Source organism: Zingiber officinale, chromosome 3A (genome assembly GCF_018446385.1).
Source record: "Zingiber officinale cultivar Zhangliang chromosome 3A, Zo_v1.1, whole genome shotgun sequence".
Lineage (NCBI taxonomy): Eukaryota > Viridiplantae > Streptophyta > Magnoliopsida > Zingiberales > Zingiberaceae > Zingiber > Zingiber officinale.
This window is the reverse complement of record NC_055990.1, coordinates 163,214,900-163,284,170: the sequence shown is the minus strand read 5'-3', so window position 1 is coordinate 163,284,170 and position 69,271 is coordinate 163,214,900. Positions and strand designations below refer to the sequence as shown.

General features: G+C 43.0%; 7 protein-coding genes across 16 annotated transcripts; 4 read left to right on the top strand and 3 right to left on the bottom strand.

Moving 5' to 3' along the window:
- Positions 1-12,439: 12,439 nt before the first annotated feature.
- On the top strand, positions 12,440-16,292 carry LOC122053265 (probable protein S-acyltransferase 19). 3 transcript variants are annotated; one of them, XM_042615232.1, is made up of 10 exons: positions 12,442-12,993; positions 13,135-13,248; positions 13,332-13,446; positions 13,514-13,692; positions 13,995-14,063; positions 14,143-14,214; positions 14,300-14,428; positions 14,769-14,849; positions 14,923-15,111; positions 15,177-16,292. In XM_042615232.1, the coding sequence occupies exons 1-10, from the start codon at positions 12,949-12,951 to the stop codon at positions 16,005-16,007; spliced, it is 1,824 nt and encodes a 607-aa protein (XP_042471166.1). In that variant the 5' UTR covers positions 12,442-12,948; the 3' UTR covers positions 16,008-16,292. The 3 variants fall into 3 exon arrangements, with proteins under 3 accessions (XP_042471169.1, XP_042471166.1, XP_042471168.1); XM_042615234.1 differs by having other exon boundaries at positions 12,446-12,993; positions 13,532-13,692; XM_042615235.1 differs by lacking the exon at positions 14,769-14,849 and having other exon boundaries at positions 12,440-12,993.
- Positions 16,293-18,734: 2,442 nt separating this feature from the next.
- LOC122053266 lies at positions 18,735-25,133 on the top strand. Of its 6 annotated transcripts, none has more exons than XM_042615239.1 (11): positions 18,735-18,992; positions 19,092-19,186; positions 19,374-19,495; positions 19,711-21,345; positions 21,447-21,562; positions 21,729-21,996; positions 22,618-22,750; positions 22,841-22,911; positions 23,113-23,240; positions 23,686-23,902; positions 24,029-25,133. In XM_042615239.1, the coding sequence occupies exons 1-4, from the start codon at positions 18,743-18,745 to the stop codon at positions 20,777-20,779; spliced, it is 1,536 nt and encodes a 511-aa protein (XP_042471173.1). In that variant the 5' UTR covers positions 18,735-18,742; the 3' UTR covers positions 20,780-21,345; positions 21,447-21,562; positions 21,729-21,996; positions 22,618-22,750; positions 22,841-22,911; positions 23,113-23,240; positions 23,686-23,902; positions 24,029-25,133. The 6 variants fall into 6 exon arrangements, with proteins under 6 accessions (XP_042471173.1, XP_042471172.1, XP_042471170.1 ...); XM_042615238.1 differs by having other exon boundaries at positions 21,674-21,996; XM_042615236.1 differs by having other exon boundaries at positions 21,447-21,996.
- A 470-nt stretch (positions 25,134-25,603) lies between these two features.
- On the top strand, positions 25,604-28,363 carry LOC122053264 (universal stress protein PHOS34-like). 2 transcript variants are annotated; one of them, XM_042615231.1, is made up of 4 exons: positions 25,604-25,866; positions 25,966-26,060; positions 26,250-26,371; positions 28,229-28,363. In XM_042615231.1, the coding sequence occupies exons 1-4, from the start codon at positions 25,653-25,655 to the stop codon at positions 28,251-28,253; spliced, it is 456 nt and encodes a 151-aa protein (XP_042471165.1). In that variant the 5' UTR covers positions 25,604-25,652; the 3' UTR covers positions 28,254-28,363. The 2 variants fall into 2 exon arrangements, with proteins under 2 accessions (XP_042471165.1, XP_042471164.1); XM_042615230.1 differs by lacking the exon at positions 28,229-28,363 and adding an exon at positions 26,513-26,718 and having other exon boundaries at positions 25,605-25,866.
- LOC122053262 (calcium uniporter protein 2, mitochondrial-like) lies at positions 28,279-29,512 on the bottom strand. The gene is made up of 2 exons (XM_042615229.1): positions 28,878-29,512; positions 28,279-28,799 (listed from the first exon to the last, which is right to left on the bottom strand). Exons 1-2 carry the CDS (start codon positions 29,442-29,444, stop codon positions 28,350-28,352), a joined length of 1,017 nt encoding a protein of 338 aa, XP_042471163.1. The 5' UTR covers positions 29,445-29,512; the 3' UTR covers positions 28,279-28,349.
- Positions 29,513-34,685: 5,173 nt separating this feature from the next.
- Positions 34,686-38,303, bottom strand: LOC122053260 (7-methyl-GTP pyrophosphatase-like). The gene is made up of 9 exons (XM_042615226.1): positions 38,053-38,303; positions 37,896-37,967; positions 37,743-37,817; positions 37,581-37,664; positions 35,809-35,878; positions 35,637-35,728; positions 35,303-35,344; positions 35,121-35,201; positions 34,686-34,987 (listed from the first exon to the last, which is right to left on the bottom strand). The coding sequence occupies exons 1-9, from the start codon at positions 38,077-38,079 to the stop codon at positions 34,904-34,906; spliced, it is 627 nt and encodes a 208-aa protein (XP_042471160.1). The 5' UTR covers positions 38,080-38,303; the 3' UTR covers positions 34,686-34,903.
- A 942-nt stretch (positions 38,304-39,245) lies between these two features.
- LOC122053261 lies at positions 39,246-41,714 on the top strand. 2 transcript variants are annotated; one of them, XM_042615228.1, is made up of 4 exons: positions 39,246-39,343; positions 39,471-39,575; positions 41,100-41,197; positions 41,315-41,714. In XM_042615228.1, the coding sequence occupies exons 2-4, from the start codon at positions 39,524-39,526 to the stop codon at positions 41,480-41,482; spliced, it is 318 nt and encodes a 105-aa protein (XP_042471162.1). In that variant the 5' UTR covers positions 39,246-39,343; positions 39,471-39,523; the 3' UTR covers positions 41,483-41,714. The 2 variants fall into 2 exon arrangements, with proteins under 2 accessions (XP_042471162.1, XP_042471161.1); XM_042615227.1 differs by having other exon boundaries at positions 39,282-39,343; positions 41,015-41,197.
- Positions 41,715-42,977: 1,263 nt separating this feature from the next.
- On the bottom strand, positions 42,978-46,123 carry LOC122053259 (UDP-arabinopyranose mutase 1-like). Its single transcript, XM_042615225.1, has 4 exons — positions 45,700-46,123; positions 43,855-44,105; positions 43,605-43,773; positions 42,978-43,447 (listed from the first exon to the last, which is right to left on the bottom strand). The coding sequence occupies exons 1-4, from the start codon at positions 46,030-46,032 to the stop codon at positions 43,139-43,141; spliced, it is 1,062 nt and encodes a 353-aa protein (XP_042471159.1). The 5' UTR covers positions 46,033-46,123; the 3' UTR covers positions 42,978-43,138.
- Positions 46,124-69,271: the final 23,148 nt, after the last annotated feature.

Sequence of the window (69,271 nt, the reverse complement as noted above, 5' to 3'; positions counted from 1 at the left end):
TAAACCATGGATTTGTATCCAAGCTGGAACAAGCCGACCATCTTCATGGAAGAGAAAACACCTTGGCATAATCTTCAGAAAAATGGGAACTCCAAAAGCAAAGTAAGGCCCTCCCTGTAAGACCCTATCGCGGTCCTCTTTTGTATTAAAACGATACACGACCCATCCACTTTTATGTATAAAGAATTTATAGTGAATCATCCACTGGTTGGCTACTACATAGACTCTGTTTCTTCCTGGATGTTGCCCCATGAAACAACCAATGAGATAAAAGCCCAGGGCATCCTCAATGTCATCAATATCATCAAAATTGATAGATAACATCTCGCCTTTAGCTTCATATTGCTCCAGAGATCGCCAGATGTTGGCTTTCGATTGTTTCTGAATAAACTTGCCCAAGTTTTCTTCTTTTGCGTCTCCTGTCTCGGTTGGGTAGGTGGAACAACCTCCGATAACCCATCCTTCTGATTATCACTATCTCTAGACACCGGTATTGGATTCGGCATCACTCCCTCCGCTGATGCAGCCTCCTTCACGTTGGTGGTCTCACTAACAACCTCCTTCACCTTGCTTCCTTGTTCATCCACCTCAGCACCACTTTTGGTATTAAAAGCATGATCAGCAAAAACATCCTTCACAGATTGGGCTACCTCACTAATTGGAAAGTCCACTTCATACTCCTTGTCCACTTCATGAAAATCATTGGCTGCCAAGTTGACCGCTTCAATGTGGCTGAAACATTGCTCTTCATATGAGGCAAATTGTACTTCACGTGCTTGACTCAAGGGAGAATATTTGAGCCCTTTTTCTTTTTTCCCATTGTAGAAAGTGGACACCTAAGCACACTTCAATGAAATTAGCTTCCAAACAAAATCCACCGAATAAGAATTTGCTGTCCAAGATCTGTCAACCAATGGGAAGAAATTTGGCAAGTAATTAATGCAGTGAAATGTCATCCAAGATTTGCCAATCAATGGGAAGATATTTGGCAAGTAATTAATGCAATGAATGCAAATTAAAGAAAACATGTGGCATTGAAGACTTTCCTTCCTTAGCAAACTTGGTCGGAGATGAAAACTTTCCTTCTTTGGCAAACCTTGGCCGGAGATAACCAAATATGAAAATATTTGGCAATGAAAACTTTCCTTCTCTGACAAAACTTGGCCGGAGATGACCGCCACCTGAGTTCACCGCCGGGAAAAGTTGCTCCTCCAGAAACCACCAACCACTTTGAACAATGGTTGTAGAACTCAGAGAGGCCAACAAAACTAGAAAAAGAAAAACCAAAAAGAGATAAACAAGGAGAGAGAAGAAATCTAACGGACGGAGAAGGGGGGAGGGGGGGAGAGGGGGGAATGAAAGCTCTCACACAGATCTCTGGAGAGTGATTCCGATGTTTCACCAACCTCCAATCAACTTCTCTCTAGAAATTCTAGAGAGAAGGGAGAGCTTCTTTCTCTTGGACTTCACTGACTGAGTGCTAACTGAGAGCTCTTTCACGGAAATAGGTACATATGTATAAAAACAGGTTTGAGAGGAAAAGACTCTCAAACCGAATGTCAAACACATACATCATAGCTAGGAGTTTATCCTCTACAATCGAGGTAAACCCCTTTAATCATCACTCAATTCACTTACATGGTAATACACTCAAAGCAACTCATACCATCACAAACAAAGTCAAACTAACAATCAATCATTCACTCACAGCATATCACATAACACCATGACCATAAAACAAAGTCAAACTAGCCACCAATCGCTTACTCACACAACACCATGATATGCAATTAAAATGACAATCAAACAACGAGAGCAAGCATAACCAAAGTGAGGGGCAGGTGATGTTCGACCATGAGAAAACACGGACAAGAGCATTTGCATAAACAGTGACTTCAAAACATGGTTAGCAGATAGAAAGCATCATTTCATATAACGTCGTCCCACTTTTAGCAAGTGGTCATCTATCAACAGATTTGTCATGTCTTTACCGTGGGCCCTTTGCTGCGAACTAGATAGATCCTTATGATGGATCTATGAACCCTCTTGGGCTTTTTGGCAAAGCCCCAGCCATCAACGGATTTGGTATTGTCCTTACCGTGAGTTGTTTGTTGCGGACTAGATAGATCATTATGGTGGATCTATTCACCCTCTTGGGTTTTTTGGCAAAACCCCAGCCATCAACGGATTTGCACTATCTTTACCGTGAGTCGTTTGTTGCGGACTAGATAGATCAATAAAGATGGATCAATTCACCATCCTCCCCCATGCCTCACATACAAAATTAAACAAGCACGCAACAAAAGTCTAACAAAATCAATCATAATGTGCCGCGTACCTACCAATATCATGTGCCCGCAACGTGTATAGATTCCAAGCATGCTTGAGCCGCAACATTAATAATTTCCAAGATGGGGCTTATTCACAAACACGACCACCATATGAAGCTTCAAGTGTGCCCGTTCATCAACTTCAAGCCTTACATGGATGAATGCCCAAGCCCCAAGCAACCACGGACAATAATCCAAAATCATGAATGCAAGCCAACTCCAGATGCAATCATCAAATAGTAAGCACAGTGAACTCCAAAATTCGGACAGTATATACAATGAGCTCCAAGAGCAACCTGCAAATGAAATGCGCTCAGGTGATTCCAAGTCCACAAATCGATGGATATGTATTTGGACCTTCCGGAATAGTCAATTCACATCCGACGTAATATCTTGGTACCGACACCTATTTCTAGCTTCCCATATATAATAGATTGAGCTAAAGATGGCTAGATGTCGGGCCTTCATCTTTCTCCCACCTCCCTTGTAATATCTCCCAAAAATTTGATGCAACTCCTCAAAGGATTTGAAGTTGTGCTTGATCTCCAACCATCGCTTCACCTTGTACCAAAGTTCACAAAAAACTGGGCATTCAAAGAAGACATGTTGGTTTGATTCTTCGTGTTATTGGCACATGACACAATCCTTGTTTGTCTCATATTCCATTCTATCCTTGGTCCTCAACCTTCCATGAGCTAGCATCCATAATGTGAAGCGATGTTTTGGCATGATTTCCGATTTCCACATCATAGATTTCCATGCTACTTCTGGGCCCCTTGGCATGAAGAAATTGTATGCGTTTTTAATGTCATTTTCTATCCCAACAAATCAATCCATCATCCTCATATTTGTACTTCCAACACCATTTGAGGTTCTCAAGATCTTGTTCTGAATCTCGATGAGCCTCTTGATCAAAGGGGAGTTCGAAGCTTTGCTTTCTCATGCCCAAAAATCTGCACCTTGTATATAATGATGATGAACCCAATTTATCCATAATGAATCTATTTTGGACTTGATATCCCATAAGATTTTGCTCAACAAAGCCTCGTTCCATGCAAGTAGGTCTCTAAGGCCATATCCCCCATCCTGCTTTGGTAGACAAATTTTTTCCCAAGATATAGGAGGACATTTGGAAGACCAAACAAACATACTACAAAGTGCTTTAATCTTGTCTACAACTCCACTAGGAATTGGAAGTATTGAAAGCCAAAAGCATTCCACTCCTTGTAGAACCGTATTTATCAATTCCAATCTTCCGGCATATGACAAAGTGTGTTTGGGCCACACACTTATCTTTTTTGTAATAGCCTCTAGGAGTGGTCCATAATTAGCTATTCTCAATTTTTCCGCCGCTAATGGAATGCCCAAATATCAGAATGGGAAAGAACCTTCTTGAAACCCCAAAAGATCAAGAATTTGAGCCTTCACTCTTGCTTTTACACCGGCCATGAAAATCTATGTTTTTTGTGAATTTGCCTTTAGTCTCGAAGTCTTTCCGAATAAATCCAAGCAATCTGCTAAGTGTTGTGTAGAAGATGTATCCGCTTGGCAAAATAACATAAGATTATCCGCATAAACAAGGTGGGTGATGCCCACCTCCTTACACATTGGATGGAAGTGAAATGATGACAATCTAGAGGCGACTTTGAGTTTTCTTGACAGCACCTCAATACATAATCCAAACAATAAGGGAGAGAGGGGATCCCCTTGCCGAAGACCTCTTTGCCCACTGAAAAAATCATAAACTCTACCATTAAGAGAGATTGAGTAAGAGATCGTTGTGATACATTCCTTGATCCAATTGCAATATCATTGGGGAAAATCAAAACCAACAAGTGCCGACATAAGGAAATCCCAATTCACCATGTCAAAAGATTTTTGCAAATCAACTTTGATCATGCATCTAGGAGAAACCCGTTTCCTTGCATATTTTCGGAGCAATTCTTGAGTCAAATATATGTTGTCACATATGGAACGTCCCTTTATAAACGCTACTTGAGTCGGATCCAATAAGAAATCTATAACTTCCAATAACCGGGCAACAAGTATCTTTGAAATCACTTAGTAGAATACATTATTGCAGCATGAAATCGGTCTATAGTCCGACACCCCCACTGTATGGTCTTTTTTCGACACAAGTGAGATCAAGGAGTGGTTCCATTGCTTTAGTAGTTTGCCATATTAGAAAAATTCCTGCACAACTGCAATAAAATTGTTACCAATAATATCTAAAGAAGATGTGAAGAATTTCGAACCGTAGCCATCTGGACCCGGGGCTTTTTCACTCTCAATATCATGTAAGGCGGTTTTTATTTCTTCCAGTGTTACTGGCTTGATTAGAAACTCAATTTGCCCCAAGGTGAGATTCCTTCCGGCGATCTCATTGCTGTCTAAAAATGTGCACACCTCTTTTTTACCAAGTAATCCATAAAAGTAGTCAACAAACTCTTCCGCAACTTCACTTATAGTTGTGGTTTAGTCCCCATTACATTTCTTGAGTGTGATGATTGTATTTCTTTTGTTGTTTCTCTTCACCACATCATGGAAAAATTTTGTGCATTTATCCGCACTCTTCAAGTATACATTCTTTGCCCTTTGTTGATAGAATTGTCTTTCCGCTTCGGCCAAAAGGTTAGCTTTCTTCCTTATGTGAGTGTATTCTATAGGAGTTGGGCCACCATCTAGAATGTTCCTTTGGACCTCCTCTAATTCTTCTTTTGCTCTTTTTGCCTTCTTCGAGATGTGACCAAAGTTATTCTTGTTTAGCTCTCTCAAGCACCGTTTCAAGCGGAACATCTTTACCTTAAGAACATATTGCGCATTTCCTTGTATATATAGGGGCTGCCCATAAGTCCTTCACAATCTTCTCAAAATCTTCATGCAATGGCCACATGTTTATAAATTTAAAAGGTCTATTCGGAGGCCGGTCTTTGGACAAGGTGTACACAATAGTACAAGAATGGTCCGAGAGACACCCCGGTGTCGTGAAATTCGCATATGCATCAAAATCTACCATCAACCAAAAAGAATTAACCAAAGCTCTATCTGTTTTGCATGAAACGTTACCATTAGACCAAGTAAAGTGACATCCAATGGAGCAGAGATCCACCAACCCACAAGCTTGTGTAAAAATTTGTATATCTCTCATCTCATGATTTGTGACCGGAGAACCACATTTCTTTTCATCAATAGACAAGAATGAGTTGAAATCACCCATAACCATCTAAGCATCAGTAATATTATCACCCAAATCTGCAAGTGCCTCCCATAAAGGTCTTCTTGTGACAATTGAATAAAGGTCATAGACAAAAGTGACAAAGAAGCTCTTGTTAGAGATACGACATCGAATATGACAATGTATATACTGATTTGTAGTCATAACAATATATATATCAACCTTATGCAAATCCCAAAGAAGTAGTATGCGACCATGATTAGATAAGTGAAAATTATGTGCATGCCTCATACCTGAGAACCTCCTTTGTAATATAGGACTTAGTGAGTCTTCATTGAGTTTTGTTTCCATCAATGTCATAACTTGAATGTCTTTTTGCTGAAGGAGATGTTGCACCCCTCCATGCTTTAGGGGCTTGTGAAATCCCCTAATATTCCAAGATGCAACCTTCATTTATGACCATTGCGGGATGCTCACACTCGTTGTCTTATAACAATCGTAGTGGCAGGTGTACTACTAGTCGTATCCCCACTCGTAGATGATGTAACAGTAGGCAATGAGGAAGATCTAGATGCCTCCGATACTGCATACATAGTTTCACTTGCTGCCTTATCTTCTTAAGATGCCGTGGAGGAAGAAGTAGAGAAGGAGGATGAGCTCCCGTCACTTGGAATTTCTGGCTGCTGAACAACTTTGGGTTGTTGCACTTGCTCGGTTTCTCTAGGCACCTCTTCATTTGTTTCCACCTCTTGAGGGGTTTGATGTTGTGACATTTGATCCTCTCCTTGGTTGTCTTCATTCTCACAATTGGGAAGAATTATATCCATCGGTATAGGGCTGCCCATAACGACAATTGCAAACTCTTGGTGATCAATCGACACCTCAACATTTGGCCCTTGTTGCTTTGGTCGCCATTGTTGGCTTGTATGATCTCTATATCTTGTTCTTGTCCTCCCACAACCTCTAGTTGATTGGGATCTTGGTCTCCCATATCCTTTCACATTTGGATCAGTTTGGGGGTTATTTCGTTGTTGTCCAGCCGGTGCAGCCTTTCCCCGACAATTCTCCGATCGATAACCCAATTTGTTGCATGTTTGACAAAAATTCGGGACCATTTCATATATGATTTTTAGATCCACTTGAGCACCAGTAGGTAGGGTGATGGGGACTTCATGAACACGTTCACCAATAGCTGGAATCTCCACCATAAGCCTTGCATACTCCAACCGTTCCCTTGTCCTAGTCAAACTATCGGTGTACAACAGTTTGCCAACTTCCGATCCAATCTTGCTTAGCATAAATTGGCTCCAATAATTTGGTGGGAGACTATGAATTTGTATCCACGCTGGCACAAAGCATTCATCTTCCTCAAATAGAAAACATTTAGGTATAATCTTCAAGAACATCGGAACACCGAAGGCAAAGTAAGGACCTCCTTGAAGAACCTTTTGACGGTCTTTTTCTTTATCAAACTTAAACACTACCCAAGCGCTCTTGTGTAGGAAGAATTTATGAGTTGTCTTCCATTGAGAACCAATGTATCAGACTCCATCTCTGCCCGGATGACGACCCATGAAGCATCCAACCAAACAAAACCCCATAACATCCTCCACATTGTCTATGTCTTCAAACCGGAAGGCTAGTCTTTCTTCCGTGGCTTCATACTGATCTAGATTCATAGAAAGCTTAGTTTTGCGGTTGTTTTTGAAGAGCCCAACCCAATCTTGCTTCTTTGGTTGCTAATCAAGTCTCTCCTTAGTCACAACATCGTTCCTTTGTCTCGGCAGAGTGGTAGGTACCGGAGCTTGTTGTTCTTGCATCTTCGGCAAAGACTCCACCTCCTCCACCGGTGGTGGTGGTGGTGGAGGGCTTCCTTGGGCTTGTGGTGCCTAAGGAGAAGCCTCTACATGTTGTGGTGTGACCACCTCATCAGATTCCTTAGCCACATCAACATGTTCGTCCAACTCAGCAATGTCCAGTTTGTCTATTTGTCCACATGTGCTTGCCACATTGGATGTATCATTTGCCACCTTGTCCTCAATTGCCAAATGTGAAGTATCCTTCATTGTAGCAAATCCCTCTTCTTCAAATGACATAGGATGTGGATGTGGGCCCTTGGATAGACTTAAAGGAGAGTATTTAAAACCTTTCTTCTTCTTTCTCATTTGAAGCCTACACGTGGAATTAAAAATGAAAGCCAAAGTCAAACACAAATGGAAGAAATGCAGCATCCAATTTGATGCACCGTCTAATTCTCCAAGCTATCCACACCAAGAGCAAGAAAAAAAATTCAAATTGTCAACCAAGTCTTCCAATTCAAAAGGAACTCCAATTACTCCATGCCAAGTGCCAACCAAGGCTTCCAAATTAAGAGGAACACCAATAACTCCGCGCTAAGAGAAAATCAAATGCCACCAAGAATTACCAAATAAGGAGAACTTCAATAATTGACCATTAATGTTGAGTAATTCTCCCAATTGATTCCTTCTATGGAGTAGCCGGAATTTGCACAGTGTTTGAAAACTCCAACGAACCTCCGGAGAACTTCGGCGGTGTGTAAAGCAATAAGAGTTTGACCTATCACAACCTTCATTCGGGCACTGGAACAGAGGAAGAAAACCAAAGAAAACAAAAGAAGACCAAAAGAAAACCAAAGTAGAGGAGGAGGGGGTAGGAGCAAGTATACCGGAAAGATGTACGGTAGCACTAATGAATGATAACCTCTATGTTGGAGAAGAAACTCTGATATAGCCAGTAGAATATCATCTCTGGACCCTCCAACTCCATTCAAGAAACTCCCAGAGAGATGACGTCAACCACAAGTGGATGGACACCACCAAGGGGAGTAGAAACCAAGGAAAGTTCTGCCAAGATCACTCGAGAATGAGCGTAGAAATCACTCACCTCACCGTGTGGAGTTTCTCTCTCTCTCTAGGAAATCACTCACCTCACCCATAGAATCGTCTCTGTCCTCCGACCGAACACCTTCATTGTCCGGGCTACCTCAAGGGAAGATTTACGCGCCGTCAACCGCCTTCATGCCCCCATTTCTGTCGGGGGCGCAGATGTCCCGCATCTGGTCAATCTCCTCACAGCCCATCGGGCGGATGACTTCGGCACCTTCCAGCCCAAGCGGCCAGAGATCAATAACGGCAATCATCCATTTGCTGACTGACGAGTATCGCCATCCAGACGACCCAATGTCCCTGACCCCGAGCATCAAATAAAAATACAAGGGATGCTCGTATAGATATGGGCTGACACCCGAGTCCGTGCGGCGGTGGTAGCTTCGGGGGAACTGGCGAATAGCCACACACCTAGATGTCTACTGGGGTATGTATATCTTTCCCCTTTCTTTTGTCCGCTCAATTTGTATAATGCTTAACGTTCTCTGCAGTATTGGGTGGAAAGCCTGACCATGTGCAATAGACTTGTTTACCTAGAGCGTGAAGTCTAGCAGCTCCGTACTTCGAGCGGCCAATCATCTGCTTCTCAAGCACAATTGAAGCAGATGAACGCCAAGATGACTCAGTTAAGGGTCGATCTGAATAAGAGCTCCGAGCAGCTCGAAGTGGAGAAAGGAAAGAGCGTCAAGCAGGCGGTACAACTGGCCTGACTTCATAAATAGTCTGCCTCCTTCGAGTCCAAAATCCACACGGCCAACACCAGGAAACTTCGAGCCATTGAAGATCTAGAGATAAAAAACAAAGAGCTTCGGGTGTTGACTCAGAACCTGAAGGAGGCTGAGGTCGCGCTGAAGGTCGAGCAGGAAAAATGGTTGGTCGAGCAGACTATTGCGAAGATCCAACTCGACGCCAAAAATGAAGAGCTCGCCAAGTTGAAGGAAGAGTTGGAGGCCTCTCGAGCTACCTTAGAGACTTATCAAGGAGCTGAGTTGAGCAAGTTTAATCTCATGAAACAGGCTTACATCCGCTCGGATACTTTTAATGACAAAGTCGCCGATCGGGCTCTCCGTCTATTCGACTTGGCTATCGACGGGACATTCGCTCAATTGAAGGAAGACGGCTATCTCTCCACCGCTTTGACAAGCAAAGTCATCAGTCAGGACAAGCTAACTAAGTCGCTGCTTGACGATATTTTAGATTTTTTGGAGTGAGCCTGTGAGTTTTGCTTCTGTAAAATTTTCTTGAAGTATTAATGAATGTTTGTCCGTCCGACGAACTGCTATTTTTCTTTGTCTCTTTCTAGCTGTTCGACATTTTCGACTTGTATTTAGATTAAGTATTGTCGCACAAATTGCAAGTGTGGCCTCATGTTTTTCCGATCAACAACCGGTTATCTGTTAGGCGATCAATCAGTTTTAAAGTCTCCACTCAACTATTTCATGACGTAGACATGGGTTTAAGGTCGCCGCTCGATCGCTGATGAAGACAAGAGTTTAAGGTCGCCGCTCGACCACTGATGAAAACAAGGGTTTAAGGTCACCGCTAAACTGATGATGAAGATAAGGGTTTAAGGTCGCCGCTCAACCGTCGATATAAGTTGGGGTTTATAGTCGCCGCTCGACTTAATATGCCTGACCGACTAATGAGTCTAGAATGTTTGCGATTTTATTCATATTTGTTTTGCATTTGGAAGACATGTACACATATATAGGTAAATATAATTATTTATACACCTCTTACCCTGCCTTATAGGGTTGGAGGTGGTTCGCACTCCACGATCGTTCCAACCATCTTTCGTCTTTGTCTTCCAAATAATATGCTCCCGAGTGGAGTTTGTGCACAACCTTATAGGGTTCCACCCATGGGGTTTCGAGTTTGGTGATGTCGCCGACCGACTTTATCCTCTTCCATACTAGATCGCCGACCAGGAAGGACCACGGGATAACCCTCCGGTTGTAGCTCTGCTTCATTCACTGCCGGTATGCTATCAGTAGAACGACAACCTTGTCCCGTGCTTCGTCGACCAAGTCTAACTCCTTCAATCTCCGCTTGTTGTTCTCCTCGTCGTAGTGCTACATCCGATCGAACTCCACTCCGACTTCCACCGGGGCTAGTGCTTCACCGCCGTACACCCTCAATAAATTTAAGAGGTTTCTCGGTCAAGATATGTGTTCGGTTCAACATGGTTAGGTAGAAGAACCTTTTCTGTGACCATTGCTTAAAGTTTAACCCAATGAATTTCTCTAGCTTTTCCCCACAATTGATTAGAATATTTTTCAACCAGGACGTAGGAGGTCGACACATGTTGAGCTTGTTGCTTCTCAACATCTTCTGTCTTCATCTCAATATAATATAAATCTATTTTAAAATTGTTGGATCTCTATAGCGCAATATGTTGGAGGGGCATGGATTACTTAGCTATTAAAATGACTTGAGCTGATATATCAAATTGTCGGCCTAGCTAAGTAGCCTATTTGCCAATTTCATCTTGAGCTGCCCAAGTCCAAGTGGGAGAGGATTTCGTCGAGCCATCAATTCACCAAGTTGCTGAGTCGGTGAGTGCTTTGATGCTGAAAGCTCAAGGCGGACATCAAACAAATCACTAGCCTGAGTCCAAGTGGATTGCGTGAGGAGTGTCATTCGAGGAATAATTAAAGTCGAGTCCTGCAATGACGCAATCTCCTTAAATAGATTCGTCCCCTTTAACGATTTAAAAGGCTATGCTTAAACCGTCTATTTCCTAAAATAAAATTACAAAATCATGAACATATACAACCAAGCACAGGTGAACCTTGATAACCTGAATTTATTCCTGAATACGTACGCAAATATCTGTCAAGTAAAAAATCGCACGACACAATGAAAGAGCAAGAAACGAAGAAATTAAAGGAGATTAGCTCTCCCTTTCCTTCTTTCCTTCGCTCTCTTGCTTTTCCTTTAATTAGGTACCAAGGAGTTTTCCTCATTCGGTTCATTCTTCACCATTCGCATGCATGCAAAGCAACAAATATGACAAAACAACAAATACGACAAAGCAACAATGCATGGCGTTGTGACATGCATTCAAAACAACGACATTTGCAAAGCTCAATACCACGTTTGTAAAATCGTGATCGGATCGTACGATCTTACTATTCAGAGGTAAGACATCGATCCAGATCGGTTAAGAATTGATTTTATAGCGGAGTCTGAATAAAATCGATGTAATCGTATAAAATCGGCGGGATCGGACGATTCTCCTTCCGACGGACAGCTTACTCGTCGGCGGGATCACGTACAGCCGTCCTCGTCGGTGGGTCTGTGGTCAGCGGCAGCGGAGGAGGCGCTATTCTGTCGGCCCATGAAGAAGCCCATTAATAACGTTATTAAAAAAAATTTATCGAATTCAAAAATTCAAGAGAAGACACGAGCAGTTGAAGACCGTGCATGCATGAACACCTCCACGTCGTCGTATAATACTAATATAGTTTAACAATTACCACTTTTCTTTTTAATTTTAAAATAATTACTAGTTGTTAGTGATCTCCACATGGCAGTCTGTTCCATAATAATGGAATTCGTTGGAAAGGATGAATACGTCTGTTCCACATGGTATTCTACTTTTATACGTAGACTGTGTATGATTCTGTACGTAGTAGAATGCTATTGCACGTTCTGCTTCATCGATTAGGTGTTCATGTGGGACTTCTTTAATTACGATGATAGCTGGCTTAAATTTGTTTATTCTGAACATTACGTCCTTAATTATCTACTGTCATATTTTCAACTCTAGTTTCGAAATCTTGTTTGTACTCTCAACAAAGCTTGAATTAAAATTTAAAACTGGAAGAACAGAGATGGCAACTTCCCCAAGCTTGAATTAAATGGGGGCATGTACTACGCACTTGTAGCATTTAATAAAGAAGGAAGCGATTCTTCAACAACTGGCTGCAAACTTTGTCTGGGCTGTGTGTTTAAGTCAATCTGTAAACAGTGAAATCGAGGGGAAGAATCAATTATTTATCGTTTCCTGTCAGATTATTAACAGATCGACGACGGCAGCAATGGCGGATGCCTTCAGTTTTGAAACCAAAACAGTTTGCAAGTAAAACTGTGGCAAAAATGGTAAATTAAGTGGTAGAGTTTTGGGAACCATCCATGCTGCAAGCCTACTTCCACCACGTGCACTGTGGAGAGAGAGAGAGAGAGGAGGAGGAGGGAGAGAGGAGCAGTACGAATTATTCTCCTTCCCCGTTGCCTCTCGCAGAGGAGGTGGTGCGCACCGGCACGGCAGCCAAGCGCCGTATTTGGAGGAGAGCGACAGGGAGGCTCTTCTCAGCGACCATTGCCCTCCAACGTCTGTCGCAGAGCTGGTGCTTTCAACCACTGAGCAAGTTGGGTACCAAATCCTCTTAGTTTTGCGCTGCTGGGACCTGAAAGGAGGTCCCTTTTTTGTTGGTTTCCTCTTGTCCATCCTTCTTCAGGGCTCGAGAATCTTCATTTTCGCCTTCTCTCTATGTGATTCCAAGGGCTGGTGAGAGTCCCCCTCCCCGCAATAATGGCGAGGCGCCATGGCTGGCAGCTTCCTGCACATAACTTCCAGGTATCGCTTCCTTCTCGGTTTTAAGATTACTCGCTGCGCAATCTCTGGGGTAAACCCTAAGCGTGGTAAATGGCGACTCTTGTTTTGCTCTTAATCCCTTGGATCTCGTTGATGACTGTGGATCTATTGCATCTTCTGTAGGTTATTGCTATAACAGTGTTCTTCCTTCTGGTCGTTGCATACTATGCCTTCTTCGCCCCTTTTCTGGGCAAAGATATCCTTGAATATGCCTTCGTTGCCGTTTACACTCCCCTGGTGTGTAGACTCTTCCAGTAATGCAACTATCAAATAGAAATGTTCCCGTTATCCTCGTGTGAAGATCTTACTTCTTTTTTCAGGCTTTAGCTGTTTTTATTTTGTATGTGCGATGTACACGAATTAACCCAGCTGATCCTGGAGTTATGTCAAAGTTTGACGATGGAGTAGAGGATATCCCAGATTTGCAAGATGTAGGTATGTATTCAAAACTTGCAAATATTGCAATTTGGAATCGATTTTATGGAGGTGTGTTCTGATTCAGAGGATTCTTCTTCGGCAGATCCCAAAGCAAATTCTACAATAGGGACACAAAGGACTTCTGGTTGCTGCGGTTCTTGTAGGGTTGTGTGTGCATTATTTGCTAAAGAAGATTGTGGCAGGCACGAAGAAATTGAACCTGGTGGAGAAGATGCTTTGTTCTGCACCTTGTGCAATGCTGAGGTGTGTGTTCTACATTGAAAAGTTTTGTTTGCCATTAATTAATTCTTCTATGATGATGGTTAGTCTGCTATTACTTATGTAAGTATATCTTTGAATGATCAGATTGCTAAAATTACATTAAGGTTATGGCACCTTGATGTTTCTGTCAGGAATGCTCTGCAAGTGCCTACATCTCATGCTTATTTAAACGATCATTAATGTTTAGATACTATGTTTGTAGGTGCCAATGTAATCTTGTTGGATAATGCTGCAGATTATCTTATTTGGTTTATCAAATCATATTTTGATCTTTGGATCTGCAGGTATGTAAATTTAGTAAACATTGCAGAAGCTGTGACAAATGTGTCGATGGGTTTGATCACCATTGCCGGGTAAAATTTTATAATAAGAATCTCCTTCACCGTTAGCTCGACAGTAAGAATATGTTTCCTGTTACATAACTCTTGACAGTGGCTTAACAATTGTGTGGGGAGGAAAAATTATAATAGCTTCATTGCTCTCATGGCTACTGGTCTCATTTGGGTACGTAGAATGCTTTTTTACTCGCGATTCGACTGACTTCATAGTGATCAGTGAAACCTAATTCTCTGTATTTTACCATTTTCAGCTTGCAATTGAATGTGGAGTAGGCATCACTGTACTTGTCTTGTGCTTTGTTGATAAGAAGGGCATGGAGACCATCATCAAGGAAAAGCTCGGAAATGGGTTCTCACGTGCTCCTTTTGCCGTTGTTGTGGTAAGTTTGGTCGATCATGAGTGTCCTATTTGCAATTTCGTGGGTAGTTGTCGATGTTCCTTATATCGATTTCTTTTTTAAATATTTGAATTAGTTAACATATTCAGTAGTTATAGATATCGAATAGGGATATCAGTTGCAATAGCAAGGTAGTCAATGCTTCTTATGCTAAAATAGGAGATTCCAATGAAGATCACAAACAGAGAAAAATAGCACAAGTATAACAAACACAAGAATTTACATTGTTCGACTTTATATATTTGAAACTATATAAATCATGTGAGTTCATACCATAGTCAACTGGATGGATCCTGACATTTGAGTTTCCCTGCTTTGGTAGGCCATTTGTACTGCAGTTTCATTACTGGCATGTGTACCTCTGGGAGAACTGTTCTTTTTCCATATGATTTTGATAAAGAAGGTTGTCTCAATACTCAATTCAATAGAATTTCTAGCTCGAAAGACCAATGGTTTGTTCCCCCTCCCAATTCCAGGGAATTACTACCTATGAATATGTCGTCGCAATGAGAGCAATGAGCGAGGCACCAGGAAATGAAGAGGAACCAAATCCTGTTTACTCCCCTACTAATTCAGCAACAACTGGATTAAGCATTGGAAGCTCTCTTAACCTTCCATACAAAGGCATATGGTGCACACCTCCTCGGGTATTTGTCGATCGACAGGTGAAGCTCGGGGACTCTGTTGTTCATTATTTGGGCTATATTTTGTTCATTTTTAATTTTAACAGGATGAGGTTATCTCTCATTTGGAACCTGGCATGGTGCCCTCCACTATTGATCCCGATGCAGCTGGGTTTGTAGAAAGAGCTAACAAGTCGAAGAAAAATGTTAAGATTAGTGCTTGGAAGCTCGCAAAATTGGACTCTAATGAAGCAATGAGAGCTGCAGCCAAAGCCAGGGCATCGTCCTCAGTCCTGCGTCCAATAGATCCTCATCGCGTGCTTGATGCTGAATATAGTTCGAGCGGAAAGGCAAGCGTGCGGAGCAGCTTGAGTGTCGACTGCAGTGTGACCAGAGAATCCAGGAGCGACGCAAAACAATCCCCTCTGAGAAACTCTAGCTTGCAAAGTGTGGCCAGCAGGGAAGATTTTGAGACCAGTACACAAAGTGGCAGCAGCCTAGGCAGTCCTATTCGAGTTTACGAGTCGGCTGCTCCTGACATACCAAATTTTCAACAGCCACTTCCCGGCCGACCAGCTCAGATTGCTCCAAGGATTCCTCCATCTACCCAACTCACGAATCCAATGTTCCAATCTGCTCCTTTGGCTGCTAGGGATCACAAGAGAACATGCGTAGTTTGGGATCAAGATGCCGGCAGGTTTGTCTCAGTGCCCGCATCAGCAGTAAGCCTGGGTGTCGACGTCCATGCTAGAACCTCTAGGATTCCCATGGCAAATCGTTTTGCAGAAACTAGTACTTTCGACAGTAGGCCTGCTCCTTCTTTGCAGCATGAGAGATTGAACTACTATGAACGATCTATCTTTTTCGGTGGACCTCTTATAAATGTTCCTGGTAGAGACACCGTGAGGAATGAAAACAGTTCAGGCACTAAGAGGTAACAAATGCAAGTAATTGAAGTAAGAGGGCACTAACAGAAGAACTCTAGATCTAACATCAAGTGTTCAACTTTCAGTCTACTTCGACATCAATTCATTTGTATTCTGAAACAGTTGGGTTATCGGAGATCTGAGATTCACAACCACTTCCATTCCAAAGAATGTTCAAGTTGGCATCTGAACAGTGATTCTCTTTACTCAATTGAGTCAATTCAACTCATGTCAATACGAACTATTCTATAGACTTCATGGAACTGCATTGCACAAGAACATCTCTTATTCATTCAATCTTTGTAATCAACGATCCAAACCACTACGACAACATGGACATGATCCTCGAAATATTCCCTTCTTCCAAAGATCGCATCTAAGCCGTTGAGTTCAGTAAACCGTCTAGATTTGACGATTCTAATTTGGGTCAACTCGATTATTTATTATAGTGGTAAAAGATGATTCGCCTATTCGTTTCCATCAGTCCATCTACAGAAGAGGCCTTACCTGTCTGAAGATTTGAAGAAAAATAGGCTCCGCACCCGGAAGTGGTCCAATAACAAAAAGGTATTGAAACGGGTAGAATCTTATGTTATCTGTCCCTTTCATTTTCTTTGGATCCTTAGCTCAGATCCTCGGTTCATTTTTTATGGATCAGAAAACGAATCATTTGTATGTATTGATAGGGAATCATGGCCTCCACATATAAAATAGATAGAGATCATAGCTCCCCATCAATACATGTAAATGGTCCTCTCCTAGTCCGTAAAAAACAGAATAGAGGATTTGACCTCATCCGCAGCTCAGATCCTCTGGTTCATTTTTTACGGGCCAAAAAAAAAATCACTTGTATGCATTGGTAGGGAATCATGACCCTCACCTGTAAAATAGGTGGGGATCATGACTCCCCACCAATGCATGTAAGTGGTCCTTCCCTGGTCCGCAAAAAGTGGACCAGAGGATCTGGCCTCTTGAATCTGGTATCGAATTGGTATGGGAAACTACCATCTCCCCCTCTGGGTTTTCTAAATCATGAATAAGACTTCTTCAAACTTGTCATTTTAATCAATAATAGGACTGCAAACAAGTCGAGCCGAGTTTTGGGGTATTTAAGCTTGGTTTATTTTTTATGAGTGATTCAGTGGTAAGGTGGGGCCCCGCCCCACAGGAGATCAGCGCCACGTGGAAGGTCAAAGTCAAAGCGATTAACATCCCCAGGCTAGCGTCCGACCGGATAACCCCATCAGTCAGTTGGACTAAGGAATGGGCATGTGATGACATTATCACAGCTCGGTCTCACACCGAGTTTCTGACACTCAGAGACCCAGTATCACCAAAGTAGGCGCCGACCGGCAGGTCATGTGCCGAGCGGCTGGGCATGTGCCAGGTAGACATCAGGATCGCCCAAAGATCATATCATAGCCAGCGAAGCGGAAACACGACCCAACAAGCCCAGACAGTGGAAGTAGCCGAGCGACCACCCCGCTCAGCCCTGCCAGCGGAAGTAGCCGAGCGGTCATCCGCTCGACCCACCAGCAAACAAAAGCAAGATCGACTGATATCTTCCTCGAGACTCGTGCATTCGACAGATAGCATGGTCGACGGCATGGTCAGGCAGAGATCAGACAGAGAATCGTACGACAGAAGCTTCCACTGTCTTGTCAAGATATGTTCGGGTCATTGAAGTATGACGTCAGAGGTACTTTTTCTGGCATGTCCTTTCAGGGAAGGCTTTGAGAAGTGTGCACGCATCGAGAAGCGTGCACGCGCACTCCCCGAGCCCTATATAAGGAGCTCCAATGTTCGTCGGAGGTATGCATAATCTCTACTGTAGCTACAGTTAAGCCGTCATTTTGCTTCCCCGTTTCTTCCATATCACCAGTGTCCGACTTGAGCGTCGGAGGGTCATCGCCAGGGAATCCCTCCATGACCCGACACTGATGCTTTGTGGTTGCAGGTCCCGTCAATTAGGAGTGCATCAGCGTTCAACAGGAGCGCCACACCCCCAGTTACCATCGCCTCGACTCTCGAACAGGATCAATGAGTTTTAGCTTGCTTGAATCTTGGCTTGAGCTTGACTTGTTTAGATGTAATTGAGCTCTAAATTCAAGCTTGGCTTGAGCTTGGTTTGTTTAGATATTATCGAGCTCTCAATTCAAGGTTGTTTGATTATTTGAAATTTTTAGTTGGTTGATTGGTTATTGAACTCAATAATTTTAATTAATTAATTAATTTTATTTTATTATTTATTTAACATATTGAAAAGAGTTTTATTAATGAATATGGTTCGTGAATATTGATCATGAATGTTGTTCATGAATATTGTTCACGAACGTTAATGAACTTGAACACATATATGCTCAAATTTATTTGTTTAATTTAACGAGTTGTTAAAATTTAGTTGGTTAATTAATTTTATTTATATTAAATTTATATAAATAAATTTTTACTAAATTAAACATCAAATTTATTGATGAATGCATAGTTCATTTACCTCCCGTGATTTACCTTCTCTGTATTAACCTTGAGACGAATTATCAAGAACATTAGGAGTAAACGTATTCACTTTTTATCACCATTTATAATGCTAATCGACAATCGTTAATCTCCTTGATTCACTGCAACGTCTTTCCGTAAATAAAATGAAAGTGCTAATTTGAAAACTCTTGGGATATGCTAAAAAAGTGAATAATTTCCGGGGTGCGAAACGGATATTGTCCAATCGTACGTCATTTTATCCCTCTACGATGCTTCCTCTACTGCGATTGCAGCGAGCGCGAAGAATGGCTTCTACGAAGATCGATGGAGGAGCGGCGGCAGTGGGTAAGCCGGTGATTGTGGTGGCGGTCGACGACAGCGAGTACAGCTTCCACGCGCTCCGGTGGACGCTCCTACGTTTCTTCTCCTCGGCTGCCGCTGGCTCCACCTTGCCCTTCAAGCTAGTGGTCGTCCACGCCAGGCCCGCGCCGACCTCCATCTTCAGCCTCTCTGCAACAGGTAACATTCCCTCCCTTGTTTCACTCTTCATCGGTGAATGCTAGGGCTTCTTTCAACTCAGCTTTGATTTGGAGCTTTAGCCTTGTTGATTGATCGCAGGAGCGCCGGACATGCTGTCAGTCGTGAAGGCCGATCTGACCAAGATCTCGTTGCAGGTGATCGCTAAAGCCAAGGAGATGTGCCTTGCCCATTCGGTAACACCGATCCCTAGTCCAAGCTCACGGTTTTAGCGAGTTCTTGTTGCATCGTCGCCCTGTTACTTTCCCAAATTTGCCCTACTATTTGATTGATGATACCAATGTGGTTTTGTGGCCAAGATTCCTCAAGCGTTTAATTTGAGTTCTTGGATTCATTAGGGTTTGTCATTTCTGACAATTTCAGGTCCGGGATGTTGAGTGTGAAGTGCTCGAGGGAGATGCCAGAATCGTTCTATGCCAAGCAGTGGAGAAGCATCATGCAGAAATATTGGTTATGGGAAGCCATGGATATGGAGCAATCAAAAGGTACGAAGCTTTTTCATCCGGTGTAGTTAATTACCTGTTTATAACTTATAAGTTCAGAGCTTTCAGAGAAACAACAAAAAAAAAAAAAAAGAAAGAAGAAGAAGAAGAAAACATTAAGTGTCTTTTAGAACAAGGACAAGATTTGATAGTTGATACTCCTTTAGCTCTGCAAATTTCGACCACAAATGGATGTAATGTAATCTCCGTTTCTGCAGGGCTGTTCTAGGTAGCGTCAGCGATTACTGTGCTCACCATGCGGATTGCAACGTGATGATAGTGAAAATGGCCAAGCAAGATTGTTCGCCCATGGGCAAACAATTTGGGATGTCAACTTTGCCGTACGTATTTTCTCCTCCTCAACCATTGGCCATGCCTTTGAATGAATCAAGAAGGGCTAGTGTCGATGCATCTATATGCGACAAAGAACCCGTAACGCCATCATCTATTCTAGCAACTCAGTGGCCATCACACTCATCACACATAGAGCATGAATACGAACCAGTGAGAGATGACTCAAAACGAACAGTTTGGTCTCCCGATGAAGATGTGATCCTTGCAAAGTCATGGGCCACTATCAGCACTGATGCAGTCATTGATAATGACCAGAAGGATCAAGCTTTTTGGAAACGTATCACTAATTACTACAACAAACATCGGCCTGCTGGAACTGTGCCGAGAATTTGGAAACGACTAAAATCACATTACTATAAGTTCATGCCGATGGTGAATGAATTTTCTGTAATCTACAATAATTTTTCTACTGATCGTCAAAGCAGTTGGAGTAGCGAGAATGTGTTAGAGAACGCATTGAATATGTGGAAAGCCAAAAATAATAACAAGGACTTCAAGTATATGCATGTGTGGCGAGTTCTTAGAGAGTATGAGAAATATGCTCCACAACCAGTTAGTCATCATTCTAGCAAGAAGGCAAGGACATCCGAATCAACGGGGCACACTTCCACATCAAATCTGGATATGTGTGTTGATGTGGACGACTGTGAAGTCTGCATTCGTCCAATAGAGCAAAAGGCGGCAAAGAAGAAGGGCAAATCCAAAGTAAGAGAGAGCGACAAAATGGAACAAAGCATCAACACAAATTGGCAAGATATTAAAGGATATCAAATGCAAAAATTAGTTTTGCAGGAAGCCGAGGTCCTTCATAAGGATTATGAAATTCTTATGAAGGATACTAGTGAGATGACACCAGGACAACTACGTTTACATGAGAAAATAGTTGAAAAAATTAATCAGAGATATGACTTGGCTCGATGTAGATGTGTTTAAATTGATCTTTATTATTGTTATAATTTCTGTCTTTTATTTGATGTACTCCAACATTTATGTAATATACTTTTTAATTATTAATGTCACACTAGCAATTATATGGATTTAATAAATTAACCGTTAAAAAGTATCCGTTACAATATAGTTATTACAAACTAGCTGGTTACAAGTAAGGAAACTAGAATCCTCTATTCTACAAACATTGTTTTCTTAACTACAAATATCTTAATTTATTCCAAATGTCTGAAAATCTGGATCTAAAAGAACTATTATTTATTAATTCTGGAGAAATGAATTGGTAAAAGATGCAGAGGATATAGATAAACAAATAATGCTCCACAACGACAAATGCTATGTCAAAGAGCACAAAGTTTTTCCGGCAGAAAATAGAGAAGGTATTTGAGCCGGGATCATGAAGTCAAACACATGTATTTTCAATGATTACTTATCTGATGAGCCGGTATATCCTGATGACATACTCTGACATTGATTCCGGATGCAAAGAGGGTTATTCCTTCGCATAGTTGATGCCTTGAACAAACAAATAATCCAGCTTCACTCCCCTGGTATGTAGACTCCCTTGGATCATTAACTGTTAATTGCCTATTTTTTGCTTTCATTACCTTGGATCTTGTTGATGATTGTGGATCTATTGTATCTTTTGTAGGTTATTTACTATAACAGTGTTCTTCCTTCTGGTTGTTGCATACTATGCCTTTGTCACCTCTTTTCTGGGCAAAGATATCCCTTGAATATGCCTTTGTTGCCATTTACACTCCCCTGGTATGTAGACTCTTCCAATAATGCAACTATGAAATAGAAATGTGTCCGTTATCCTTGTGTGAAAAATTTCACTTTTGGGATTTTTCTTCCATATCTTATTGCTTTTTTCAGGCTTTAGCTGTTTTTATTTTGTATGTGCGATGCACGCTAATTAAGCAAGATGTAGGTGTGCGTTCAAACGTGAAATACTGCAATTTGGAATCGATTTTATGGAACTTTTTCATAACATGGGTTATATCTTTGGGAGGCGAGTTCTGACCTCTTCTTCAGGAGATCCCAAAGCAAATTCTACAATAGGGACATGAAGGACTTCTGGTTACTGCAGTTCTGGTAGGCTTGTATGTGCATTATTTGCTAAAGAAAATTGTCACAGGCATGAAGGAATTGAACCTGGTGGAGAAGATGCTTTGTTCTGCACCTTGTGCGACACTGAGGTGTGTGTTCTAAATTGGCGAATTCTTTCTTTTAATTCTCCAATCCATTTATTCTCGTTCTTTATTTTAAACATTGAAAAGTTTTGTTTGCCATTTATTCTTCTATGATGATGGCAACTTTATGAAATTTAGTCTAGTCTGCTATTACTTATGTAAATATATCTTCAAATTATCAGATTGTCAAAATTACATAAAGGTTATATGGTACTTGATGTTTCTGTCAAGCATGCTTCTCAAGTGCCTACATCTCATGCTTATTTAAACGATCATTAATGTTTAGATTCTATGTTTGTAGATGTTTCTTGAACATTTTTTTGTTCCTAACACTCAAAAAAGCTTAAGTTTGCACTGTAGTCTCCCTTGCTTATACATCAGAGAGTAGTAGAGTACTAGTAAAAATCTGTCTAGTCTCTTCCTTTGAATTTGGGTCATGCATTAACGATTTTTAAGCTAACTCCTGACTCATTGGTTTGGCATCTTTGTACGTCTTTTGAACCTTTTTTTCTGGTTAGTGCATGATAGTTTGTATTTCTTTTTGTTTTTTTTTCATAAGCGCATGTAAGCAACCTCAAGTATTTGGGACTTTTGACTTTGGCTGTTTATGTTATGTTTTGTCAACAGCTAAAATATATGGAAAAACAATGAGGAGATTTTTGACACTTCAAGATTCTCTTGTTATCTATTCAAGCTTCAAACTTCAAGATCGGTTTTATTCCTTCTATGGATAATGCAAGCCTGTTCCTTAGATGTCAATGTAATCTTGTCGGATATTGCCTCAGATTATCTTATCTTATTGCTTATGTATTTGGTTTATCAAATCATATTTTGATCTTTGGACCTGCAGGTATATGTAAATTTAGTAAACATTGCACAAGCTGTGACAAATGTGTTGATGGGTTTGATCACCATTGCCAGGTAAAATTTTATAATAAGCATCCCCTTCATCATTAGCTGGACAGTAAGAATATGTTTCCTGTTACACAACTGTTGACAGTGGCATAACAATTGAGTGGGGAGGAAAAATTATAATAGCTTCATATTCTCATGGCTACTAGTCTCATTTGGGTACGTAGAATATTCAGTAAAACCTAATTCTCTGTATTTTACCATTTTCAGCTTGCAATTGAATGTGGACTAGGTATCACTGTACTTGTCTTTGCTTTGTCGATAAGAAGGGGATGGAAACCATTATCAAGGAAAAGATTGGAAATGGGTTCTCGCGTGCTCCTTTTGCGGTTGTTGTGGTAAGTTTGGTCAATCATGGGTGTCCTATTGTCAATGTTCTATATTTTGATTTCTTATTTAAATATTTGAATTATTTAACATATTCTGTAGTTACAGATATCCGATAAGGATATTAGGTGCAAGCAAGGTAGTAAAAGCTTCTTATGCTAAAATAGGAGATAGTTGCTATTTTGTATTGTGCTTTATGTCTTGTTAGGAAAACCAAAATCCAATAAAGATCACAACAGAGAAAAATAGCACAAGTACAACACACAGGAATTTATATTGTTCGATTTTATATATTTGAAACTATATAAATCATGCTTGCGTGGCTGCCTCTCCCTTTTTCTTTGATATTATAAGTTACATCTAGAACTTACATTTTCAGACTCAGTTTGCTAATTGCATGTTCATGCCATAGTTAACTGGATGGATCCTGACATTTGAGATTCCCTGCTTCCGTAGGCCATTTGTACTGCAGTTTCGTTACTGACATAACCTACGGAATATGTCGTTGCAACGAGAGCAATGAGCGAGGCACCAGGAGAGTAAGAGGAACAAAACCATGTTTACTCCCCTACTAATTCAGCAACAACTGGATTAAGCATCGGAAGTTCTCTTAACCTTCAACCTTCAATACAAAGGCATATGGTGCGCACGTCGGGTATTTGTTGATCCACAGGTGAGGCTTGGCGAGTCCGTTGTTGTATTTAGTCAATATTTGGGCTATAGTTGGAGGCCATGAAGGATAATTATGTAGTTAAAATCACCCATAACTATTTTGTTCAGTTTTTTTCTTTTTAAACAGGTTGAGGTTATCTTTCATTTGGAATCTGGCATGGTGCCCTCCACTATTGATCCTGATGCAGCTGAGTATGTAGAAAGAGCTAACAAGTCGAAGAAAAATGTTAAGATTAGTGCTTGGAAGCTCACAAAATTGGACTCTAATGAAGCAATGAGAGCTGCAGCGAAAGCCAGGGCATCGTCCTCAGTCCTGCAGACAACAGAAGCTCATCACATGCGCGATGCTGAATATAGTTTGAGCGGAAAGGCAAGTGTGTGGAGCAGCGTGAGTGTTGACTTCAGTGTGACCAGAGAATCCAGGAGCGAGGCGAAAATATCCCCTCTAAGAAACTCTAGCAATGCAACGTGTGGCCAGCAGGGAGGATTTCGAGACCAGTACACAAAGTGGCAGCAGCCTAAGCAGTCCTATTCGTGTTTACGAGTCCGCTGCTCCTGACTGACATACAGAATTTTCGACCACCACTTCCCGACTGACCATCTCAGATTGCTCGAAGGGTTCCTCCATCTACCCAACTTACGATTACAATGTTCCAATCTGCTCCTTTGGTTGCTAGGGATCACAAGAGAACATGTGTAGCTTGGGATCAAGAAGCCGGCAGGTTTGTCTCTGCCCGCATCAGCAGGAAGCTTGGGTGTCGACGTCCATGCTAGAACCTCTAGGATTCCCATGGCAAATTGTTCTGCAGAAACTAGTGCTTTCGACAGTAGGCCTGCTCAACAAATTTCTTCATCGACGTTGCCTCCATCGCAGCAAGAGAGATTGAATTGCTCCGAACGATCTATCTTTTTCGGCGGACCTCTTATAAATGTTTCTGGTAGAGATATTGTGAGGAATGAAAATAGTTCAGACACTACGAGGTAACAAAATGCAAGTAATTGAAGTAAGAGGGCACTAACAGAAGAACTCTAGATCTAACATCAAGCGTTCAGCTTTCAGTCTACTACATCAATTCATTTCTATTCTGAAACAGTTGGGTTATCGGAGATCTTCAATCTGATGTGCACCACCACTTCCATTCCAAAAGAATGTTTAACTTGGCATCTGAACAGTGTTCTCTTTACTCAATTCAACTCATATCAATATCAACTGATCTATAGACTTCATGGAACTGCATTACACAAGAACATCTCTTATTCATTCATCTTTGTAATCAACTATCCAAATCGCTACGACAACATGGACATGATCCTCGCATCTAAGCCGTCGAGTTCAGTAAACCGTTAAGATTCGACGATTTCAATTTGGGCAGAAATGGAAAAGTTTTCCTTCATATCCACTTGACTATACCTGATCGATGATTTGATGAAAAAGTGGCTCCACACAAAGAAATGGTCCAATAAAAAAACAGGTATTGGACGTGTAGAACGTTACGTTATAGGTCCATCGTTTTCTTCGGATCTATATCGAATTCGTATGGGGAAAATGCAATACTGCCTCCCAGAGTTTTTTAATCACGAAATTCACCTCTAATCTAATCGTAAATAAAATGGCACTGCTAATTTGAAAACTCTGGGGATTTTTTGAAAAATTTAATAATTTCGGGGTATGAAACGGAAAGTTTTCCAATCGTACGCCATTTTAACCTTCTGCGGTGCTTCCTCTTGTGCGATTGCAGAGGGAGCGACGCATGGCTACTACGAAGGTCGATGGAGGAGCGGTGGCAGTGGGTAAGCCGGTGATTGCGGTGGCGGTCGATGACAGCGAGCGCAGCTTCCACGCGCTCCGGTGGACGCTCCTCCGTTTCTTCTCCTCGCCTGCCGCCGGCTCCACCTTGCCCTTCAAGCTAGTGGTCGTCCACGCAAGGCCCACGCCGACCTCCATCATCAGCCCCTCCGCAACCGGTAACATTCCCTCCCTCGTCTCACTCTTCGTCGGCGAATGCTAGGGTTTCTTTCAACTCAGCTTTGATTTGGGGCCTTAGCCTCGTCGATTGATCGCAGGAGCGCCGGACATGCTGTCAGTCGTGAAGGCCGATCTGACCAAGATCTCGTCGAAGGTTATCGATAAAGCCAAGGAGACGTGCCTTGCCCATTCGGTAACACCGATCCCTATTCGAAGCTCACGGTTTTAGCGAGTTCTTGTTGCATCGACGCCCTGTTACTTTCCCAAATTTTCCCTACTACTTGATCGATGATACCAATGTGGTTTCGTGGCCAAGATTCCTCAAGCGTTTAATTTGAGTTCTTGGATTCATTAGGGTTTCAGTCATTTCTGACAATTTCAGGTCCGGGATGTTGAGTGTGAAGTGCACGAGGGAGATCCCAGAATCGTTCTATGCCAAGCAGTGGAGAAGCATCATGCGGAAATATTGGTGGTGGGAAGCCATGGATATGGAGCAATCAAAAGGTACGAGCTTCTTCATCTAGTGTAGTTAATTAATTGCCTGTTCAGAGAAACAACAAAACAAAAAAACAGAAGAAAAACATCGAAGTGTCTTTTAGAACAAGGAACAACAAGATTTGATAGTTGCAATCTCCGTTTCTGTAGGGCTGTTCTAGGTAGTGTCAGCGATTACTGTGCTCACCATGCGGATTGCAATGTGATGATAGTGAAAAAGCCCAAGCACAAGAACTAACAATACTCAAATTTTCTTTTCTAAGTGCATTCATTAATCGTTAATTTGTTGGCTATCAGATCAACATTATGCTTTGGACAAATGTAATAAATCAAGTATCAACACTGATTTCCTTTTCCCCTCGATCCTGAGGCATGTTTGGATTCTTTTAATTTATTTTTTCATCAAAATTTCGCATTGTTTTGGAACTATCTCAATGTTTTCCTAATGCATTGAAAACAAGATGAGGTCATATAAATTAACCAACCATCACGTCATCCTTGTGTTTTATTTAGATTCCAATCTTATTTTCGGGAGAAACAATCTCCTCTATAGGTTGAACCTATGATTATCTTTCTTCACATAACATAGTTATAAAATAACAACGCCTAGTTTAATTGGATTGCTCGTGGGAGCGGCGTAGCTCCGCGGTCTCCGCCTCCTTCCAGCGGTTTCCTGGCCGGTAGTATCCCGTCACTGGATCCGGCATCCAAGAAGAGGACGACACCGAGAGATAGGAGGCGTCGACGGCGGCTGTGGTGGAGTTCAACACCACCTGCCCCACCGCTGCCTTCTTCTCCTCAGAGATTTCTACCGTGGCCGCTGCCACCGTTGCCGTCGCAGCATATCCCATCCTGTACGAAGTAATCAACACATCAATACGTAGGCAATCCTATACGACTGACTCATCGCGCTCTTATGTATAAATTACGTAGTCACAATGAATTCATAACCTGCTAGCAAAGCGAGTAGTAATGTTGTTCTTGAGAGACGCAGCGACGCCGACGAAAGAGCGAGCCGCCATCTGCTCTTCTTCTTCTTCTTCTTCCCGCTCGTGAGCTCCTCCCTTTCTTCTTTTGGTTCTGTGGCGAATAACGGAGAGACTTGTGGTGTAATTTATAGCAGAAGATAACATTAAAAATTTTATTTTGCCGACACTGTTTACTTTTTCTTCTTTGGCAGATCTTCCAGACTTTATTTATGTGGCTGCAATACGAGGATCTCTCACACGTATTCATCTCCACCATAGATATTCCTTTCTCCCAACCTACTTGAGTTGAATGATGGAGAAAACTCTCTCCATAAAGAAGAGGATTACATAAAGACAGCGCGTTAAACTAAATAAAAACATATGTTAATACAAGAATCTAATAATAATAAAAATATTTTAATCAAATTGCCTCCTAATCTATACTCGATATGCATGAGATATCATGTACAAAAAGAGGATCTTAACTCCTTCACCCTAGTTGACTTAACTCTCTCGGATCTACACTACCCGCTCTAGCTTCTCAGATACCCACCCAAGTTCTATGATTCATCTCTGAACCGATCTTTAATATGGAGCCGGCACAATTGATGATCATAAATGGGGATTACAATTGCATATTATTATTGGTTCAGTGAGAGGACAACTAGAGAATCTAAGAACCTGTTGCAGTTGGCGGCATCCATGAACTGTATACACTCCAGCGGCTCTAGATACTCTGTATCTCAATGCTTTGCTCGGACAAAATTCCCCAGTGAAACTGGTAATTCCGTCAGTGTTTTATGTGTTCCTGGTTTCTGGAATAATACGTGGAAATTTCTCAGCAGCTTAGGGTTCTTTTGGTTAGTAAATTTCATTAATCTGATTTCTCTGTTTTCAGCTGTCCGGAAATTTGTCCAAGTTAATAATCACCAGCTGCGGGACGAAGGATGAGGAACAGTTCTACAGAATACTCTGCTTTCGATATGGTACAATATGCAGCTCCTGTCACGGCAGTTGCATTAAAGCGATGAGAAGGAGGATGACCGAGATTGAGAAGAAGCAGAGAAGGTGCCTCCGATTTGCCTCTTGAGCTCATTGAATCGGCCAACGTCGAAGTTGCGCTTCTTCATGAGTCGGTTCCGCTTGGCGTCGAGGCGGCTCTGGAAGAAGCCCTCGAAGGAAGGGTCTCTGGAGGTGCGGAGGAAGAAGGCGTAGCCGAGCATGAAGTAGAGGGAGGTCACGTAGAAGCAGACGGGCTCCATCACGTCCCACGAGAGCTCCCAGAACGTAAGCCGCATGAACCCCGCCGTCTGCGCCGCCAGCAACGCCAGCCCGGCCCATAGCTCCCGTCTCACCTCCGTCTCCGCCGACGCCTCGATCTCCGACCTCGTCGCCTCCATCTCCTTCAACTCCCGCTCCTGCCGCGACGACGCTGGAGGCCGGATCATGCTCTGGATCAATGCCGTCACCTACACATTCATTCGAACAACTTCAGGGCGCGCCTTCAAATTTAGAAGCAGAGGAAACAGGGGCGGAGTTGTACTCACCATTTCGGGGCGGATGAGGACGACGTCGCCCAAGACGATGACGGAGGCGGATTCGTCCAGCGCCGCTCCCAGACGCGCACCCTCCTCCGTCCCTCCGGCCGCCTCTCGGCACACCCGCGCGAATTCAGAGTAGGAGACGCAGCTCTGGCCGGTTTCCCGCAGCCGAGTGCGGGCCGCCTCCACCCGCGCCGCCCGCACCACCTTCCTCGCCTCTGCTGCGGATACCATCGCCTCCTCTGTATTCGTCGTCGTCGACGACAGGGGCGGCGGGGGAAGGAGCCCTTCGAGCCGAATCCTGGAAGTGTTCATCTCCCGGATCCTCTCCAAGAGGCCGTCCCCCACCGGAAGCGCGAGCCGGGAAAGAGGTGGCGGCGGGGAAGCGGATTGGAGGAATGGCGTGCGATGGAAGAACCGGCCGAGGAGGCCTGGCTCGTGGGAGCGCGGGACAGGGAGAAGCCTTCGGATGAGCGAGGGAGCGGGCCGAGGAGGACGGGGAAGGGCGTCCGGGGAGGCGAGCTTGGCGGCGACGTTGGAGAAGCGGCGACCGAGGGTCTTCCGCAGCGCCATTACGAATCTCTTCTTCTTCTTGCCTTTTACTCTGCTCTCAACTTCCAATGGAGAAACCTCTTATTTATAGCTTCCAACTCGCAACGAAGAAAGAAAAGGGAATCAATAATTGAACTGCTCAGATCTAGTTTAAGATTCGTGCAGACAGACGTACCAAAAAAAGTTTAGTATCTTAAGTAGATTCTTTCTAACTTTGGCGGCTGAGAATGAATCCCATTTCCTCGCGAGATCGTCTGTAAGAGCTGCGCCGTCCGCGGCGCTGCCGGGTCGTCGGTTTGACATTTCATTTTTGAAAAAAGGGTAAAATCGTCATCTTAACGCCCCTGAACGGTCCCACCTATATATTAATTTTTTAATCAAATCTCACCCTCGTATTCTGCATTTATCAAAAATACATTCTTATATTAATTTTTTAATCAAATCTCACCCTGTATTTTATAAAACTAATAATATCAACTTTTACAAGCCTTTTTTATGTTATTCTAAAGATGTCTGAAAATTTCATTTTAGCAAACCAATTGAATTCGTTTCCACATGCAAATTTCACAATAGGATACATTTTGGATTTTAAAAAATGATTATAGTGTGCACTTTAGAGTATCAAACTGTGTTTTGCGCAATATAAATAATTTACTCCTATTGAGTTTGTTTATTTGTTGCCTTAATGTTTGTATAAATCGATTTAATGGCGATTCATTCAATAAAAAGAATATATTAGATTCCCATTTTTCACGTTTGACAATGTCTTTTTCCAAATTTGACCATCATTTATTACTCTTTGAAAAATTTGTCCTTAGATTACGATGGCTAAAAAATCAACAAATTCAGACAAGATTTGCCACACGTTTTGGCAACTGCTGTGCACTTTCGTGAAAATTTTCTGGGAACGGATCAGTCATCTCTAGATTAATCGAACTAAAGATTTATCTGATATCAATTTAAAAAATAAAAAAAATAATTAAGTGCACAAAGTTCTCAGCATGTGAGGTCTTGAGAAAGGATCTATTATCAGAGTCGTATCTGTATTCGACAGAGCCTGAAGCGTATACTAAAAAATGATCTTTTTACTACGATAAATAATGATAAAGTTCAATTTACAAATAATATATATAGTAAATACATAATTAAATCAAAATAATATATTATTATAAACACTACTTAGCTAACTATTTTAGAGGTAAAAATATTTATAAAATCTGAATAATCTAATTATCAGACTATTTCTTTCTCAATCTATAATATTGATAACTCATTTAGTGTATCCTATAACACTGAGACCAATACAGTGGCTGCAGGTAGTAGTAAGGCGACAAGCAGTAACCACCATGTAATTAGGTTGTCTTTCGCACAAACGTCCGGGGTAGCGTGTGACAGCCACCATGCTGTGTAATTAGGTTACACGAGCAAAGGCCAACCACCAACCCGTGTTGCATGAGATAGCCTTGGCGTGATTAGGTTGCACAAACGACCGTTATTGCACGATTAGGATACAATTGGTGCCGCATGTTGCAAAACGAAGAAGATGGTCAAAGAAGAAGATTAGGATTACCTCTTGTTTAGTGAATCCATGCATTGGTAGAAAAGAACGCTGGAGAAGAAATCATGTGCGAAAAAGAACAACACCAGAGAAGAAATTGCATTCAAAGAAGAGTCGTGCATCGGTGCGTGCCTCGAAGCCGTGAGAATAGGTTTAACGGCCATTTAGGGTCTTTGTCTCTCATTTTATTTTACGTATAATTAAAAAAAAAATGGGCCCTTCATTGGGTTGGCCCCTGAGGCGGTTGCCTCTCTGGTCTCATGGAAGTTACAACTCTGGATATATTGTATGTAGTTTTATCCTGTTTTTTAGGAAAGACTATTTTCAAGATTCAAACTCGTGATATTTTAATCACATTATAATAATTTTACCGTCGCGCCAACACTCCCCTTCAACTTAAAATAAAAGAAAAAAAATCATTTTGCCTCTTAAATTCCTTTGTTTTTCCATTTTTTTTTTTAGAATTTTAAAATTTTCAAAGTACATTAAGATTACTGAAAGTGAAGTCGTAAGCCGTGTGGAGTCACTGAAAGTGATCAATCAACTGCCATTCCAATTAACGTTGGATTCCATGGCCGATTCCACCTTGAATCAAGAGATCTACAAGGACGCAACTGGATTACATAAATTCCCCAAGTGTTGAGGGATCTCGTTCTCCTCTCACCAAAAGCAGATTCCAGTCAGCTCCAACCTTTGTCGAGCACTTGCATAGCATTAATTGAGGGTGCCTGCTGACCATCTCCTGCTTAACTTAATGCTTCTGCTTTTGCACTGCTAAATTACTGACATTTGTGAAGTTCAATGTCACAGAGCAGATGGAATTGTGCAATGCTCACAAAATGGATTTACTTTAAATACTCTGTGTTTCTTGATATATTTCTGAAGGTTCACCAAGCTTAACCAACCTCTCTCAGCAAGCTAATTAAGCTTGTTCAATCTTTTTGCCTGTCGGAAGCAAATTAAGAGCATAAAGTTTTGGGCAGAGAAATGGTTTCTGAGTATGCAAGGTCACAAATTAAAGAAATCTAATGTCACCAGTCACTAGTTGATCCGAGTGGGTTCCATGATGAGGCCTCTTCCATAAACCCTAAACAAGGGAAAAGTAAAGATCCTAGACAACACTGACAAGCACCAATCCACTGGATTCGTGACATCATTTTTGTATACTTCCTTGTGGTACTGTAGACTATATCAGTTAGGCTTTATATATGCACTAAGATAAAGCAGAATACTGTTGTTGAGTAAAGGAAAGGAAAGCAGCATCACATTAATTATGCAAGATTTGTTTCTAGCATGTTGATGCAAATTCTTAAGGCTTCCATCTGTCGTCGGAATATTGATTGGTGGGCATGCATGCAAAGTGGGTGGCTAACTGATACAGAAATAAGTATATAATATACCTGCTGGCACTAAACTCTTGAGACTGGTTCATTTCTTCAATTTCTTCTATGCTTGAGGTTTAATATTTGTGCCGCAGGTTTTTGTGTCCTCTCCCTGCTATTTTTCTCCAAAATGAAAAAAGAAAAAAAACAGATGTGTTATATACGAATATGCAGGTGAGCTACCAGGTCTATGGATCACAATAATAAAATATCACAAGAATAAAGAGGAAAGATTTTTTCAGCAATTTGGATTCTGAATAGATTTCTGCAAGTGCATTCTTATTAGACATTCTAGTGACTACCACCTCAGTGTTGAGGGGCCCCTACAAATTCTAGTAACTCTAATGAACAGTTGAGGTGGAATATGAATAAATGGCCTGGTCCCAAAATTCTTCCATGAAGGCTACATAAATTCTTGGAATTGGATGGAGAGAGGAGGTATATTTCATAACACTTTCAAGGAATATAATTCTCTGTGGTTTCTTCTGTCACATCAAGTTTAATATTGGATACGTATATTGTTTACTCTCTAATCTAAATTTTGTGAGATATAGATTTCCATACAGTTTGGAGCTTGTTTCTATGTCAGCTACAACTCAAACTACTGGCACTAAAGAAGAGAACCATTTCTAGCATAATTAGAATCAGATACTATCACTTAATTATTCAAGCCTTTCAAGTTATATTATATGGCCTAGACTGAAGCCATGGAGCTGCATATATTCTCCCTTATCTACAACAACAAATGCACTAACAAATGCTGAAAGAACTACCATCTTGACTGTTGGAATTACAAATAACTTCTATTGTTGGATAAGGACAGATACAAACTAACATTGTTTCCTACATCGTTCTGCTTCTCATCATGCATTTGTAAATAAAAATCTAGTGTCTTTAGAGTGACAATGTAGAATAAGATAAATACAAAAAGAAAGACAAGAGTAACTGATATAACTCAGTGTAAATCTATGTCTATGGAAAAAAAATATCTAAATTTATAAAATATGAGATTAAAGAAATAATAAAAACCAGACAAAAATTTGTTGCCCATACCTTTTAGAAGTGGCCTCTCAATCCTTCCCCACTTCCCTACTCATCACACGGATGAAAAGAAGTAGAAATAGTCACCTCTGACACTCTTCAGATACCAAAATGGTTTCTCCAATAAGAAAATTCTGATCTCTACAAACTAACTTAATTTTTCATAGCCTCCAGATGCACTTCGAATATCTTCTAGGATGGGGAATGCTCCACAAATGAGAAGCTCACTGACATTATGAATTCTAACTGTGACAATATTATAAAAGAATAGCAGTAAAACCTTAAGTTAGAATTTTGGATGCTACTCTCTGGCAGGCTAGGCCCAACTCTAGCTAAGCCGAACCTACTATTGACTTCATGAATATGAACAATATGACCATGATGATCGTCCTTCAACTCTGGACTCTGGTTCATGTAATTATTCAATATCAAATGCCACCATTCCTAAAACTTCTACTCAGAGGCTGTGTTACCAGCACCCTGCAAGCAAAGGGAACAACAGAGAGATGCCACCATTAAGATCTCTTCATCCTAATGAAGTTTTATCCATTACCGATGTTATGTTTATTGTAGCATAACTCGGAATTATTGTAGGGTGATTGTTGTACACCAAGAAAGCCAAAAGCAAAAAATTAATAATATCTAATTTATAAAAAGAAGGGGAGCCTTAGTGCAAGTTGTTGTAATGTGACCAAAAGCCACGGGTTTGAATCCTAGAAACAACCTATTGCAAAAAGCAGGATAAGGCTGCGTACAATGGATCCTTCCCAGGACTCCGTATGACAGAAGCTTTGTGCACCGGGCTGTTTTTTTTTTTTTTTTATCTAATTCATAAAAAATTGAACTATTTTCTTCGTGTATTGATGAAGGTGAAGGCTCTGGTGATCACTTGGGTCCTTGCTTTAAGAAGAAGGATACATGTAGCTCCAACTGTGCAACAATGAATGTTGTCCAATATGTGTTCAGCAAAATTGCCTCTTTTCCTTGTCAATATGGGAGAAGGATCCTGTGACACGATATTTTCTCTGGTGCCTAACCACTTGAATACAAAGTTGATGATGACAAAATTGCACTCTGATGCTTAAGTCAGACAAATTCCATAGTGCGTGCAACAGAGGCAATTGCAAACCTATGATACTAATAGGGGGATCATGAACCGCACATTAATTTGCATGCTTACAAGAAGTCTGATTTTTCATTATCAATTTAAATTGAGGTCAAATATTAAACCATTTTGATATCAAGTGGCACAAGCGCATGGCAACTGTATCATACAACTGATGAAGGAGCAGCTAATATACTCATACTAGCAGTTATCAATAAAAACATGAATTGTTATGGTCATAACAAGTTGGATCAGGCTTCAATTCAGAAATCACATTCCTTGTTATACCGTACAAAGCTGTCTCAGTGTTGCTCTAGTCTACATATTCAACTAGTACTGACCACTACATATTGGAAGTTGAGAATTATCATTTAGACTAGCTAAGAGACACCTCTCAGTATTCTTGCTCAATGGCCTCATCAATGAGTTTCTTTGTGAGAGCTTTTGGAAGCCCCATGACGCTATCAATCGTTCCAACCTGCAAAACCATACTGCTGTAGGTGACACTGAAATGGCGACACCGAAACTAAGGAACAATAAAGACTAGCAATCTATTTCCATGCTGGCTAGCTTTTAGTACATTGTCCAACAGAATCCTAAGAAATACTCACTATAGCCTCCACAAATGGTGAAGTTAATGGATGTTCGACCATCAGGCCACCAGCAACATATAGTACATCTCCCTCCTCTATCTGAATAAAATATTATCAGTAAAGGTCGTTATCATAAAAGTTACATATTAAGTAAAATAAATGAAACTTGTGTATAACAAAGAAGAAAACTATGCAATTACCAAGTTAGCTATCACATTGTCTGGTATCTTGTGAAAGTAAATCTGCATATTAGGAAGAGAAATGCACAAGCTATCAGCAATCAGAAACTTGTCCAACTGAAATCGCATTACATGACACTATTTGCTAGCATTGTCTAGTCTTCATTTTTTCATGCAACTTGATTAGTTTTTGGCATTTATTTGTAAGGGAATTCATATGAAATGTTGAGTGGTCATAATATGGAAACAGAATGATAAAAGATAAACATCTTTTAATTGTTTTATAATATTACTTAAACTCTTGTGTTGGATGAATTACAGAATTTGGAATATTACTACTATAACAAAGCAATACCTCACTTTTATCACATCCTCCTTTTCTGACCCCAGTTTTTAAATTGGTAACAAGAACTGACCCCACTGTTGATGCATGACCCTCGGAATAGCCTGAAAGAATTTTCACAAATAATGTCATGGAGTCTAAGGATCAATCTTCAAAAGAAACATGAAGGCCAGTCCAAGAAAACCTTTAATAAACTCGTGTGCTTCCTCTGGGCTGCTTGGCTTTTCTCTTATCATTCCACCATGAACCACAACCTTAATAAAAGAAATAATAATGGCGGATAGCATTAGTTTGAGAGTAACTAGCATTGCTTCAGAAATCAAATATATAAAATACTTTTAGCAAAACATTATGTGGCAAACAAGGAAGATAAAAAATTTCATTTATACATGCTAAACTGAAATCACTTTTGCATTGATACAAACATGAGAACTATCTTCATGATTAACATGATAGAAGGTACAATTATTATTGGTGAATTTCCTACTAGTGAGTGTTATGCATTTGTTGTCAAGAGATAGTCAACCATAAAACAAAGGAAAGTACAGCATGAGTAAGTCACAAAATACCCTATGATAACAGACTTAGGTTTTAGATGCATCTATCCACCTGAGAGACAAATAACAAAAACAATACAAAAGTTTGACTACAAGATGAAATAAAGTCAAAACTTCAGATATGTGACAAAAAAATTTGGTATCCTAGTTTGTATGTCTTTTCCATGTGTTAAATGACAACTTGAAGAAATGACATGTGTATTGGTGCCATGTGGTCTTCTTAGAACAATCACCTCAATTTCTCATCATGCGGTATCCTAGTTTGTATGAAGAGAATCGTAATTTGTTCAATGTGTTAAGATGGCAACTTGAAGTGATATGCGAGGGGGTGCCACGCGTTTGTCTTAGAGCAACCACCTCAATTTCTCATCATGCTGGAAAATAGACATGATTTCTTGAAATGAAAATGAAATTGTTCAGAGCTTGCTTGATGTGTATTCTGGATATATACTTTCAAGTAACAACAATTTGACAATAGATGTCTTGTTTCTCAGTTCAGTGTACAAAGTTGGCAAAAAAATATCTACAGATATCAAATCTCCAACTATAAAGAAATGAAACCAAACAAAGCTTCACACCATCTCAATTTTAAATAATCAAGATAGAAACTGAAATTCCACAAGTGAATAAAAAGTAGCAAAGCATTTATATCCCTATACCGATGATACCTATTGTCAGTTCTTCTCAAGGGAATGGGAGGTGGAAGCACCCACTGGCTCCATAGCCTGTAGGGACACACACCCTTCCCTTTTAAATAAAAGGAATGCACTACCATTTTTTTTTAAAAGGATTTTATTAAAAAAACAAGAAGATGGATTTTCTTTAGAACTCCCTCATGCATCCGTAGTTCCCCTACTTTGTGCAACTGACCTCTCCTCCTATCTGACATCAATGACATGAAACACAGTAATGATTCTCTTAGCCCTTAAACCTTTTACACCGACAATGGTTAGTCCACCACTGATAACCTCGTGCAAGGACCCCTCCCCATAGTCTTGCAATTGGTGACCATCACCTGGCTCAGGCACCACCAACATTGACCATCCCTCTCTCTCCTTGTGCGGTCCCCTCCCTCCTAGCTCTTGTGGGTCATTAGCTCTCGGTTAGGCCCACCATGCAGTAAATTTTTTTACACGGATCCATGCTAAATATAACATTTTTCTAACCTCACTGTTCATAAATCTGAATCTGAAGATCAACCTCAACCCTTATATATTGTTTCTTTGACTTGCATACTAAAAGATGCACTTTATTATGTTAAGGTTTCGTACCTCAAGTTGACATCACAACTAATACAAACAATGATGCAGACATTCACCATTCATACAACAAACATTAGTCTTAACTCGATCAATCACTACTGCCTATGTCAAAAAAGGGACTTTGCACAAGATTAAACCTGGTCAGCAGTTATCAGGAGCGTTGGCCCATCATCCTGTTCATTAAAACCATTGCTACGCAGCTTTGATATAATGGCATCAGCCTGAAAAACCAACCACAGTAACACACCTCTTAAAATCCAATATCTAACTTACTACCGAGCATCAAATAGTCTTCTAACCTTAGCCTCAGCCAATGCCATCACTAACTCCTCCGGCTTCTCCATCCGGATCTCTTTCTCGTCGATGTCGGCACTCTGTCATGAAGCCGCTAGATAGTGAAGTGGCGGGAAACAAAGTAGACGAAGGGAGAGAATGGGAAGCGAATCGCATACCATGATGGTGAAATCGTATCCCATCTCGGACAGTATCTGACGGCGAGACCTTGAGGACGAACCCAGGATTATCTGCCATATTAGACAAAGCAATCGGCAATAAATCCGGAAGTAAACAACACAAAAGAGAGATCAGTTGCTGCCGGTTAGAGATAACCTTAAAGGAGGAACTGGTCGAAGACATCTCCAGACTCCAGGCGAGGCGGAGCTACTGCTGCCGGTTGGAAGCCCCAAAAATGCTGGAGAGGGAGAAAAAGCTGTGAAAATTGCGCCTTGGGCTTTACAGCTTCCAGAATCTTGGCCCGTATCTCGCATGGCCCAAACTTAGATCAGGAATACGCTCTGCGAGATCCAACGGAGGCAACGAAATCCAGGACTAGGAATGTGTTCTTTCTTCCTCTTCAAGCTTTCGGCGAGTACAACTGTAAAAGCGTCTGTTTTTTTTTTTTTTGGCTAATCGTAAGAAAATCAGCAATCAGAGTTAGACATTTGTTATGGAATCGAGAAAGGGCCCGACCGAGATGAACTCGCCTTGTTGGAAGAAGAGGAAGGAGACGGAGACCGGCTTCTTGGCCAACACCAAAGACCACTTGCAGCAGTTCGCCAACGCTTCCATGGAGCAGCACAGGATTTGTCTCAAGAAGACAATTGGAGGTATGGGAGACTATCTCAAACTCAAGAAGCAGGACAAGGTATGGAGATTGAAGAGCATTTCCTTCTCTTATTAACAAAAAACACCTCCATTTGGTGATCAAAATACGACATCTGCAAGATTTTTCAGGTTTTTTCGTCCGCGAAGAACACGGAGCGCTATTGAACAATTTAGACAGAGAGGCTTCTTCTTCCTTAAGATTTGAATAAAAGTACGAACTTTGCTGTTGATTGATTCGCGCAATCGAATATGGATGATGTAGCTCGACTAATTTAAAGATTAATTATTCCTAACAACAATTCCTGGCATCTGAGCATCTCTTGTGATTGCTCTAATAATCAAGCTATTAGCTTTTCTTAATCAATTTGACGTGTATATATATATTTATATATGAAAGAATAAGAATAAGAATATTTGTTTTTGTGATAGAATATCTGCGCTCGTGATTGCTGAGTTTCACTTCTCTCTCAGAGAACAAGATCAAAATTGGCACCATGAAAAGAATCGAGTGCTAGTTTCCGTTCTTGAGACGGAAGCCAGAACGATATTTCATATTGCTCGGTGAGGTGAAGCGGATTCAAGTCCAACTTAGATCCGCATTCGCTGAGGAGTAAACACGTTCATCTCTGTGATTTTTATTTTTTAATTGGGCATAGATGGATCCGAACCCAATAACCCGACAAGTTTGGAAAAAGATTTTTCTTCCTTTTAATAAAATACCAGATGGGGTTTTCACTTTTCTGAGCGTGGCCATAAACCCTTGAGAGCACCGTCGGCCGTCGCCTCCTCTCTGAAGGTTTTGCATTTTTCTCGGGCCGCTTTTACTATTTTTTTCCCCTCCTTCTTGGATTGCATCTCGTGTTTTCGCTTAGTGGCCCTTGTTCTTGTTTCTTGTTTTTGTTTCTTGTTCTTGAATTGAAAAGGTGCGGGCTTTTGCGCCCTATCGGCCGCCGAAATCGATGTTCGTTTGCGACCCATGGATCCCTCTTTGAATCGTTCGGCAGCAGAGGTCGAGGAAGATGAGTGGGGTAGGATTGACCTCTGTTTTCTTTGCTAAAGATTTGTTTTTGACCTTAGATTAACTACTCTTTCTCTGTAAAGTTTTTAGAATTCTCCTGAGATTCGTTATCCTTGTAAAATGTTAAAAAGATTGTTATTTTATTTCGTTTGTATGAGTAGATGCTTCCGAATTAATTCCTACAAATTGCGACGTTTCCATAATACTTTTATCTATATGCAATTTTACTTATCTTGTGGATCAGCTATGTTTCTAAGTGGAAATTAGATCCAGAATTTGGAGCTACGTTAGTGAAATTTTAAGTGGCATAGTTACTGGTTTTACTTTGAAAATATAGATATATGCATGATGCTGAGTAGTCCGATGCTTGCATATCCAAGGATTCTCAGACAGGAAGAAGTGAACTCTAAAGATAAATTCGAAAAAATAAGGTCTATTTTTCATATCAACCTGCATCTCTATGGTTGATGAATTTGATTAACTTAGACATTTCTTTCAACTGAAATTCCGTGGGTGGAATATAAAGATGGATAAGGTTAAGGATTCTTAAGCTCTATACTACCACTCCAACAAAATGTGTCCAGTGAGAAGGATTTTTTTTTTTTTTTCCATTTTGAAATGAGAATCTGCAAGGTTAAGGATGCTTGATTTTGTCAATTATAATCTTTTGATAAGAGTTGATTTTACTTGGTAGTTCAATTCTGCAACAAACAAAATATCACAAGCATAATATTAGTGCTGCTTGTTTAGAATAATAGGCAACAGTGGGGTTGCAGATATATTTTGGAGTCTATGGCAGTTAAGATGGCAAAAAGTTGTAATGAAGAAGATAGTCTCTGTGAAGTACAAACAGATTATTATAAGTGCATTCAAATTGATGAGCAAGATGACTGATGACAAATGTACAACCTGAACATTTCGATAAATAACTGAATCCATTCCAGGATTCTTTATTGGCAACACGGGTATTCTCTTCTGTCTTCAAATTAGTAGCTGAACACTAGTTGATCATGTAAGCTGCATTCCATTCTTGAAAAAACTTAGTATTTTTGGATCTGGATAAGTGGCACTGACTTTCAATTCATCATTATCTATAAGATCTCACCATTTGGCTTTTACAGTAAAGGCTTCTTTAGGAAGAATGCTTATTTGTAATTTATGATTCACATTTCATGACAGTGAAATCTTGGACAATTTAGAGCTTATCTATCTTTTTCTTCAGTTATATTTAACATGTATTGGACTCCATATCTGTTGTTCTCGGAGGAAGTCTTCGTCATAGATTTTGCTCAGTTAAGCATCTTCTATATCTAGTGATCACTTTACTACACAACTCCCTTATTGATTTTCTACCCAAAAAAAAGTATCAATGTTTCTTTTTTCCACTCTTTTTCTACTACTACATTACATTAGTGTAGTATTGTATATTCTTTCTGCTTTGTTTTACAGAGTACTAGATGTCAAAAAGGAAGGAGCTGCGTTCTTATTCATCATTCCAACATTTCAATCAACTTTAGTTGCATTTATGTTACAGATACTGATGGATTTGTTATCCCAAGCTTGACTATCGAGGATTCAGATTTTGCCAACACAAATGTGCCTGCAGTAACAGAACCTATACCTCACGAGACGGTGAGTGCACAAATGGCTATTATATCGCTTTACTAGCTTCTATGCGATTTCTTTAGGGTGCAGATCATACTATTTATTATCTAATTCAAATTAGGCCAAATAATATGGTTTAAACAGACAACCAAAGAAACTGAGAAAATCTATTTGGGGCCTCATGGTGCTCCTCCTCAAGCCAAGCAGCAAGAATCAAATGCAACTGGCCATAAGCAGCGGTCCAAACATAAACTGAGGGAAGCAGACCAAAGGTGGCATTCAGGAATAGGGCGCGGCGCGAGAACAAGATAGAGACTTCAACAATGGCAACGTACCAATTGGTTAGAACCACATTGCCATGATTCTCTGTTTGACAAGCATTAGCATTATTATTATTATTATTATTATTAGACTGGTTTTCTAAGACCATCTACTGCATCACCTAAGTGGTCACCTGCTGTTTAGCTGCATGGGCTTTTATCGTCATTGTCGACACTGGATCTTAGTTGTTAAATTGAAAAGCAGAACTTTTGTTTGGTTTTCATCCTTGATATCTATCTTTACGTGCTATTTCTATGGAAAAATGGATGAGCAAGCTTCACTTTGCATTTTTGCATATTCTAATTGCTCCACCACAGAAGTTTCAGCATAGGAACTCCATCTAGTCCCGTCTTCGGGCTGGACGCCTAACACAATAGTTTTTCTAACTCACTTTTTTTTTTATTTGAAACTTCCATATTTTAGAGTTATATATGCATATTTTAACAGTCAAGAGCAGACAGTCATCTTTATAAGCAATCCCTATATCTATAGACCCAACGAATGCACTCTTAACTGAGCATAAGACGACAGGTGTCGCGATGAATCCCTGCACAAACACTTAGACAAATACTTCTTTTGTGCTCCTCACCAGGCCACGCTCGAGCACTGAGCCACTGACGCCGCATGAATTGAGATCCGCCTGCTTTATCCCAAAACTCCACGTATCACATTCCGATTGTTGTTAGTCTTAGTGATTTTCGCCGTTAATGTGCATGGCGTGTATATAAATAAACATAGCAGTTCCAACGCCTACGTATGCGTCGTCGTCGTCAGGGATGTCCAAGTCTTGTCGTCGAAATGGCTCAGGCGAGCTCGACGTCTTCGAGGCAGCATTATACTTCTCCGGCGAGGTCAATGAGGCCAGTCTTATTGGTATTCAAAGAACTCGGCGGGTGGCAGAAAGGAGGAGCGTGGATGCGCCGCCCAGCAGAGAAGCCATGGAGGTGATCTTCCATCGGCTCACGAAGTCAGAGAGCAAACCCAAGGACAGAGGAGACAGGCAACATGGTAAGTTGGCTAACTTCATTCGATCATTCTTCAACCTAGTGATTTCGAGAAAAAAGAAGCAAAGGAAGAGTAGAGAAAGGGACCAGAAGTCCAACAAGTGCTGCTATGAGAAGGGAGAAGCTTTGGTAGCAAAAGGAGAGTGGCATGGGAAAACAGAAGAGGAGGATGGTGGAGGAAGTGACTCCAGCTCCGACTTGTTTGAGCTCCGGAACTACGCAATGGGGGTTTACAGCTCAAAACCCTACCTGTCTCAGGGACCTTAAACTGGGAAACAGTCAGGACGGACGTGTACCATTAGGCACTTGCAACAAGCACAATAAACTGCAGTAGTAGTGGATCTTACGCATCTTCATTGAAATACTGTCATTGAATATCTCATGCCACTATAATTTGAACACCAGAATTATGTATGATTTATCTTTGAACAAATACAAAGCCAGGCTACTTGAGTTGCTTCATTAATAGATTGCATGATTTCATAATTTGTGCGATATAATGATTTATTCAAACATGATGTGGTCTTTCTGACGAGTTGAATGTTGTTCTTTGACAAGGTCACAAAAAATTGGGACAACGCTGCTAACAATAAAGGCAGTAAGAGGGCCCTTACAGATGGTTTTTCAGGCAATGGCTGCGTCTTTAGTTTTCAGATGGATTCAGTTCGTTCCATGCCTCGATCCATGTCATCATTGCATCAGCTAGCTTAATGAAGTAAGCATCAACCTTCCCGAGCTTCTCTCTGACCTGCTGGGAGAGCTCAATGTAGCATTCTTGAACTGTTACGGACGTCTTTGAAAGTGTGACAGATTGGAAGAAGTGAACAATATCTTCTTGCCAGTAGATGCCCTCATGCTCCTTTCTAAGGTTCACAAGTGGGGTTCTGGCCTTGCTATTCCAGATATAGGGCAAGCCAGTCTTGACGCCAAATCCCATGTGATCGCAGATCACCTAAAAACACATCCAGGTCATTTTCAACATCAATTCCTAGTTTAAGTTTTGAACTGGGTTTCTTGTTTGTCAGTAAGGTAAATAAAGAAAGCATCTCAGGGGAGCTTCGCTAGATGTCGAGGAGCAAGATATTGGATGGGAAAAGTAGCATACCCACCTTGACACACCATGCGGCCCACATATCATCATATCGAACATTTGGCTGGCTGTCATCTGTAAGTCCAAAATACATTGCCTGGCCAATGAGCTCCCGGTTGAATGCCAGATTCATCCCAGACATGGGGAAAAATGCACCTTTTGGCACTGTTAGTACAGCATCAACGTACCTTTGTCCAATACAAAAATTCATAATTTCAAATACTTCTCAACATTGAAATCCACCAGCATTGCATAGAAGGATATTTCACCTGGTATTTCTTTCATTAGGTTTGACAAGTTGGGTGGGGGCATCATAGTCTGGAACGTTGAGCCATAATCCATGAGATACAGCAGTTGGAGAACCTTCCCGTAGACTGAAGGGGTATCCCCGCACAAAGTCTGCACCTAGTCGGTAAGGATCGTACAGGGTGTTGAAGAAAAATGGGGTGGATGGTGTAAGGAGATTCCTGATGTGTTGCTCAAGCGCATTGATCTGTTTGCCAGAGGGATCTTTGGCAACCTACTCAACAAAAAGAAATCTTTTTCAGCAAAAAAGGAGTACAATCATTTTCAAAAGAGCTCAGTTCTACTAGAGAGTACTGGTAAGTAAGAGAAGCATCATAGAAAACATAGGACAAAAGGTTAGAATAGGTTCTCTCCATATTCTGAACAATCATACAATTTTGGCACTATTATGCTATAATGTAAACAGAGCGTACCTAGCTTGCAGACTTATGCTTAATGGATTGTTAAACGCTAATATTTCTAACGCCCTTTAAGCTGACTACAGACGGTCCTTGAGCCAAGTGAAGTTACGGTATCCAACTACCCCACATTTATACATCCAGCTTTGGCGACTAATTTACTTACAAAGAATATTGGTCATGCCATGTCATGGAATTCATGGAAAAGAATGAGTAACTGCAAGAAGATTATGATAAGTGAACTACGTCAAAGTAATTATACAATACAAAAATAACTATACAAGTGAGAAAAAGGAAATGGAAGTGCAGATGGAACCTTCCAATTAAGTGAAAAATGAGAATACAAAATTTTTTATACACTAACGTTCTGGCCAACATCATTTACAACAAGGATCCTGGAATAGGTCACAACGAACTATACAATGTAGCATTAAACATGCCTCTGATATTTGTGTAAGGAAATCCTTCAATTACTCAACAAAGGTTCTTCAAAAGTTTGAAAAGGAAAACAATTAAAGTCCACATATCATTTGCAATAAGAATGGGGATTCAAGCCATGTTTTAGTTACTCAATTTTGAACAAGAAACCTAGTGAATCAAAAGTATTTTTGCTAGCCTTGAACTATTAGAGGAGTTGGAAGGTGTGTTTATGTTAGAGGGGATCAGCCATGCAACGAAGTTTTTGACAATTTATGCAAGAATAGAATGTTTTATCTGAAGAAATCAGTTAATATCCTCTTGATTATTTACACTTGGATTCACATAAATGCTATTTGCACATAAATCCTTTCCAATGAAACATTATACAATTCTCAAAGAACATGACAAGACAACGCAATAAGAAAAGAAAATCTACTTTGATATGTTCCATGATCAAAAACCAGATCTAAATGATATGCATATATACGGATACAATTATCTCAGGGAAAAGTGGAGAGTTAAGGTGCCAAGGGGTCTAAAGCGCCAGATCCAAGTTTCAGTAATGAAAGAATGTAGTTACAAATCTCATTTCATCTCTTTATTCTCCTCCCGTCAACACCACAAGATGGATCTGTCAATAATTGTAGAGTCTAAACAACAACTAACCACAGTTTCATCCTCTCTAAAATTGAGGGACAAAAAGAACAACAGTAGGAAACAAGAAGATTTGTAGGAGCAACAATTTTACAAAAAGTTGACAGTTGGGCAAGCTAATCACAAAAAAAGAGAAGAAAGATTTATCTTCCTTAAAGATCCAATCCTAATCCGGCAACGTTAAAAGGCGAAAGAAACTAAAATCTATAAACTTAATAGCAATCAAAACAAGGCAAGGCATAAAAACGATTCCCCCGAGTTCCCCAGCATCGGAGCATGATCGAATTCTGACATCCAGAACATGGTAAATAAATAAAAAGAGAGAAGGGAACACACAAAGCAGTCGTCATCGACGGTGAAGATGTACTTCTTCTTGGAAACGAGGTAGCCGAAGCAGCGACAGGCAGAGTCCTTGAAGGAGATCCGGGCTGCCCTAGGGCCGAGGATGCGGTCGATGTCATTTCGGTCGTAGAGCTCGTAGTCGAATCCGCCGGGCACCGAGATCGTATTCTTCGAGTTGCCGTCCTGAACGATGATGAGGTGGTAGGGCTGGAAAAAGGGGCGCCACGCCTCCAGGAAATCCAGGTTCCGGGCCGTCGGAATCACGATGTCGAGCTCGTCCCTGAGCAGGGGATCGCTGGGCACGGACGAGGAGGACCCGGCTGCCATGGGCGAATGCCGAAAACCGGAGATCGGTGTTGGATCGCAGACGGAGTGTAGGGCGCGAGATCCGAGTGGTGAACTGGAGAAAAAGGATGGTGGGAAGGTAAGTCTTACGTACTGGCACGTGGATGTCGGCAGCGGCGTGGTGCCTCCATGCATCGTTAATGGGCCTACGTCGGCCTCGTTGATGGGCTGGCCAAGAATTGGGTTTGCAGCTCGTTTGGGCTCGAACTGGTGTCCTCACCAACAAGCAAGCGCTAAAGCAAAACCCTGGCATGAGGCGATTCGCAAAGCAAGACCCCATCATATGGCAAAAGATTATTTGTTCATCCCCATCAATCTATCCGTAGGTCAATACAAATAAAATAAATCATGAGTAATTATTAACTATTAGTACAAATGGTAAGTTATGAAAGGAGGTATATTCAGACACATCGAGTTTTAACTTCTTAACCACCGTACCGTCCCGAGGAGAGAAAGTAAGACTCCATCATGCTTGCTCGGGAGGTAGCCTAATTGGTAATTATGTGACAGATTTATAACATAGAATAAGAGTAAAATCTCGATGAAATCAATGAAAATACCCTTTCAATAGGGGTATGTTCGATACTTAATTTATTCTCTCCCAATAGCATGAGATAATTAAGAGTAACAGATTTCTCTTTTTACAAGATCATAGCATATGGTCCTTATAGATTAACGTAGTTGGTACTTGTATATAGGGACAGAGTCACCCTTGGACTAAGGTGGGCTCCAGCCCCATCGGTAAAAAAAAAAAAAAAATTAAAACTAAAAAAAATATTTAACTCCACCTTAATATTAATTTTCTTTTAATTTTTTTACCTATTAAAATTCCAGCGACTGTTTTTTCTTATTAGATTTGATTAAATTAAAATTACAAGTCTAGAACTTTAATTAAACAAAAATTTTTGTAGCGCTTTACCTCTCCCCCACACCACGTTTCTGCCGCACGCCACAAGAGCAATCGGCACCGCTGCCTTGCTTGTTCCTCGCAACCACAAAAGCCGCAGCAGGTGTCAAAAATTTTGGTTTTGATGCTTTTGTCCTTTTCCTTTATTGGAATGGATTTCGACCTCCTTTCTCAACTATGCAATTGATCTTTAGATTATCCTTCCATATTTTATATTCATGTTCTATATAGATATTCGACAATAACTTGGTAAGTATAATTACGATATTCCTTCTTTCAAATAGCACATCATATTTATATGATCGTTTAAATTTATTTTCTTTTAATATTATTTTTAAAAGTCAATTATTATTATTTTCTTTTGATAAATTGATTAAATTTATTAACAGAATAATAGATTTAGTAATGTTACTTTTATTTATATAATTGATTATTTTTCTTTATTATTTGCTTGATATTAAATGTATAGCTTCATGTCATGTTGTATTAAATTGATCAATAAAGAGTATTTCTTTATCATTAGATGATGATATTTTTTATATTTATTCACTTTAATATTTGAATTATAAAAAATTTAAGAATAAAGAAAAAAAACAATTAACTCATTTTTTAAGTAAAAAAGCAAACATCCATAAGTCGGGAGAATTCTTCATCTAATATTGATATATTAAATTCTAGTGATCATATTGATGTCAGTTCTCTTGAACTTGATCCGACATTATGTACCCCGATATGAAAATATCTTGTTAATCAAAGGGATAAAATTAGACGAACTTATATTAAGATGGGACCATATCAACCTATTAAGAATGAGTATCCATTGACTAAATTCAGAAGTCAAAATCGACAATTTCAAAGTCATTGGTTTAAAAAATTTACTTGGTTAGAGTACTCTTCTTCGAAAGATGTTGCATTTTGCTTTCCATGTTTTTTGTTTGAACATGAGCATCCTCGCAATCCTGTATTTACAACAGATGGATTCAAAAATTAGAAGCGAGTTAATGATGGGGACAAATACATATTTTTTATGCATATATGATGCAACAAGTCACCACATAATAATGTTGTGGAATATCTTAATAATTTGATAAATATGACATTTATACATCAGAAACTAATTTTCATATAATATAAACCCAATTCATATTTTCATACATGAAAATCAACCTAATTGTGCTAATTTCTTGGATTTGAAAGTCAAGTCCGTCTCCAAACTACTTCGGCACATTTGATGACCCATCTTAAGTCTCAAGTATGGTCCGCTTGAGATCCATTTACCATATGCCTCAAAGACTCTTTGAGCTCTCCCTAGAGCTCTTAACCTTAGCCACCTCCCTAAGTGATTTATCCACTATAGCTAGGCCACTTCGGTGCACCTTGGGTGACACTTGCCCTACAAACTTGACTTTCATAACCTTAGACATCTTGTCTTTGGTTAATTTCTTCTTGTCCTTAACCTTAGACACCTCATCCTTGCCATAATTATATGCAACCCTAGTATATTTTTTCTTGGCCTTGGAGGTATTAGATGGGTATCCCAAACCTAATCTATCACTTTTGAGTCTTTTACCACTCAAACACATGTCAAGTCATCTAGGTCCAATAATGAACCTATCTAGGACTTTCTCTATTTCCTTAAGTCTTGCCTTCAAAATTTGATTTCCCAATTCTAGGGTTCTAACCCTAGAATCAACATGTCCACCTTGGACATTTCTAAACCTACCTTTTATAGGCATATGTCTTCCCTTCTTGGGATTAATACCTAGGTTTTCAACCACCTTCCTTTTCTTAGGGAAGGTAGGTTATTTATTTTTAGGTATATCATTTGAAAATGATTTCCTAGGGTTATCTGCCTTATTAATCCTATTCCTATTATTATATCTAAATCGATAATTATACATGAGTATATAATTTTCATTATTCCTAACAAGCATGAAGGAATTTAAAATTGGATTAAACTTTAACTTAGGGATTATCTTCCCTTTTACCTTTGGAGCTCCCCCTTGACTTGAGCTCCTCTTCTTCTCTCATTTCTTCAAATGCACTAATTTCTTGAGCTCTCCTCTCCTTGGCACTTCTTGTGATAGTGGCCTAGCTCACCACATATAAAGCATCTAATGTACTTCTTCTCCTTCGTATTATTCTTACAACCCATGTTAGTTTTCAAAAGAACTTTATCGGATTTAGGATTTACTTCCTTTACCTTCTTGAGCAATGGACACCTACTCTTGTAGTGTCCCATCTTACCACATTCAAAGCACTTGATGTGTGATTTCTCGCTCTTCTCGGTAGTTGAGGTTGAGGGTTAGACTTCCAAAATTTCTTCCTCACTTGAAGATGTGGACAGTTCCACTTTTTCCTCTTCTTCAGATATTGAGCTCGTCTACACATCCGATTGGTCTTTCTCCTCCTCTTGGACCAATGAGCACTTCTCCTTGGGTTCCTGCACACCTTGGACTTGTGTACGATTTTCATGTAGAGCAACCACCTTACTCCATAGGTTATGACCACACTTATACTCACTTACACGTGACACAATATTAGAAGGTAATAAATTTAATACAATTCTAGTTACCTCTTTATCCGTCTTTAATTGCTCTATTTGCTCCTTAGTTCAATATTGAAGTTGGGCACGCTTCCCCTTCTTGTTCATTGGAATTTCGAAAGGAACTTCCAATGCGATCTAATGGTTCCAATCCATTTAAAACCATATCTCTAACCTCCTCCTTCAATACTCGAAATCATTTCGATCGTATGGAGGTAGAATTGGGATATCCCATCCTAGTGGTCATTCCGACTCCATCTTTTTCCTCTAGTACTTGCTCCTTCTGATGATTAGTCCTTCACGAATGAACCTCGTCCTGATACCAATTGTTGGGACCTTGATACCAGGCTAGAAGGGTGTTGGTTGCTACTCGGAAAGCTTAGAGGTTCCACTGTACAAAAATTTTGTACAAAGGTCTGAACCTTTTCTTAGCTACCATGTGTTCTTTTAAATTAAATTTTGGATCGCCTGCGGAACTTAACACGTTTGATCCAAAACTTAATCTATTTGTTCTTTTAGGTTTTGACTTGGATCTCCTGCGGAACTTAACACGTTCGACCCAAATCACCTTAAGTTATTAATTCCATTAAATATTAATTTCCATAATCGGTTCCCAGTACTGACGTGGCGAGGCACATGGCCTTCTTGGATATGGGAGCAACCACCACCGACTAGACAAAACCTTTTATAGAAATCTAATATTTAATTTCCTAAAATAACTTTAGGTTAACCGAAAAGAACAATCAAATCACAAGGAAAAAAAAACACAACTTCGAAAAACATATTCGAAATACTAGAACGTAAGCCTCTTGTATTTGGTATTATTTCCATAAATAACTAGTATGATGCGGAAAGGAAAAATTACTAGTTATACCTTCTAGAAAGACCTCTTGATCTTCTACCGTATTCCTCTTCTAACCTCGGACGTTGTGTGGGCAACGATATTTCGAGATGAGAAACCACCAACCACCTTCTTCTCCTCCTAGCTAGGTTCGGCCAACAATAAGGAAGCTTCACTGATCCGGCGGTAAGAATGCGGGGCCCACCTTCTGAAGGGTACCAACCTAAGGATGGATGGAGGGCTGGCCAAGCGGGTAATGGTCCGAGCGGAGCAAGAGATAACCCATCCATGGGCTTGGGTTTCCGACGCCAAGGCAGGAAGATCGAAGGGCCGAGCGGAAGTCCGATCGGCTGGGACCGAAGGGCCGATCGGGTGGTCCGTTCGGCCAGGATAAGGGCGAGGGTACAAAGGTAGCCGAGCGGCCTATGCGCTTGTCCCGAGATATGGGATGTCAGAGAAGGCACGTCTGATGATTAGGCCGTACGCAATATCGCACGATGGAGGATCTAGCCGTCACATCAGGGAGAGGTGGATACAGTAGTAGTATGGCCTCATATATGCTCTTCTGACAGGCCCATACTTGGGTATGGTCTAAAGCAGATGACTGCTTCGTTGGACGTGCCTGGGCTCTTTCGATAGTTCTATATAAGGCCTCCATTTCTTCATCGGAGGTACGGGGGTCTCCTACTAAAAAGCCACTTCTTTGCTATTTCCTCGCCTGACTTGAGCGTCGGAGGGCCGTCGCCGGGACACCCCTCCCGGCTCGGTTTTGTTGCAGGTTCGCCGGAGCACTCGAGAATCCAGCAGGGAGCGCCACGTCCCCAGCGTCCGTTGACTCCTGGTTCGGACAGGATCAATTTGGCACCGTCTGTGGGAACGCACCTGCATCTGAGCAGAGGCAATGGACGAGGCTGGAAGGATACACAATGTGGTACTCTCACAAGAAGAGTTGGACGCTCTGGTCGAGATGAGGGCCGCCAAACTTGTGGAGCAGAAACAGAAAGAGGCAGCCGAGCGGCAGGAGCAACAAGCAACATCCGCGTCGGGTGGCCGAGCGGAAGCACCTCAAGCCACCGTGGCGTTCCATCGGGCCTTATTCCGCACCCCTGAAACCGTACCAGCTCGGAAAGATAGAGGATCTTCTTCCGACGAAATGCCCAGGCGAGACGCTAGAAAGGGGAAAGCTCCCCGAGCAGATTCATCTCCCGAGCGGATCAATCGCCAATTCTCGGAGGCCATTCTACGGGACCCTTTGCCCAAGCATTACGTGCCTCCGACGATCGGAGAGTACAACGGAACAACGGACCCGGATGATCATCTGGGTAAGTTTGATAACACAGCTACACTCCATCAGTATACAGATGGAGTAAAGTGCCGCGTCTTCCTTACAACTCTCTCGGGATCGGCTCAACGGTGGTTTTGGAGGCTGCCGGACGGATCTATCACTAGCTTCAAGGACTTCCGAACGGCCTTCCTCCACCACTTCGCTAGCAGTCGGCGTTATCAGAAGACAAGTGTCAACTTGTTCGCCATCAAGCAAGAGCCAAGAGAATCGCTTCGAGCTTACATCCAGCGATTCAACCAAGTGGCGATGGATATTCCAACGGCCACATCAGAGACCATGATGAATGCCTTCACACAAGGCCTAGTGGATGGCGACTTCTTCCGATCGCTCATCCGCAAGCCGCCCCGAGATTATGATCACATGCTACATCGGGCCAACGAATACATTAACGTGGAAGAAGCGCAAGCCGCCCGGAAAAACGAAACTCCAACAGAGCGGGCACCTATTCAGGCCGAACGGAAACAGAACGCTGCTCAGCAGCCACCTAGAGGACCGAGGGCAGAAGCAATCCGATCCCCTCGTGTAAGGTCCCAAGTACAAGAAGTAGCTGCCGCTCGAAGCAAGCCAAAGAAGAAATGGACCCCGATGTTCTGCTCCTTCCACCAGACGGATACGCACAACACCAGGGATTGTCGAAGCCTTCCCTTCGTGGCTCACCCTGTGCCGCGGAATGCCGTACGACGATCTCCCTCAGCCGATCGGCGACAAAGAATTCAGGAAGCCGATCGGACGCGAGTTGATAGGCCACGACAACAGACTCCCGATCGGCATCGCTCACCCAGGCGAGAGAATCGCCGAGCGTCTAGAGAACGGTCCCGACCATCCGCTCGTGAAGAGGAAAATAAAAGCAACACTTCCCGAGGCGAGATCAATGTCATCGCTGGTGGGCCGACCGGAGGAGACTCCAACCGAGCCAGAAAGGCGGCCGTCCGGCAGCTACAGATCCACGCGGTCGGTTGTAGCCAAGAGCGGGCAAGTGGACCGGAAATCACTTTCGGCCCCGGAGACTTGGAAGGAGTAGAAGTGCCCCACGACGACACTCTGCTCATTAAAGCGGTAATAGCAAATTATACTATTCACCGCCTATTTGTTGACACAGGGAGCTCGGTCAACATCATATTCAAGAAGGCGTTCGATCAGCTGCAAATTGATCGTGCCGAGCTGCTGCCCATGACGACCCCGCTATACGGGTTTACTGGCAACGAAGTTCAGCCGGTCGGACAAATTCGGCTGGCTACCTCATTGGGAGAGGAACCGCTCAGGAGGACCAGGACAATAAATTTCGTGGTGGTCGATTCTCCCTCGTCCTACAACGTCATTTTGGGACGACCGGCGCTCAGTGAATTCCGAGCGGTCGTCTCAACCTTCCACCAGAAGATGAAGTTCCCCGTCGAAGACAAGGTGGGAGAGGTACGGGGAGATCAGTTAGCAGCTTGGCGGTGTTACATAGAGATGGTCCGAGCGGAATCTAACTCCGCTAGAAAGGCGCCTCGAATCGAGGTAAATGCCATCACCGAGAAACCTCCTGCTTTAATTTATGATGAAAAGGAGGAGGTTCAGATCCACCCGACCCGATCGGAGGCCACGACTTTTATCGCCTCTAATCTGGAGGAGGAGCGGAAGGAGGAACTGATCCAATGCCTCCAACGAAATCATGATGTCTTCGTCTGGTCGACGCATGAGTTGCCCGGAATTTCGTCGAGCCTGGCGCAGCATGAATTGCATGTCCGATCGGACGCTCGACCAGTGAAACAGTGGAAAAGGGATTTCAGCACCGAGCAGATGGTCAAAAAATTCATCTGGCAACATATCATCTGTAGGTTCGGTATCCCTCGCCGATTGGTTTCCGACAATGGGCGGCAATTCACAGGGAAGGTGCTAGAAGATTGGTGCAAGAGTTACGGCATCGAGCAACACTTCACGTCCGTGGCTTACCCCCAAAGCAACGGTCAAGCCGAAGTAGCCAACCGAGAAATTCTCCGCATCCTGCGCGCTCGGCTCGACCACGGGGGAGGAAGCTGGCCGGATGAAGTGCCGGGCGTTTTATGGGCCATCCGGACGACTCCTAAGGAAGGAATGGGCGTTACACCTTTTCATCTGGTGTACGGCGGGGAAGCGGTCATTCCGGTTGAAGTCGGCGTCGAGTCCGACCGGGTCCAGTGTTATGATGAAGGCAACGCAGAGCGGAGGAATATGGAGCTGGATTTGGTTGACGAAGAACGTGCCAAAGCGTCCGTTCGGCTGATGGCGTACCGTCAACGAATGAAGCAAAACTATAACCGGCGCGTCATTCCCCGATCATTCCAGGTCGGCGACCTTGTCTGGAAGAAAGTCAGACCGGTCGGCGACGTCGGCAAGCTCGAAGCACCGTGGGCAGGCCCGTTCAAAATCATCGAAAAGCTCCGCTCGGGCGCGTATTATCTGGAGGATGAGGAAGGTCGGCAGCTAGATAGGCCATGGAGTGCGAACCATCTCCAGCCTTACCGGGCAGGATGAAAGGTGTGCCTATGTAAATCATCCTATGTACTTTTTTCGACTGGATACTTGAAATGCAGAAACGAAAAATCAAGAGAACACATAAGGCATCGCCAACGAAGGAACAAAGGCCTCGAGCCGCTCGGCCGGAGGTAAATTATCCGAGCCAAAATGCTCGACGCAGCAGACCCTGAGCCGTTCGGCTAGGAGTATGTTCTCCGAGCTGGGTGGAAGGGGCATATGGATTGTCCGAGCCAGACGCCCGAATAGCGAAGGCCCCCCAGCCGATTATATTCGCAAGCAAATGACCCGTGTTGTTCGGCCGGGCACAAAGACTGTCCAAACGCGAGATAAGTTATGAAGGCCAAGGTCGCTCGACCTGGTAAGGAGTTAGCCTTCAAGGCCGTCGAGAACCGACGTTAAAGATCGAGAGACGAGCCGACGTCTATAAATCCCCGAGCGGAAGATCGTCGAGCACCGACGTTAAAGATCGAGAGACGAGCCGGCGTCTATAAAAACCGAGCGGAAAATCGTCGAGCACCGACGTTAAAGATCGAGAGACGAGCCGGCGTCTATAAATCCCCGAGCGGAAGATCGACGAGCACCGTCGTTAAAGATCGAGAGCCGCGCCGATCGGCTATAAACCTCCGCGCCGTCGAGCACCGACGTTAAAGATCGAGAGACGAGCCGGCGTCTATAAATCCCCGAGCGGAAGATCGACGAGCACCGTCGTTAAAGATCGAGAGCCGCGCCGATCGGCTATAAACCTCCGCGCCGTCGAGCACCGACGTTAAAGATCGAGAGACGAGCCGGCGTCTATAAAAACCGAGCGAAAAACCGTCGAGCACCGACGTTAAAGATCGAGAGACGAGCCGGCGTCTATAAATCCCCGAGCGGAAGATCGTCGAGCACCGACGTTAAAGATCGAGAGACGAGCCGGCGTCTATAAAAACCGAGCGGAAAATCGTCGAGCACCGACGTTAAAGATCGAGAGACGAGCCGGCGTCTATAAATCCCCGAGCGGAAGATCGACGAGCACTGTCGTTAAAGATCGAGAGCCGCGCCGATCGGCTATAAACCTCCGCGCCGTCGAGCACCGACGTTAAAGATCGAGAGACGAGCCGGCGTCTATAAATCCCCGAGCGGAAGATCGACGAGCACCGTCGTTAAAGATCGAGAGCCGCGCCGATCGGCTATAAACCTCCGCGCCATCGAGCACCGACGTTAAAGATCGAGAGACGAGCCGGCGTCTATAAATCCCCGAGAGGAAGATCGACGAGCACCGTCGTTAAAGATCGAGAGCCGCGCCGATCGGCTATAAACCTCCGCGCCGTCGAGCACCGACGTTAAAGATCGAGAGACGAGCCGGCGTCTATAAATCCCCGAGCGGAAGATCGACGAGCACCGTCGTTAAAGATCGAGAGCCGCGCCGATCGGCTATAAACCTCCGCGCCGTCGAGCACCGACGTTAAAGATCGAGAGACGAGCCGGCGTCTATAAATCCCCGAGCGGAAGATCGACGAGTATCGTCGTTAAACATTGAGAGCCGCGCCGACTGGCTATAAAAACCGAGCGGAAAGCCGTCGAGCACCGACGTTAAAGATCGAGAGATGAGCCGGCGTCTATAAATCCCCGAGCGGAAGATCGACGAGCATCGTCGTTAAACATTGAGAGCCGCGCCGACCGGCTATAAAAACCGAGCGGAAAGCCGTCGAGCACCGACGTTAAAGATCGAGAGACGAGCCGGCGTCTATAAAAACCGAGCGGAAAATCGACGAGCACCGTCGTTAAAGATCGAGAGCCGCGCCGACCAGCTATAAATATCTGCGTCGACCGACTATAATACCCCGGGCGGATGAACGAATATCAGAATAAGACCGCGGAAACTACAAATATTAAAACATTCACTCCCGATCGGGGGTTGGTCCTTCCATACTCGGTGTTATCTGAATTCACGTAAGCAGATGTGTGCATAGCGAGTAGTTTTCTTCGCTCGGGATTCGTTTAATGGATTAAGCCGATCGGCCTCGTAACGGAGAACGCTTAAGAGCTTAACTGACTCTACAAATGAATACCAAACAGACAGAAGAAGGCAATGAAGGACAAACGAAAATAGAAGCAAAGGATTACAATAACGCCGAACGGCACGTACAAAAATTTTGCATCCGCCGAGCGGATGAAATACAGAAAACACTTAACTCGCCTCACTCAGGGTCTTCAAAATTAAAAAAGGCGTCCGGGATATCATCGATCATGGCCGCCAGGTCGGAGGCGGGAATATGCATTCCCTCAGGAAGGTGGCCACCCCTCTTGAAGTACGCCATGGCGACCTTGACCGCTTCGGCGAAAGTAGAGGAGACGCTGCCACCGAATTTTACGCCGAACCTCTCCGAATGGAGGTATTCCTGGCGCGCTGCTGCTAAGCGACTCGGCTCTCCCTCCTTATATTTTTTGAGTGCCGCTCGGGAAGCGGTTAAGGTATCTTGGACAACCTTCAAGTCCACCTCGGCCTTGGTGCGTTCTGCCGAACGGATCTCCCGCTCGGCATTCAGCTCGGCCTCTAGCTTCTTAGACTGCTGATCTAGGGCCCGGACTTCGACTTTCATTTTATCCAGATCAGCAATCGCCCGCCTCTTCCGGCCACTGGCGCGCTTCACGTCCCCGTCCCGCTTTTTCACCAAGTCTTCGAGTCGGGCCACCTCTGCAGCCAGATCGGCAGCCTTCTTCTGTTCGGCCTCAAGAGCTTGTTCCTCCCGCTCGGCCGTGGGACCTCCCGACACTTGGAGTTTTTCTAGGAGATCCTCCAACTCGGCTAGCCGATGGCTCGTGGCGATTTGCTCAGCCTAGCGCTGTAAGGGAAATAATAATGTCAGGAATCAAACAATAGCATGACACGGGAATGAAGATGGATTTACCTGAGTGGCCTGCTGCATATTGTTATCGCCGAGCTGCTTGGGCGTCATAAGGGCCACCTGAATCTGGGCGTCCTCGAAGAGCTTGGCGAGCGGACCAGTCAGGGTTATTTCGTGAACGGGGCTCGATGGCCGATCGGCCGACAGTAAAAATTCCTCTGACGGGAATCGGAGGGTAGTCTTGATGGTAGGGTGGCCGGACGGCGCTTCTTCAGTTGCGGCCGCCTGATGCAAGGACTCCCCTATGGTGGAAGTTTCGCCCAATCGACGTAAACGGCGGCGAGTGCGGGGAGGAGAGCCGGAGGGCTGTGCGATAGGCAAGGCCACAGGGGTCCCGATCTGCGGGGGCGTGCGGTCAGGCGAGGTTATGCTGATCGGCGCCTGTGGTTCCCCCTCTTGGGTCGGCGGAAGACTGGGGTCTCTTCGACGTTTCCGCCGAACCTCCAATGGTGGATCTCCAACCTGGGGAATGCCCAGCTCGGCGGGGGCTGAGGAAACAGGATCCGCCTCAACCTCCGTTGAAGCGGATGGGGCAGCTTCTGTTTCAGGGGCGGACTGCGCTCCCCCCTCTCCTGCATCTGCCGGGCGGCTGGGGATGAGACCCCGCTCGGCGAGCTCTTTCTTGGTAGCCGCTTCAATCTCCACGGACTTTAATTTCAAATTAGCAGTAGCCTTGGAGCGCCACATGACTTCAGCTGCAGTAAAAGAAATTAAAATCAGTTAGACAAAAAAGAGTAAGAAAGTAAAGAATCCTTACTCATGCGGAAGGGTAGATTTGCCCGAACGGGAGACAATCCGAAAATATACAACACCCCCTTGAGCAGCAACTGGTCGATCTTGTATCGCTGACCGGACAACCAGTTCGCCGCATGGAGATAAGCTGGATTGCTTCTGAACTTGCCTAGCTCCGGCTGAGTCGGCACAGCGGTCTGCCATTTGGTCCGGAATGCTGGCCGCTCTGGAAGTCGGATGTAGAAGAAAAACTCCCTCCAGTGTTTGTTGGAGGTCGGCATGTTATCAAAAAATTTAAAGCCTATTCTACTTTGGAAGATAAAAGTGCCTGGCTCGGATTGTTTAGGGTAGAAAAAGAAGTGGAATATTTTGGGGTCAAGAGGGATACTGTGCAGCTTAAAAAGGACGACTACCCCGCTCAGCAGCCTAAAGGAATTCGGCACAAGTTGGCCGAGCGGGATGCGAAAATAATTACAAACCTCCAAAATAAATCGATGGGTGGGAAACCTAAGGCCGCCCTGGAATTGGTCCAGAAAGAAACAAATGATGTCGGTCGGCGGATCATGGGGTCGATCGGCTGGGCCGGCTATAACTATTTTATGGTCATCTGGGATCCCGTACGTCCGAACCAGACGTCGAGCGCCCTCTTCATCAAACCGACTCTCCATACTCATATACCATGGACCGTGAACATGGGTAGAGGGGTCAGAAGAGCTCGCCATCTCGAAGAGGCAAAAGGATAGCCACGAAAGAGAGGTAAAACGGTTAGGAAAGACCTGGTAAGCGAGGAAAGAAGGCTCACTAAGAAGGGGATGGGCGGAGAAGATCGCCGGTGAGATGGTAGCTGTCGAAGAACAGGAGCTGGATCGCCGGAGGCCGCAGCAACAGAAGAGGCAGGGGGGCAAAGCACGGGCAAAGATGCGTAGGCGGAGGAGGGCTAAGGCTTTATACGGCCGAAGTCGATTGGCCTCCACCGTCCGATCCAGGTCACGGGAAACAAGGACGCCATCGGGTCATCCATTTTAAACGGAGGCGTCCCATCGTAAGTGACGCCGCCGTCACACAATGGTCGACACGTGGCGCTCTGTCACCAAGCGCAATTAATGCGCCCATACTGCGCATACTTCGACTTAATGGAGAGGATTTGTGTGATTTTCAAGAAGATCTAGACAAGCAAATATCCACATTAAGCGACAAGGCAACCGAAATGAAGAGCCGAACGGCTGAATTTGGCAGAAGGGCCGAACGGCCCCATGGATATTATAAGCTACGGAAAGACGGCGACCGCCCGCTCGGACACATATGGTCCAGTCAGTCGGACTCACTTCCTCCTTCGACTAGACTTGAAGGGAAGGCAAGTGATCCGGCGGTAAGAATGCGGGGCCCACCTTCTGAAGGGTACCAACCTAAGGATGGATGGAGGGCTGGCCAAGTGGGTAATGGTCCGAGCGGAGCAAGAGATAACCCATCCATGGGCTTGGGTTTCCGACGCCGAGGCAGGAAGATCGAAGGGCCGAGCGGAAGTCCGATCGGCTGGGACCGAAGGGCCGATCGGGTGGTCCGTTCGGCCAGGATAAGGGCGAGGGTACAAAGGTAGCCGAGCGACCTATGCGCTTGTCCCGAGATATGGGATGTCAGAGAAGGCACGTCTGATGATTAGGCCGTACGCAATATCGCACGATGGAGGATCTAGCCGTCACATCAGGGAGAGGTGGATACAGTAGTAGTATGGCCTCATATATGCTCTTCTGACAGGCCCATACTTGGGTATGGTCTAAAGCAGATGACTGCTTCGTTGGACGTGCCTGGGCTCTTTCGATAGTTCTATATAAGGCCTCCATTTCTTCATCGGAGGTACGGGGGTCTCCTACTAAAAAGCCACTTCTTTGCTATTTCCTCGCCTGACTTGAGCGTCGGAGGGCCGTCGCCGGGACACCCCTCCCGGCTCGGTTTTGTTGCAGGTTCGCCGGAGCACTCGAGAATCCAGCAGGGAGCGCCACGTCCCCAGCGTCCGTTGACTCCTGGTTCGGACAGGATCATTCACCAAGGAAGAAAATCAAAACACCAACCAAGCTCCAAGAGATGCTAACTTTCTCTCCTTCTTCTTCTTCTTCTTCTTCTTCTTCTTCTTCTTCTCCAAGTAGTATCCGGCCACCACGAGAGCTCCAAGGGGAGAGAGAGATTCGGCCACCACAAGAGGAAGAGAGGGAGAGGATGATGATGGTTGGCCACACCAAGGAACAAAAGAGGGAGAGAAATAATTAAGGTTCACCTCATGAAGGCACCCCCACCCCTTCTTTTATATTCCTTGGCCTAGGCAAATTAGGAAATTTAATTACAATAAAATTTCCTTAATTTCCTTGACATGATTTAATTGAGAAAAATAAAATAAAATTTCCCAAATTAAACTATATTGGCCGGCCAGCATATGGAGAAATAAATTAAACAAGTTTTAATCAACAAATTAAAACTTCCTAATTTGTTTCCGGAAATTTAAAAAATTAAAATTTCTCTTCAAAAATCTCTTCATGGTTGATAAAAAGAAATTTCCATAATTTTAATTTTACAACATGTAAATAATTTTTTTAAAGAGAAAATAAAATATCTCACCAATCTACAAATAAGGAAAGAGATCTAATCTTTTTCTTTAATCTTTTGTAGATCTTTTACAAGAGAGATATTTTAATTTTAATTCTCTTTAATAAATTATATCTTCCACATAATAAAAATAAAAATTAATTTTTTTTTTAATTTAATATGGTCGGCCCCTCTAGCTTGGGTTCAAGCTAGGGCCGGCCACCCCAATTCATGCTTAGGCCGACCCTAGCTTGGTTCCCAAGCTAGCTTGGCCGGCCCCCTTTAGGTGGGTATAGAAGGTGGGTATAGTACTCTATAAATAAGAGGCTACGATAGGGACCGAGAGGAGGAATTTGTTTTAGTCTCCCGATAAAATTAAGCATCCCGTGTTCGCCCCGAACACACAACTTAATTTTATCAATAATAATTCATTCCACTAGAGAACTATTATTGAACTACCGCACCAATCCTAAATTACATTTTTGGGCTCCTTCTTATTATGAGTGTGTTAGTCTCCCTGTGTTTAAGATATCGAATGTCTACTAATTAAGTGAGTTACTGACAACTCATTTAATTAATATCTTAGTCCAAGAGTAGTACCACTCAACCTTATCATCATGTCGGACTAAGTCCACCTGCAGGGTTTAACATGACAATCCTTATGAGCTCCTCTTGAGGACATTATCAACCTAGTATCTCTAGGACACAGTTTCCTTCTATAATCAACAACACACACTATAAGTGATACCATTTCCCAATTTATCGGGCTTATTGATTCATCGAACTAAATCTCACCCATTGATAAATTAAAGAAATAAATATCAAATATATGTGCTTATTATTATATTAAGATTAAGAGCACACACTTCCATAATAACTGAGGTCTATGTTCCTTTATAAAGTCAGTATAAAAGAAACGACCTCAAATGGTCCTACTCAATACACTCTAAGTGTACTAGTGTAATTATACAGTCAAGATAAACTGATACCTAATTACACTACGACCTTCTAATGATTTGTTCCTTTCCATTTTGGTCGTGAGCTACTGTTTATAATTTATAAGGTACTGATAACATTATCTTCTGCATGTGACACCACATGCTATGTTATCTACAATATAAATTAATTGAACAACTACAAACAAATGTAGATAATTTGACCAAATGTGATTCATTATTCAAAACAAATGTTTACAAAAGCTTAGGCTTTCAGTATACACTCCAACAATCTCCCACTTATACTAATGACTAAGCTGCCATATCTTCTACCATACATCTGATTTCCATTCCCTCCACATGTCGATCGAAAGCTTTCGCCGGAAGGGCCTTAGTGAAAGGATCTGCCAGGTTATCTGCTGATGCAATCTTGGCGATTACAACTTCTCCTCGCTTCACGATATCTCGTATCAGGTGGTACTTGCACTCTATATGCTTACTTGCCTTATGAGCTCGTGGTTCCTTCGAGTTTGCAACTGCACCGCTATTATCACAATAAATTGTGATGATTTTGGGCAAACCAGGAATCACATCTAAGTCCATTAGAAAGTTCCTGAGTCATACTCTTCAGAAGCTGCTACATACTCAGCTTCCATGGTTGAGTCCGAAACGCATTTCTGCTTAACACTCCTCCATGAAATGGCTCCACCTCCTAAAATAAACACATAGCCTGATGTAGACTTACTGTTGTCCATATCTGATTGGAAATCTGAATCCGTGTAACCCACAGGGAGCAAATCATTTGCTTGATAAACTAGCATATAATCTCTAGTCATTCTCAGGTACTTTAATATATGCTTTACCGCAGTCCAATGTCCTTGTCCAGGGTTACTCTGATATCTGCTAACCATGCCCACGGCAAAACAGATATCAGGTCTCGTACATAGCATTGCATACATTAGGCTTCCTACAGCCGAAGCATAAGGAACTGCTTTCATGTCCTCTATCTCCTTTGATGTCTTCGGAGACATCTCTTTAGATAGAGTTACTCCATACCTAAAAGGTAAGAAACCTTTCTTGGAATCCTGCATGCTAAAACGAGCAAGGATTGTATCTATATATGAAGCTTGGGACAGACACAACATTCTTTTCTTACGATCCCTTATTACTTTGATCCCATGAATGTATGCACAATCTCCTAAGTCCTTCATATCAAATTGTTTGGATAACCATACCCTTACGTCTGATAATACCTTGACATTGTTGCTAATTAACAAAATATCATCTACGTATAGTACAAGAAATACCACCATATTTTCGTTACACTTCTTGTATACACAAGACTCATCCGGACACTGAATAAATCCATATGACTGGATTACTTCATTAAACCGGATGTTCCAAGACCTTGAAGTTTGCTTCAGTCCATAAATGGACCGATTGAGCTTGCACACTAGATGCTCTTTGCCTTTTTCAATGTATCCTTCTGGTTGCTTCATATGGATGTTCTCTTCAAGACTTCCATTAAGGAAAGCTGTCTTGACATCCATTTGCCAAATCTCATAATCCATATGAGCAGCAATGGATAAGAGTATCCGGATAGACTTAAGCATAGCTACGGGCAAAAAGGTCTCCTCATAATCGATTCCCTCTTTCTGAGTGTACCCTTTCACAACAAGCCTAGCTTTGAAGGTTTCTACCTTCCCGTCTGTCCCTCTTTTCCTTTTGTAGATCCACTTGCATCCAACGGCTTTTACACCATCAGGTGGTTCTACAAGCTCCCAGACCTTATTAGAGTACATAGACTCTATTTCAGAATTCATTGCCTTTTGCCAAGATGCTGCATCTATATCTTGGAGTGCTTCATCATATGTTCGTGGATCAGGTTCATGTTTACCTGGGATCAAGTCCGAAGACTCCCCCAAAAACATGAATCTTTCAGGCTGCCTTACAACCCTCCCACTACGAAGAGGCACTGTCTGTGGTTGTGTATCATGTGTGACACGTGTTGCAGTCTCTTGTGGTACTTCATCTTGTACTGTTGGTACTGAAGTAGACGTGTCCTCTCTAACAACTTTTCTACTGGGCTTGTGATCCATTATATAGTCTTCTTCTAAAAACTGGGCATTGGTGCTAACAATGACCTTCTGGTCTTTAGGACTATAAAATAAACCACCTTTCATTCCTTTGGGATACCCTACAAACACGCGAACTTCTGTACGAGATTCTAACTTATCAGCATCTGGTTTCAGCACATGTGCTGGACTACCCCAAATCTGAATATGTCTTAGACTGGACTTTCGCCTATTCCACAATTCTGTGGGAGTAGAAGAAACTGATTTAGAAGGTACTAAGTTCAGAATGTACACTGGTGTTTCCAGAGCATATCCCCAAAACGTATTTGGTAATTCTGAATAACTCATCATCGATCTAACCATCTCCATAAGAGTCCTATTCCTTCGTTCTGCCACACCATTCTGTTGGGGTGTACCAGGTGCGAACAGTTGGGATTAAATCCCAGCCTCTGATAAGTAATTCCTAAACTCTCCAAAGAGGTATTCGCCACCACGATCAGATCGTAGTGTCTTGATACTTTTACCTAGTCGTTTTTCCACATCAGCCTTGTACTCTTTGAACTTATCAAAGCACTCGGACTTGTGGCGCATTAGGTAAATATATCCGTATCTTGAATAATCATCTATAAAAGAGACAAAATATTCAAAACCTCCTCTTGCCTGGACATACATAGGACCACACAAATCAGAATGAACCAATTTTAACACTTCTTTGGCTCTATACCCCTTGGCCTTGAACGACCTCTTGGTCATTTTACCTTCCAAGCAAGATTCACAAGTTGGAAAATTTTCCAACTCTAACGAACTCAAAAGTCCATCAGTTAAAAGCCTCTGAATCCTACTTAAGTTAATATGACCAAGCCTTAGATGCCAAAGATATGCTTGGTTCATTTCCGAAGGTTCTTTTCTTTTATTAGAGTTAGAAGATGAGTTATAAATTTCCATGTTTTGCCTTGTGGAAGAAATTGGATTTAAAGTATACAAATTGTCAACTAATGCACCAGAACAGATAATCACTTTATTTCTTTTAATAACTACATCGTTACTGAAAGAAACTGAATATCCATCTAAAAACAGTTTAGAAACTGAAATTAAATTCTTTCTAAAACTGGGTACATAAAGACAATTTCTTAAAACCAAATTTCTATTTCTACTAAAAGATAAGTAAACGTCTCCCACTGCAACAGCCACCACCTTAGTAGCATTGCCCATGTAGACGATAATCTCTCCTTCAGTTAGTCGTCGGGTTTCCTGGAACCCCTACAGGGAATTATAGACATGATCAGTGGCTCCCGTATCTACACACAAGGTGCTGGTAGATAACACCGCTAAACATGTTTCAACAACTAGAGCATGAGATATACCTTTGTTGTTCTGATTCCTACGAGGACAGTCCGCCTTCCAATGCCCTGACTGCTTGCAGATGAAACACTTGCCCTTCGGCTTCTTCACTCCAGCTTTAAATCCTGTACTCTGAGTTTTATTCACTTTCTTTGCTGAGCCAGCTTGTTTCTTCTTCTTCTTTCCTCTCGGTTTAGAAGTAGAACCATTTTCAGCATAGTGAATTTGAGAATTGTGACGAAATAATCCTTCTGCTGCTTGAAGTTCTGTCAGTAGTTCCGCTAATGAATAAATCCTCTTATTCATATTATAGTTCAGGCGGAACTGCTCAAAACTTCTAGGTAGCGTTTGGAGGATCATATCGATCTGGGTTTCCCCATCAATTTCTCCTCCAAGGATCTGTATCTCATTCAGATAAGCCATCATCTTCAGGATATGATCCCTCACAGGAGTACCCTCTTGCATGGTGGCTGTCATTATCTTTCTCATGACTTCTTGCCTAGAAGCCCTATCCTGATGACCAAAGAGTTCCTTGAGATTGTTCATAATATCATAGGCTGTTGGTAAATCTTGATGCTGATGTTGCAATACATTTGACATTGAAGCCAAAATGTAACACCACGCCATCTCATCTGCTTTTACCCATTTCCTACGATATTCAATCTCCTCTTGGGTAGATTCACCAGTAGGTGCTTCAGGGCACGGCTCAGTCAGTACAAATTTATAGCTTTCAGCAGTAAGAACAATATCCAGGTTCCTTTTCCAATCTATGTAATTAGGTCCAGTAAGTCTATTCTGTTGAAGTATGATGGACAGTGGGTTGAAAGTCATCCTAAGAATCACAAATAACTTTTGGTCAGAACTCTAAATTTAGAATAATATTGATTCCTCAAACAATATTATTTTAAATTAACCAACACCTCAAAACACCGTGAATTTTGTATGCCACGTTAGTGTGGACGTATACAAATTCAATATTTGTAAAAGGAGGGTTTTAACCCATTGATCCGGTGGTCAAGGCAGGGGACCCCATTGCAAGGGGTCAACGCCACGTGGAGATCAAAGGGTCGGGGGGTCCACCGGAGAAAGGTGAGCCGACCGGACTTGGGAGAAAGAGACAGACCGATCGGCCGACCGATGAGCATCCAATAGTAAAAGGTGCCCTGACAGGGGTCGGGGTTCCGACGCTCAGTTGAAACAATATCTAAGAGCCGAGCGGAAGGCCTAAGAGAAGGTGACATACTGCTAACAGTCCTTACGTAGCACCCGCCCGGAAGTCTCCCTCAGCATATCAATGGGCGTGCCGCCCGGCCGGCGCAGGGGAGGAGGGCCGTCCGGACGACGCTTCTCGTCCAGCCGGCCGGATGGACGTCCTGGCCGGTGATGGGTAAAGAAGGACAGGAACATCTTCTGACAGCCGTCAAGTCCTATGGCTAGGCCATACTCCAAGTCTGACAACGAGGTGTTCTGTTGTCCCATCGAAGACGTGATTGGACTATAGCAGTATGGCGTCAGGTAAGCTTTCTGACAGACACATACCGAAGTATGGGCTTCGGACATGTATGTGTCTCGGTGGACGCACAGGAACCCTTCCACCGTTCTATATAACGAGCCTCATACTTCGCCGGAGGTACGCGTTCAAGACTTCTGGAGCCACTTCTTCACTGTTTGCTTGCCTGACTTGAGCGTCGGAGGGTCGCCGCCGGGAACCCCTTCCCGGCCCGACTTCTGTGCAGGTTCACCGGAGCTTCGTGCCACCAGTCGGAGATCCACGTCAGCAGTCGGAAAGCACCCCGTGCCCAGCGTCCGTTGATTCAGCATTCAGACAGGATCAATTTGGCGCCGTCTGTGGGAACGCTCCTGCATCCGAACGGAAACAATGGACGAGGCTGGACGACAACACACGGTGACGCTTTGAGGGCCGCCAAGCTTGTGGAGCAAAAACAGAAAGCAGCAGCCGAGCGGCCGGAACAGCAAGCAACGTCAGCGTCTGGTGGTCGAGCGGAAGCACCGCCGGCCACCATTGCATTTCATCGAGCCCTATTCCACACCCCTGAAGCCGCAGCAGCTCATAGAGATCGGGGATCTTCTTCGAACGAAATGCCTAGACGAGACGACAGGAAAGGGAAAGCCCCTCGAGCGGATGCATCGCCCGAGCGGATCAATCGCCAATTTTCAGAGGCTATTCTACGAGACCCTCTGCCCAAGCACTATGTGCCTCCGACGATCGGCGAGTACAATGGGACAACCGACCCAGATGATCATCTGGGTAAGTTCGATAACACAGCTACTCTCCATCAATACACAGATGGAGTAAAGTGCCGAGTTTTTCTTACCACTCTCTCGGGATCGGCTCAACGGTGGTTTCGGAGGCTGCCGGACGGATCCATCACAAGCTTCAAGGACTTCCGAACGGCCTTCCTCCATCATTTTGCAAGCAGTCGGCGCTATCAAAACACCAGCGTTAGTCTGTTCGCCATCAAACAAGAAGCCCGTGAATCACTCCGAGCTTACATCCAGCGGTTCAATAAAGTGGCCATGGATATTCCAACGGCCACCTCGGAGACCATGATGAATGCCTTCACACAAGGCCTAGTGGATGGGGATTTTTTCCGATCGCTCATCCGAAAGCCGCCCCGAGATTATGATCACATGCTACACCGGGCTAACGAATACATCAACGTGGAAGAAGCGCAAGCGGCAAGGAAAAAAGAAACTCCAACCGAGCGGAAAGCAGCATGCCGCTCACCGACCCAGAGGACCGAGGGCCGAAGCAATCCGATCCCCCCCATGCCAGATCCCACGTGCAAGAGGTAGCTGCCGCTCGGCCCAAGCCAAAGAAGAAATGGACCCCGATGTTCTGCTCCTTCCACCGGACGGATACGCACAACACAAGGGATTGTCGAAGTCTTCCCTTCGTGGCTCATCCCGTGCCCCGGAATGTCGGACGACGGTCTCCCTCCGTCGATAGGAGACAGAGAACTCATGAAGCCGACCGGACTCGAACCGATAGGCGACAGCAACAGACGCCCGATCGACACCGCTCTCCAAGGCAGGAGAATCGTTCGCTTGGGAAGAAGAGAATAAAAGCAATACTTCCCGAGGCGAGATCAACATTATTGCTGGCGGGCCGACCGGAGGAGACTCTAATCGAGCCAGAAAGGCGAGTGTCCGGCAGCTCCAAATTCATGCAGTCGGTTGCAGCCAAGAGCGGGCGAGCGGACCAAAAATCAGTTTTGGGCCCGGAGACTTGGAAGGAGTTGAAGTGCCCCACGACGACGCTCTACTCATCAAAGCGGTAATAGCCAATTACACTATTCACTGCGTATTTGTTGACACAGGGAGCTCAGTCAACATCATATTCAAGAGGGCGTTCGATCAACTACAAATCGATCGAGCCGAATTGCTGCCCATGACAACCCCGCTCTATGGGTTTACGGGCAATGAAGTCCTGCCGGTCGGGCAAATCCGGCTAACTATCTCGCTGGGAGAGGAGCCGCTCAGAAGGACGCGGACTGCAAACTTCGTGGTGGTCGACTCTCCCTCATCATACAACGTCATTTTGGGACGACCGACGCTCAGCGAGTTCCAGGCGGCCGTCTCCACCTTCCACCAGAAGATCAAATTCCTCGTCGAAGACAAAGTAGGAGAGGTACGGGGAGATCAGCTGGCAGCTCGGCGATGCTACATTGAAATGGTCCGAGCAGAAGCAAGTTCCGCTCGGAAATCGCCCCGGATCGAGGTAAACACCATAACTGAAAAGCCTCCCTCTTTAGTTTATGAAGAAAAAGAGTAAGTGCAGATACACCCGACCCGATCGGAGGCCACGACCTTCATCGCGTCTGATCTGGAGGTGAAGCAGAAAGAGGAGCTGATCCAATGCCTCAGAAGAAACCATGATGTCTTTGTCTGGTCGACACATGAGCTGCCCGAAATTTCACCAAGTATTGCGCAACATGAGCTCCACGTCCGACCGGACGCTCGGCCAGTCAAGCAGAGAAAAAGAGATTTCAGCGCCGAGCAGAATGCCATCATCCGGGTGGAGGTGGAGAAGCTTCTGGAGGCCGGCCATATACGCGAGGTGCAGTTCCCGAGCTGGCTGGCGAACGTAGTATTAGTCTCCAAGTCGGGCAACAAGTGGAGAGTATGCATAGATTTTCGGGATCTCAACAAAGCCTGCCCAAAAGACTTTTATCCTCTACCCAGGATAGATCAGCTAGTGGACTCTACGGCCGGCTGCGAATTAATTTGTATGCTCGACGCTTACCAAGGCTATCATCAAGTGCCGCTCGCCCGTGAAGACCAAGAAAAAGTTAGCTTCGTGACGGCCGACGGCACATATTGCTATAATGTGATGCCGTTCGGATTGAAGAATGCGGGAGCCACCTATCAGCGCTTGATGAATAAAGTATTCAGAGAGCAGATCGGGCGAAATCTGGAAGTGTATGTGGACGACATTCTCATCAAGACCGTCCGAGCGACCGATCTCTTCAAAGACATGGAGGAAACCTTCCGAACGCTGCGCAAATATGGAGT

Excerpts from the sequence above, each read along its gene's own strand:
- LOC122053265 (XM_042615232.1), top strand. The coding sequence starts at position 12,949 with ATGGCGAGGCGCCATGGCTGGCAGCTTCCTGCACATAACTTCCAG. Across the intron at positions 13,447-13,513 it reads CCCAGATTTGCAAGATGTAG|AGGATTCTTCTTCGGCAGAT; the intron begins GTATGTATTCAA and ends GTTCTGATTCAG. Across the intron at positions 14,429-14,768 it reads CTCCTTTTGCCGTTGTTGTG|GCCATTTGTACTGCAGTTTC; the intron begins GTAAGTTTGGTC and ends CTGCTTTGGTAG.
- LOC122053266 (XM_042615239.1), top strand. The coding sequence starts at position 18,743 with ATGCTTCCTCTACTGCGATTGCAGCGAGCGCGAAGAATGGCTTCTACG. Across the intron at positions 19,187-19,373 it reads AGATGTGCCTTGCCCATTCG|GTCCGGGATGTTGAGTGTGA; the intron begins GTAACACCGATC and ends TGACAATTTCAG. Across the intron at positions 19,496-19,710 it reads GGATATGGAGCAATCAAAAG|GGCTGTTCTAGGTAGCGTCA; the intron begins GTACGAAGCTTT and ends CCGTTTCTGCAG.
- LOC122053264 (XM_042615230.1), top strand. The coding sequence starts at position 25,653 with ATGGCTACTACGAAGGTCGATGGAGGAGCGGTGGCAGTGGGTAAGCCG. Across the intron at positions 25,867-25,965 it reads CATCAGCCCCTCCGCAACCG|GAGCGCCGGACATGCTGTCA; the intron begins GTAACATTCCCT and ends GATTGATCGCAG. Across the intron at positions 26,372-26,512 it reads GGATATGGAGCAATCAAAAG|GGCTGTTCTAGGTAGTGTCA; the intron begins GTACGAGCTTCT and ends CCGTTTCTGTAG.
- LOC122053262 (XM_042615229.1), bottom strand. The coding sequence starts at position 29,444 with ATGGCGCTGCGGAAGACCCTCGGTCGCCGCTTCTCCAACGTCGCCGCC. Across the intron at positions 28,800-28,877 it reads TCCTCATCCGCCCCGAAATG|GTGACGGCATTGATCCAGAG; the intron begins GTGAGTACAACT and ends ATGAATGTGTAG.
- LOC122053260 (XM_042615226.1), bottom strand. The coding sequence starts at position 38,079 with ATGTCTTCGACCAGTTCCTCCTTTAAG. Across the intron at positions 35,879-37,580 it reads TCCTGATAACTGCTGACCAG|GTTGTGGTTCATGGTGGAAT; the intron begins GTTTAATCTTGT and ends TCTTTTATTAAG. Across the intron at positions 35,345-35,636 it reads GAGGATGTGATAAAAGTGAG|ATTTACTTTCACAAGATACC; the intron begins GTATTGCTTTGT and ends CCTAATATGCAG.
- LOC122053261 (XM_042615227.1), top strand. Across the intron at positions 41,198-41,314 it reads AACCTATACCTCACGAGACG|ACAACCAAAGAAACTGAGAA; the intron begins GTGAGTGCACAA and ends TGGTTTAAACAG.
- LOC122053259 (XM_042615225.1), bottom strand. The coding sequence starts at position 46,032 with ATGGCAGCCGGGTCCTCCTCGTCCGTGCCCAGCGATCCCCTGCTCAGG. Across the intron at positions 44,106-45,699 it reads CCGTCGATGACGACTGCTTT|GTTGCCAAAGATCCCTCTGG; the intron begins GTGTGTTCCCTT and ends TTTGTTGAGTAG. Across the intron at positions 43,448-43,604 it reads GGGCCGCATGGTGTGTCAAG|GTGATCTGCGATCACATGGG; the intron begins GTGGGTATGCTA and ends ATGTGTTTTTAG.